The following is a 68,333-nucleotide window of genomic DNA, read 5'->3' as shown; positions in this document are numbered from 1 at the left end:
ATGCCTTACAACACAGCATGAGAAAAAGGATTCCCCATAGTGCTCTGCAACACCCTGCTATTAACCCTAGTTCTGTCCTCCTCACTCGCCTGTTGGCCTTACCTACCTCTGTTACCCATATATGTCCCAATCCTAGAAAGTTTTCTCTTGGCTTTCCCCAATACCTCTGAGGGTCCAGCCCTAGCAGAGAAACGGCTTAAAGAATTTTTTGAGACAACATGGTCAAGTATGTCTTGAAAAAGCAAAAAGGTTTTAATAAAAGAAAGAAAATAATACAAAAACAAATAACAAAGCCATGCACAGCATAAGGAACAAGTCCATATACCTGCTACAACATCTCAAAAATGCCGTGAGCACCTTTCTTTTCTCACTTATCCACTTAACAATCGAGGAGGGCGTAATTGGCAAACTGTCAATAGCAACAGGGACAGCTTTTGAAGAGCATGTGGAAAGTCCAACGTGTGCTTCTGTCTTGGCACTGAGCCAATTATTATGAGCGAGGCATGGAAAGTTCTAGCTAAAGTTCCTAGTATGTCTAGAGGTAAATTGAAATTTCTTTCCTTATAAAGAACTGTCCACTTGGATGTGGGGGGTGCCTTCCTACAGTTCTCCATTCCCCGTTTCCCCATTGGCTTTTGTATCTTTATTTGTATGCCTATTGGTCCTGACATTCCTTATTGGTTGTTACCCTTTGGGCTGTCTATGCACCACCCCTATGCCCTCAGATTGTTGGTTCCTGATGCTCTACTCCACCCACTTTTAACCCTACTTAAACATTCACCCTCCATCGTTCTTGTGCTTTACCCCTGGAGCCCTTTGGAGTGTGGCTGCCATAAACCGTGTCAGAACTTCTTACAGAAGCCCCTTCCTGTCCCGTTCATCGAGCTATCCCTGGTGTGCATATGCAGGGACTGTGTGATTGCTTGTAGGCCAGCCCAAACGCCTTCCAGTGAAAGCGTTTTTGGGAAGGTAGCGACAACTCACCATCTACCTGTGCCACTAGAAAAGATGATATGTGTAATTTGAGTAAAAGTAGCTCCTGTTAACATGAAATTATGCAGACACTGTGTGCTGCCATTGCACTCCTTGGCAACAGCAAATGTTTATGAAATGCAGGTAGATAATGTCAGAGGGAGTTAACCTGCTTTGAATGGCAGCAAAAAATAATGGTAAAGACTTCAATATAAAGACATACAAAGTCACTGTATGTATCATAGAATCACAGAACCATAGATTGCTTGGATTGAAAGGGACCTTCAGCATCATCTACTTCCAATTATTCTGCCATGGGCAGGGACATCTTTCTCTAGTCCAAGTTGCTTAAAGCCCGATACAGCTTGGCCTTGAACATTTCCAGGGAATCCTGAACTTCTGTGGGCAACCTGTTACAGTGCCCCACCACCCTCACAGAAAAAAAAAAAAAAAATCTTCTTTATATCTATGTCTTATTTAAAAATAACAATCAAAGAGAAAATAAGTGAAAACAGGTATGTTTCTTATTGTGCAAATGCATGTACACAGCATGAATTGCATTGCAGGCTTGGATTCTTTTATTCATTATATTTTCTTCAACAGATTTATTTTACTATTCATTTCATTTTTAGTTAAAAATTACATTGCTATGGCTTTTTCTACTTGTACATTGCTTTACTTTATTATGCTTTTATGCTTTACCCTATGTTTTTACACACAATTTTATCAACTTATGCACTTTTTGTTTGCTTTTACATGTAGCTTTTTGAAATGTTCATTATAGAGATGAAGACTATTTGTCTTTTATCCCTTTCAAAAGAAGAGACATTTATGCTTTAGTGGCTGTATAACACAAGAAATATTTCACCAGCACATCTTTTTATAGAAAATGCTCATTCATGAGGAAAAGCTTTTTTTTTTTTTTTTGTGCATGTGTGTTTTTGTGTGTGTGTAAGACTCCATCTGCTTTGATGAATATATTGATTACTTAGGACTGAATTTTTAAGTAAATCAGAGTCAATGTTAAAAGGTTGAAGGGGCCAACATAGCTTCAAGACCTTGGTGTATTTGACTGACACCTTGATGTGGGATGATGAATATTTACTCCACTTAAAACATCAGAAGAGACAAACTAATATTGTTGTTTTAATAGAAAAAAAATAAGAACAAGATAATGAAAATAATCTTAGGATATGTAAGAACCCCAAAACTTCTATGACATCAAAATAATCATATGAGAACACACAAATAAAAATACTCTGAATATCATGGGTTTCTACACACAAGGAAGATAAGAAAAGTGAAGAATTTGCTACCCACTAATTTAGTGTCAATGTGCTAACCTGAGTTAGAAAAAAATCTTCCTCTTCTTAGACATACAGACTCATTACTTACATCAGTAAGTGAAGCAGAAGGGGACTTAAAAAGGTCAGAAGGTTTTCAGTAGATTTTTTTTCTCTGTAAATGTCAATTTTTCAAACCCCAAATAACTTTAATGAAATATTTATTTTTTGTGGATTTTATGTTTCAGTTTTGTTCTTAAATTAGTTTTGAAAGGCTGAACCATCACATCTTCTCTTTTTGAAATAGAAATAGTTTTGGGTTTGGATCACATAACTATTTAAAATTATATTTTATTTTTAGTGAAGATAAAAAATTGAAAACCAATAAATTTGCTTTGAAATTAATACAGTAAATGTTTTCACCTATCTGAAGGGATGAGGAAAGCTGCTCTATTAAAAAATGGAACTAAATAATGACTTAAATCATAATGGACAAAATTTGATGTAATGAGAACATCTTTTCATTTAATCTGTGGTAAACAAAAAATCACCACTTGATGTGATTGCTGCCTGAGTTTTGGATTGGACCTAAAGACTGGAGAACTAACACAAATTGAATTAGTTGATTCATTTATTATTGATATACTGATGTTTTTCAAAAGGCATAAATGAATGAAGGTCAGGGGTCAGTTCACTACATACAAGAAATCTATGAGCCATGTAAATAATGAATGAGATCTACCAATGCATTTTTTCTTTGTGCAGCTGTTCACTATGCTCCAGTGATTACTTTCAAACACTTTTTCCACACAAATCTGTACAGACCATACACAAGCTTCCAGCACTTAAGCTTGCTAGGATCTGGATAAATTGTTGCATGTGATAAAGAGTAGGAGAAAAAGGACAATGCACTTCCTGACGTAGATGTTTAACAACGGGTTATCTGCATCTGACCTAGTCATCATCATGGCTAGGGAGGGAAATGCTTGAGTTTCAGGAGTGACACCTCTCTTCTGAAAACAGATATGGAAGAGCCATTTGAAAAGTTACTTTTTATTAAAAAAAAAAAAGAGATGAAGGGTTTAAACTTCTGAAGGGAACCAAACAGCTAATTAATTTTAAATGTCTTACATTTCTAATCTTTCTAATATTAATCTGAAATACGTATAGTCAAATTTATTTATGGAAATTTGGTCCTTACTATAGAGAATAAACTTGTTAACTATACTGAAAAGTTTTACGTGGCTACCTCTTTTTTATCTGTTCATACTACCTAGCTATTCATACAGTTATAATTACCTCCTCCATAATTTTTGAATATATTCAGGCTGACCTGCCTGAACTCAATTCCAGTGCACTAATGAAAATGATACTTACAAAAATGTAGTCCCTTTGACTACATCTCATATTTTAGTTTTCCATTGAAGGAAAATAGTTGATACCACATTTATCTATTTCAAATGGATGATGCTTTGACCCAAGTAAAAATTTTCTTCAGAAGTTTTCATGAAATGTAAAATTAGTTATAACACTTTTGTGGTTTAATCAGAGACAATCATGGCCATACACAGCTCTTTGGGGGAGGAGTGTTGAAGGGGAAACAATGCGGATGATAACAAAGAATTTTATAGTAAAATATCTTTGGGAATTATAAAATGTTTAGTACATTTTAATTTAAAGTTACAGGTAGGATCATTTTTTTTTCTTTGTATATGTATTTACATATGTATCTTTTCTACAGTTTTCCAATGCTACTTCATGGTATCTCTCAATATGTTGCTAACTGTATTATATCTTGTTTTAATAAACAAAATAAATAATAAATGGCAACATCAGCAGGATAGTGATTGGATATATTAAGTTCCCTACATCAGACAGTTTTTACTATTTGATATATTGAAATAATTTCACTGTTTAAAAAACAAGAAATAACACTTTTGTTTTTTCTAATAACCATATTTTTCATAGAGCGCACTAAAATTTATTTGCAACAGGAAGAATATTTAAGTTGCTATTTAAAAATGGTTGTCCTTCCATTACTTAAAGAGGATCAGATCCATATTCCATGACTAGGGAATTATCATTGAACTAAGATATATCGATTTTATCCCTAATCAAAAGGCTAAAGAAGACTATTTTTCTTTACAAGGAAAAGAAACACATTTATGTATAAACTCAGATAAATGTCTCATGTTTTTTCTTTTTCCCAATCAACTTAACAGACAAATAAAATCAAGAAGTCTACACACATCCCCCAAGGATTTGCAAAAAGAAGATATTTTAGCAGAAGAACATTTGAATGCTTATCATTGTTGAAAAACTAACAAGCAGTTTTTCATTTGACAATCTTTACAAAATATAGTCAACAACGTATTTCAAGGATTTTATAGCCAGGGTATACCAAATGCATTAGTAACAAGGATAAAACAAAACATTCAGACACACAGCATAAGCCAACCCCTTCTAGATCTTTCAAATACTCATAAATAGAACTGGTTTTACATTAGTATCCAATTAGCTTAAAAAAACAGGGGTGATGTAAAATTTGAATCTGGCCATTAATTAGCCCTGAATGAATTCACTTAACATGAAAGATATTACTGTGGTCATCATGCTCTATTTACATGTTCTAATGGCCATGCAAAGTAAAACATCAATTTAACTGCAATAGCAGCTATGCCTGTAAATGATATCACAAATTATGGCTGCCTGCATTTAGAAACTCTAGTTTGATGCATCTTATTGCACTAGTTAGGGACAAGGAGGCAGCTTAATTTTTATGGTTAGCATGAAGGAAAGCTATATTTTCGAGCAGTTGTGTTTGGGGCATAATTTCTGAAGACCTGTGAATTTTATTAGTCATCTAAATTTGTGAGTTGAGACTTCTTAATTTTATGCAAGGGGTTAGTCCATCATTGTGCCAAGACTGACACAGTCTTCTTAGACTTGGTAAAAATCTATTGTCTTCCTATTACATTGTATACTTCCCTGATGATGATATTATTAGCATTGAAGTGAGCATTCAAGTACAACTAGAGATATTTTCCAACAGAAGGAAAATCTACCCAAAGGAAGTTCTATGCCTAATTATGACATATAACACGTATCATCACATAATTATGAAAAGTTTATACACCTGCAAACACACACATAGATCCCAGAAAATATACTTTGCAAATATTCATACCCACCACTTCCTTCATTCCTGAAATTTTAAAAGGAGATTTGAGAAGAAAAAAAAAAAATAGGAGATGATAAAACAATTAAAAATAAAAATCTCAAAAGATTTAAGCTACCATTTTAAAAGGAGAGCATTTCTCCTTTACAACTGCATCTCCTCAGTTAAATGACACATAAAAGACATGACCACAGTAAACAACAATGAAATCCATTTTATAGGTCACTTTGCCACTGTATTGCTTTATCATTTGTTCATTTAGATCATCAAAATACAGTTTGTACACTTCAAAATACTCCAATGAGTGATTCCAACAGAATATTTAAAGGATCATTCATTCAAATGAGTTTGTAGTGCCCCAAAACTATGTAATAAGCATACTGCTCTTCATATAGGATATAAAGGAACATGAATTTATCCATTTCAGGGAGCAGAAAACTTTCATTTTACAACATAAAATGTTTTATTTTAAAGATTTAAAAAAGCCAAATGTTTTTAAAACTCTGTATATGTCAGAGTACTCCTCAATTGCAGCATGGGTGTATTCCCTACAAAATATTCTGACAGAGTGTTTAAAGTAGAGTAAGAATTAGTAGCTTTTTGTTTTACAGTCACTCTGTAACATCCTGTGCACTTGGGGAGTAGTTTTGAAGCAAACAGTATTGTCACTGCCTATAGCCCTACAGTGAAAACACTGGCCAAAAACATCAATGAGAAGGATGGAGGTAAAGACAGAGAGTCAAGAAGAAAAGAACAGGCAGTACTGTGGTTTTCAAAAGGATTAAAAGTTGGGTTGCTACATGAAGTCAACTTATCCTTCAGGTGCTTTCTTTTACCTCTGTGCAAATTACCTGCATTGGTCACCGAGGAGTTACCCCTAAAAGGTGGAGCTACTGGGTAACGTGAGAGCTTTGCTGGTCTCGTGTTTGAGCCATGGGATTGGTGAGCAGGGTCAGAACTGAGCAGCTGGCTCTGATCCTCAGCTCAGCTGTCTTGTAGTTCAACAAATCGTCATTTCAGGCATGAGCTCAGATTGCAGATATTACTGCTTCTTCCTAAACAAAAAAGACAGATGAATGGTAGTTGGTTGGTTTGGGGTTTTTTCCATTTTTCTTCTTTATTTTAAGAACAGCCGAGATGTCCACAGTGGTAAAAGAGTTATATGAAACCTTCAAAAATCCCATTGGTGAAAATTAAAGAATTTGTATTTCAGTATATTTTTGTATTTGAGGTACATATAAATTTTAAACACATTGTCAATTCCAATTTCACTGCACAAGTAGAACCTCATTTGTTCTTATTCTGTATATCCTAGGTATAGTAAAACAATTCAATGAAAACCAGCATTTAGATTTATTTCAGATGTAGGAGAGATACTGTGACTTGTTCAAGAAGAACTTGGCTTTTTTTCCATTTACTCTGCTGAGATCTGAGCCATCTAATACAGGCTTAACTGCTAAATCAGAAATCTTGCATGTTTGTGCATAGAAGAGGAAGCAAAAACAGGAGGCATTTGTCGGTGCATGTTGCCTTTGTACAGGGTGGGGGACCATAGTTTCTTTCTTAGGCTCCATTCGCTTGGGAAAGATAGTATCATGACACTGATATTGTAGCAGATGACCTAATCCTGTTTTATCTTCTGCCCTCGACTCCTTAATCCTGTTGAGAATGCATTATGCCTATAAGGGAATAGATCCAGATTTGAATCAGGATTTTTGTTTGTTTCTACATATTTTAATCTTCAGTGAAGTGGTCTGTGTTTATCATTAAAAAGCTCATGTACGTTGTACAACACTAACTTACTTTTTCATAAATACTTCAACAGGGATATTCAGGAACCATCCAGGTAGGTGGGCAATGTTGCACTGAGTGTCACACAAAAAAGAGAAGATGTTGACACCTGAGTCTCTGGGCTGAAAACATCTCTTACAGTGGCAAAGGCTTTCTAGATATGTGAGGTGAAGTAGGAATCATTCAGAATGATGTACTGTCATCTGAAAAACCAGTTTTTGAATCTCAGCCACTCTGCTATGGATTCCTTTGAGGCATAAAGGAAAAATGGGTTTCTAAACCTATTTTGCTTGCTAAAAGAAAACAAAATCTGTAGCATCATAATAAGCAGAGCTCTGTGTGATGGTGAAACCTGCAGTTTGTCAGCTGTGCTCACATGAATAAGTATCACTTCAGTCAATGGGAATTCTTATAAAGGCAATCTGCAGGTTTGGAGATAAATCAAGCAGCTAAAGAGGCATTAAAAATGTGCAAGGATAGCAGAAAGATACAAGCAGTTTAGAATATATTTACCTAGCATATAAAAGAATAGAGCTTGAAGCTGACATGGTTTTAATGTAATGAATGCTACAAGCTTCCCTCTCATACCATCACCTCAGTGAGATGGACAGGGAGATTTAAAAAATGGTGTTGAAAATGAAAAGCTTTAGATTTTTTTTATTTGGCTTTGAGTCTGCTCTTTGCATTTATGAGATGGCAGGTAGAGCACAGGGAGCTATTAAAATATAAGCAAGTCTTGTCCTTTTGAAATGGAGTTGGATTTTGACAGCAGTGTCACCGTTGGAAGTGAATAAGAACTGTGATTTGTTACAGGTATAAACAGTAAAAATAAAACACCCAAAATAAAGCCAGTGGTTCCCTATATAGTCCCATAAGAATATTTTAAAGGTTATTTCATTATAATGTATCACATGAGTACTAAACCTGCACCATGTTTTCATGCACAACTTATTGTATTTAATTTTATAATTTCTTGTTTGTTTAGGTAAAAAAGGAGCTAACCAAAGGAATTATTGCTCCTGTATTCCCAGCATGATCTTACATTTTAACTAGAAAGGAAATATAAATCTTGAAGATGAGGGGAGCTTTATTTTCCACAGTAAACTTCATCTGGTTGAGAACTGTGACCAGACCCAAAGTGAGGGAGCAGAGTAGACTGCAGAGAGTTGTAGGGGTGAGTGTCTTTCCAAACCTTAAAAGTGTAAATTTCACAACTGACTAAAGGCATTAGAGAATGCTAGTATGAAAAGCAGTTAACAAAAGTTGTTTCATGTGCAAGACAGCATTGTTGAGTGTCACAGAGAAATAATATAGGCTATTGAGCCATATAAATTCCTAGTGCATCTGTACAGTCTTTTGACAGTTGAACCAGGATTATATTCTCCCAGTTACCATCCAGAAAAAAAGAAAGGGTTTTTTTTTTTTTTTTTTTTTTTTTTTTATTTGTAGTAAACACAAAGGAGACATATATTAAGACAAATATCTAGAGGGAAACTTCTGAAAATTTAGCCGTGGACCATGCTGCTAGGCCATGCCTAAAAAAAAAAATCACAGAACTGGTATACATTCAGAAATGTAAAAATCTCCCAAAGTAGTTTAGTCAGATGAGCAGTTCACCGCATGAGCAATGTATGTTGTTTAATTTGCTCTTACTGAGTCTTTCAATACTGTCTTTCATAACATCCTCATGAGCAAACTGCTGTAAAGATTAAGTGAAAAGTGCAATTGACTGAAAGCTGGTTGAACAGCCAGGCTTAAGGAGCTGTGATTGGTGGCACCAAGTCTGATTAGAGGTCAGTGGCTAGTTGTCTAACCAGAGGTTCATATTGGGACCACTGTTGAACAACAGCTTCATTAATTACTTGGATGAGGGTACAGGGATGTTGGACCGAGATGATCTTTAAGGCCACATCCAACCCAAACTGTTATATTATCCTATGATTTTATGATTCTGTAATCTAATAATTTATGCATGCTTTTATGATGCTATGAACTGTGCTGTTGAGGCAAGGAGGGTCAGCAATTTTCCCAGGTGCACTGGAAAGAGTGTTGCCAGCAGGTCAAAGCAGGTAATCCTTCCAATCTGCCTCAGAGTTTGCCCAGAGAATATCGGGAGTCTGAATCTTTGGAACTATTAAAAACACATCTGGATATCGTCTTGAGCAACCTGATCTACCTGACCTTGCTTTTAACAGAGGATTGAAGAAGGGAATCTCCAGAGGTCCCTGCTGACCTTAACATTTTTGTGATTGTATGTCCATTGTCAGACAACTCCATTCTAGCACATGCGTCCCTGTGACCTGTCACTGCAGGGCCTAACCAGAAATGAGACTTGGGGACAGATCTGGGTGGACAGAGCATGCAGGGCAGGAAGACCCTGTTTATTTACAAAAACCCACCTTTATATATTTCTTATGAGGCCTGTGGATTGGAGGATGGAATTCCCACCTCCCACCACATTGGCTAAGGAGGCTGTCATTCAACCTCCCCTTCTCCTTGGGAAGGAATTCATAACAAAAGCAGTATTCACAAAACATGGTCCTGTGTTTACATTCACGAGCGCGAGAAACTGCACATTTCTCCTTTAATATGAACGCTCGGCAAACCAGGAAAAAACCTCATGGCAACAGTGACCAGTGTGTCTTTAATGTGCTTACAATCTGTCAAGGCCACAGGAGTTTAAGAGTCAGTTTTTCAGTATGCATAGAGATTTTTTTCAATCACAACAGCTCAGTCTTCACCAAGACTTTCAAAGAATAATAAATACCATAAAATCAGTCTTTTAGAAAGTATGGATGAATATTTACTTCTGGTATTAGTGATAAATGTTTTCCACTAATTCTTCTGTGCAGTACAGCAAGGCTTAATGGGTGTATCTCCAGTCTTGGAAGCCCAGGAGCTGTTCTTTCCCCTAACACTGGGCAGAATCACACTGAATAGGATGATAAAGATGTAAGATTGCTCACTATTGCTGTCACATTTCAGAAAGAGTAGTTTCTGTCTGTGGTGTCCTCTAAGCTGTCAGTTCAAGTAAGGTTTGCTGAGGACAAATTCTAGACATAAATTAGTGAACACTGATAAGTGAAGAAGCAGTAAGAGAATGAAGATGTGCTGAGAGGTGCTTCATAAATATGCTCTAAGGCAAGTGGACTTAAGAAGATGTGAAGTTTTCTGTTCCTACAAACATTAAATGAAATCAGACCCAAAGCATCTATATTATCTTTGATTCTTGTGCTTTGGAAAGCAAAATAAATTCCTTCATAAATGTTAATTAATTTTTTAAAAAATTAATGCTGTTACTGTTTAGATCATTTTGTTTCAATATACATGGACAAAAATTGAATATATTTCTACAAAAAAAGCCAGTCACAAAGGAAACAAAGGCAAAAATTGTTTTATAATGTTATAATATGGATATTTTTTGTATGTGTCTGTGGGAAAATGCAGTGCATCTTGGTTACATATGCATTATTTCAGATTTTCTGTGTCAAACTGATAGAAAGATAAGTATATGTTAATAAGACAAAACATTTTGAATTACTATCTTTTATTATTTATTTCATTCCACTTTTGACCTTTTCCCATATTTCACTGTTTTTAGAGTTCTTTTTTAAAAGTTCATTATTTTAGCACAAGATAAATTATTATCATGGTGTATTAAAAGTACTCTAAAAAATTAATATTTGAAGGTTTAAACTAATCATTGCAATAGTGGAAAACAAAAAAGTTTCCCTTGATACAAGAAAATATTTAATTATTGCATCCAGCTTAAAAAATTGATTTTATCATACTCCATTGTTAAGCCTGGGACCTTATTTTACATAAAGTGAGTATATATAAGGATTTAAAATTTTAGCCAGAATAAAGTGAAATAAAACTTCAGTCAACAATGTATAAGCTAAGTCCCTACTTCAGGAATTTTATGAAAAATTGGCATGATCATTAGATTATAAGTTATGTTAATAATACAAATTAATGGTCTTGTGCTACCTTCTTGAGGGACTGAAAGAGAAAAGAAAGGTAAATTTGCTGGTGCTATACCAAGCACATCAAAGAATTTTGATTCAGTGGATTACTAGACAAGAAGCTGATGAGAGACGAAACAGATATGACAACAAAGCATGTACATGACAGCCTAGGCTTCCTTCTATTTGGGCTATTTTCTTCTCCAGTCTGAAATTAATTATGACACATACTGGGGATATTTTGTTGTTTTAGTGAGCTGCTTTTCTTGTGTCATGTAAGATGGGGGGAAACCAAACATTTATTTCCAACCTTCTCATTTCAAATTTGGTCAGTGAAAGTCAGAATAACGTGTGTGCTATCAAGAAAATTGGAAATATTCAGTCCAAAAGGGCAGTTGCCAAAGTGCAGCTGTTTTTCATTATCTTTCATTTTCTATCTTACCAATTCCCATTGACAAATTTCCTACTTTTCTTTCTTTTGTCCACAGTTTTACCCAAGAAATGCAGCATCTACCTACTCCCTCAATTGTGTTAGAATTCAGCAACAACATGCATGAGATTTGTAACCTTGTATAATTAAAAGTGGTAAGACTAAACACCACCTATGTACATATATACTCCATTTGATTTCCACTCCTTTTCTTCCCTTTATATGCTTGCTAGCCACTGTTGGTCACCATTTGTATTTCCTTCCCTAGAAGGAGAGGTATTAGTGATAAAAGTTATTTTTTTAATCTTTCACAATATCAAGAGGGAGGATCATATCCACAATTGTTGCAAAACTAATAAGCTTTTGGTCAGGAAAGCTCCAGATGTCTGAGCAGCAGGTCCCAGGAACCTTTCCTGTTACCCAGCTGAGTTGTTCCCCTCGGGAAATTGAGAACTCCCTGGGAGACTTTATTTCATATTGGACACAGTGCCACAAGTTGTTGCCAAGGCTCTCTCTTGCTGCACTGTCATTTTTGGATGCTGCAGTTTTAAGCTGTACAAAATCCCTGTTTACTTTCCTGTCTCTTAGAACAAAGTTCAATATGGACACTATTGCATAAAGGAATGGTAGGAACTGACAGATGTGCCCTAAATTTCCACATAGTCACCAATATTCAGAAATGCCTATACTCCTCTGAGTAAGATGAAATCTGAGGAATGTCCTCCCCTTTCTCCTCTCCACAGCTGTTTTTGTCCTCCAGGGAATGGCATGTCAGCCTCATGCAGGCTCCTTTCCAGCAGCCACTCAGCTGCTGCTTCCCCTACTCCCTAATGAATGCCTTTCTCAGTTTCTACAGCAGCCAATTCCAACCTTATCCCTGAACAGCAGAGTGAAAATCACAGCAGGACAAAGCTGAAGCCAGCTGCTGCTGGCATCAAGGCCATCCGGGCAATGGGACATGGAGAAAGATGGAAAATGCTGTCTGTGTTTAGGGCAGCTGCTCCTTGCTGGCATGCAGTGTAGTAGGACCAGGGCATGTTGTACACTCTGTGATGACTATGGGAAACTCAGTCTATCCCAGCCAGACAAACCCTTTTACAGCTGTTAGCACTGTTGAAATTGCTTGTTTTTTTCCAGCCTGTGAATAAAGTTAAAGGGTGTTGACTTTATTCCATCATCCAGGACTGTATTTCACTGTCATCTGGAAGGAAATCCCCTGACTTTTTTCAAAGGAAAAATCATTTTTCAATGAACTCTTAACCCTACAACTCCCCATCCCCATATTCCAACTTCTTTGCTGCATGTATTCCAAGTATTATGCTAATCACCTTAAACCTACATCTCGGGTAGGGCTGGCCTATAGAGCTCTCAGTTTTTATATTAGGGCTGGATGTTCTGATCCAAACTTTTTCTGGGAAGGTTATTGAGCTCAGGAAGTTTATTTCTTATCTTATTTATATGCACTTTTTTACATCTCTGAGGGGATAAAAGCATTTTAATATAACCACTCAGTCAAAATGGAAGACAACTTGAAAAGTAAAGTAAAATTCTTTATATATATATATATATATATATATATATATATATACACAACTATTCACAGCTGTATATGTGTATATATATATATATATATACAGCTACACATATTCACGTAAAACAAGGTAAAAGAAATACAGAGAATCACAAAATCAGAGAATGGCTGGGGCTGTAAGGAACCTCTGGAGTTCATCTAGTCCAGCCTCCTCTAAAACAGGTTCACTTGGAACAGTTATAATGGGATCATGTCCAGGAAGGTTTTGAGTATTTCCAGATAAGCAGACTCCAGAACCTCTCTGGGCAGCCTTTTCCAGTGCTCTCTCATCCTCAAAGTTTTTCCTCATATTCAGATGGACCCTCCTGTGTTTCTGTTTGTTCCAACTGTGCCTTGTTCTCTCAGTGGTCACCACTGAAAAGAGCCTTGCTCCATTGTCTTGACACCTGCCGTGAAGATATTTGTGCGCATTGTTGAGGTCCCCACTCAGTTTTCATTTCTCCAGACTGAACAAGCCCAGCTCGCTTAGCCTTTCCTCACAAAAGAGATTCTCCAGTGCCCTGCCCATGTTTATAGCCCTTCACTGGACCCTTTCCAGTGGTTCCTTGTCTTTTTTGAACTGGGGAGCCCAGAGGTGGGTACAGTACTCCAGACTCGGCCTTATTCAGGCGGAGTGGAGTGGCAGGATCTCCTCCCTCATCTTGTTGGCCACAGTCTTCATAATGAACCCCAGGACATCACTGGCCTTCTTGGCCCCCAGGCCACACTGTTGGACCATGGTTAACTTGTTTTCCACCAGGACTCCCTGCTCCACAGAGATGCTTTCCAGCAGGTCAACCTGTACTGGTACATGAGATTTTTCTTTCCTAGGTGCAGGACCCTGCATTTTTGTTCCTTGAACTTCACTGTGTACCTTTCCACCCAACCCTCTAGCCCTGTCCACATCTGTCTGAATGGAAGCCTCTCAGTCTACCAACCACTCCACCCAATTTTGCATCATTAGCAAACTTGCTGGGGGTCCACTTCATCCAGCCCATTGATGAATAAGTTGAATAATTCTGGATCCAGAACTAGCCCTGGGGAACACCACTGGCTACTGGATTCCGACTGGTCTTTGCATGACTGATCACAACCCTCTGAGCTGTGCCATTCAGCCAGTTATCAATCCACCTCACTGTCCACTCATCCAACCCTCACTCCCTGAACTTGCCTATGAAGATGTTATGGGAGACTGTCAGAAGTCTTGCAGAAGTCCAAGTAGACGATGTCCACCGCTCTCCCTTCATCTACCCAGACTGTCATGCCCTCATAGAGGGCTGTAAGATTCATCAAACATGATTTCCTCTTGGTGGATCCATGTTGAATACTCCTGACAACCTTCTTTTTCCCCACACTTAAAGATGACATCCACAATGAATTGTTCTATCACTTTTCCAGGGATTGTGGTGGGGCTGACTGACTGCTCTATATTGTCCTGGGCCCTCCTTCTCTCCCTTTTTGAAAACTGAAGTGACATTAGCTTTCCTCCAGTCCTCAGGCAAGTCCCCTGTTCTCCATGGCCTTTCAAAGATGATGGAATGTGGTTTAGCAATAAAATCAGCAACCATCCTCAGCACTTGTGGGTGTATCTCATCAGCACCCACGGATTTGTTGGTGTCAAGTTTGCACAAATGATCTTGAACCCAATCCTCCTTAACCAAGGGGAAGTCTTCTTTTCTCCAGACTTTCTTGTCTGCAAAGTCTTGGATTCCTGACAGTTGGCCTTGCAGTAAAGAGAGAAGAAAAGAAGGCATTCAGTAACTGCACCTTCTCTGTATCCTCCATTAACAGGGCACCCATCTCGTTCATCAGCAGGCCATTATATTCCCATCTTCCTTTTGCTACTGTTATACTTGAAGAAGCCCTTTTTTTTGTCCTTGACATTGCTGGAAAAATTTAATTCCAAATAGCCTTCTGCATTACATCCCTGAAAACATTTTTGTATTCCTCCCATGTGGCCTGTCCTCTTTTCCACATTCCCTATATTTCATAACACATAAATTTCATAAATGCATAAGAACAGAAAAGATAACTGTCAGGGTTTAACCCCAGCCAGAAATTAAATGCCACCCAGCCACTCACACCCTCTCCCTCAGTCAAGCTGGGAAGAGAAAACGAGGGAAAAGTGTGAAAACTCATAGGTTGAGATAAAGAGAGTTTAATAAGTAAAGCAAAAGCTAAACACACAAAATAAGGAATTCATTCACCACACCCCACAGACAGACAGCTGTTGAGCCATCTCCGGGAAAGCAGGGCCCCATCACGTGCAAAGACAAACACCATCACTCTGAACATCCTTCCACCCTTCTCCTTCCCCCACCTTCATATGCCATATGGTCTGGAATATCCCTTGAGTCTGTTGGGGTCAGGCTGTGTCCTCTCCCAGCTCTTTGTGCACCCCCAGCCTCCTTGCTGGTGGGGTTGAGTGAGTCAAGGCTTTGACTCTGTGTAAGCACAGCTCAGATACCATGAAAATATCTCTGTGTTATCAACACTGTTTTATCACAGATCCAAACTACAGCCCCATTCTACCTGATATGAAGAAAATTAACTTTATCACAGCCACAAACAGCACAATAATAAACTTACTTTTGGGATCAAATGAAGAATGATTTACAACACTATTTTTGATATAATAAATAGCAACAATAAAAAGATGAGAATTAAGATATAAAACATAAATTTAAAATATATATGTTACACTCATTTATGCTATTGAATGCTTATAATGGTATGAAGGTGCAGTCCTATTCCAAATGGATGTTCTTTGATTTATGAGTCTGAAGGAGAACAGTACTGAGCACAAATAGAAAGCATTGAAATCTATTACAATTAAATTTAGTCTCTTACGCTTCTTTACTTGAAGTTTAATCTCATGTTTGAGGCTAAGCATCAAACAGATGTGAAAATCCCCAGACATAAACTGGGAATTTCTGGGGTTTTTGCAAATGATAAACATTGGTCATAATTATTCCTGTTTCACTTAAAATTTAAGAGATACTCTGAATAAGCACTGCTATCATGGTGCATTGCCTGTCTGTGCTCTCAGGAGCTGGAGGAAAGATGAAATAAAAATAAACATATTTAGGAAAATCTGGCTGATTACAAAGAGAAATTATAATACCAAAATTAGAGGTAAAAAACCCTGTGAACAAGTAAGTGCTCTACTGCAGTTCATTAGATATTTTTTAAAAAAACAAAAATATATCTTGCAATATTTTAGCATTCAATAAATTGTTTTTAACAAATGCTAAATGGTGCGTGAGCTACAGCGTGCCTCATTATTACAAGACATTGTAAAGTTTTTTTTTTCTTTTTTTTTTTTTTTCACAAAGGTTACAGTCCTGTCCACTCTAGATCTTAAAAAGGCTTTAGGAAAGTCAACTGTAGTCCATGTGTTGGGAGGTTAGTGTCTATTGGAGAATCTCTGGGGATCAGTCCCAAGCCTTGTTTGCCATCTCCATAAGCGACTGATGAGAGAGAAAAATGTAGTATTAATGAATTAACAGACAACATTGAATAAGGAGGATTTTGAATACCAGCGAAGGGAAAAAGGTGCATATAAAAAAGTACCTTCTTTTTCCGGGCTTCTGGTACTGTGCTCTGCTTTCTGCTGGCTCTGAGGTAAAATGTGTCTCACTAAATCTTGATACTTGCTGCAAAATGCTGCTGAGAGAAGGGATAAGAGAGGACAAAAACCGTAAGAACTACAGAAAGCAACATATACTTAGAGAAAAGCATGATATAGATGGGAGTAAAATGATTTATGGACACATTCACATAAGGTAAGAAATGCTCTGAACAACTCATGTGCAAGAGGCCTGGATTGAAAGCAGCAGAAGGACGGAAGGAGAAATAGCCTCTATTAATATGTTTGTGACTTTTCTCTCTCCCACTCTACTATCCATCAGGTGGAACAAAGTGCAGTGATCATTAAAGCCTCTGCAAGGAAACACAAATAGATAACTAGTTTTTCTGTATTGTTGATTATGGATAGCACAATTAGTGATAAAGAGATGGGCACACAATGGTTGTATAAAAGATGTTAGATAGCTACGTCATGTAGGAGTGGGAGTTGCAATAGCAGGAACCTAAATAGATTGTGAAATACAAAAGCATATTGACTATGAATCAGCAAAGTATTCACTGCAATTTAGGAGAGCATTGACTTCTTTTCTCCTTATTGCAGCCAAATGCAACAGGGCAAACTGCCATCTGATTTGTTAGGGCTTATTTAGTACCTGTGAAGCCAAATGGAGTCAGCAACTTTCAGCAGCTTTGGAGGAAGTAATTTAATGAAGTCACAAGCAGAGAAAACCAAGGCTCCAGACAAAAATTCATTATCCATTGAATGCTATGCAACCTCCCCTTGAACTCAGCTAATTTCTCTCAGGTTTGTGCTGTGAACTTGGCAGTTTTCACATTTATCAGCCAGCACACTGTGCCGTTCCATGGCAATATCATAATGCAAGCTCCTTTATCAGGCTGTTAGATTATGAAGTTATCGACTTCAAAAATTACTACACCTAAGAAAAGTGTCTGTTTTAACTCTTGTATAATTTCCAATCTGGTAATTGTGGTCATAGTCATGTTAATCACTTCTCATTCTTTTCATATACTATATTTTTGCATTCATTGTCATGATTCTATAAATACAATACTTCTATTTTTAAAAAGTCCTAGAATTATATTAATTTATCAATGCCCAATGTAGTTATTTCTACTTCTCATTCCAGTTTAGATTTTCAAAACTGTTTTGTTAAAGATAAAAGTAACTCCTGCAAACTGGATACCATTTATAAGTAAAACTGAAGCTATATAGATCATTTGATGCATCCAATTTTAAGACATTTTCTGAATAAAAATACTAGGACACTAAAATGATAGCAAATTCTCTGAGGATCTCAAGGGGTTGTGTGTGAGCAAAGTCGGGTAAGTGTAAAAAGTAGCCTTTACAGAGATGACTGGTCTGATGCTCATAAAAGTCATTCATGTTTCATCTCCCAAGGTAGTAGAAACAACTTTCTCCTGAACATCCTCAAAACAACCTCATGGCCAACTGAGCTGTCGCTGCAGCTGGGCTTTTCACTACCTCCCTTAGTGCTAGACTTTCAGATTTTTGCCTCAAATCAATCACCAGGCTGTAGAACAGAGAATTCAGGTCACCAATATGTGGTTTCATGGTTTGTGCTTTAACACGTAAGTGGCTAATTCATGGTTTCATAGTTTGTCAGGAAACAACTGCAAAATAAATTTCCTGGAGTTTACCACCTCATATGGTTTTACGTGAAGGAATTACAGTGACACCCAGAAGACAAACTAAAAAGACTAGAGAATTATAAATAGTGCAGAGAAGAGCTGAAATAGAATGCCTCAGATTTTTCACTGGGCATGCTTATCCTACCAAAAAAGATCCTTTTTGAAAATGCCAGGTTTTGTGCAGGGGGAAAAGGCATCAACTTTTCAGGATAAGAAAGAAAATACAAAAATTGATCTTGTGCAGGGGAGAATCCACATGAGTACCCTGAAACTACTTTCCTCTAAGGCTATTGGTTAAGAAAATCCTACATTCCTAGCAATTGTTCTGCAAATCTAGCAGCTGAGGAATAATTCTGCCACTGTTTTCAGTCCAGCAAAAAGAGCTGAAATCTGTAGGATCTGTAACAAACAAGACTATTCTCACTAAAGTAATTACTCTTAAAGAGAGGTGCATTATTATTTTCTAAATGAAAACACTTCCAAGGAAAAATATCTAATTGGCTATTTTGTACTCTGGATTAATGATGAAAATAAATTTTAAGTGGAGTTGGGGTTTTTTTTCATTTTAAAGAAGAAATAGAAATTCAAAGAAAGAGCAAATAACAAAATTAGTACTCCATGTTTCTTTTATTTTGACTTGGCTCAAAGATATTCAACTGAACTTTCATGAGCTGCAGAACACTTTTTAGTGTTTTTTTAGTATTTTAGGTTTTTTAGTATTTTATTTAATAGAAAATCTGTTTCAGATAAAAGATATTGTGTAGTGTAAGAACAACATTTCAGACTACAGCAACCAAATCACCTATAATTAGATCAAACTTAAACAGGCCTTTGATTAAACAGTTACCTAAAAATTTATCATTTCTGAAGTCTAAGTTTATCCATATAACTATAAATATCCTTCTTCTCTTAGAGTGTAGCCAGTGAATCTAGTAAAAATTGCATTAGTGTTATCAAATTATTCTCTTTATTAAAAACCCAACACACAATGCAATCATATGCCAGCTGTGTGTATTTCAAAGTGCTAACACATCATGCCCGAACATTCTCAACCGAGAGGCTTACATAACAAATGTATGCGATGGTCTGTTTAATTTTGTAAACATGTTTGAATGTTTGAAGTTATTATATCAGCAAAACATCAAGCTGCAACTTTAGAAAAAAAATTAAAAGATTTAAGCACCCTAGAACAAATGAAACATATAACTTTTCCCACTCGCACCCTCAACTCCGTGAGAAAAGTAAGATCATTTTCTTTGACTGCCAGCCAAAAATTTAACCAAAATTCATCGTATTAAGATGTAAAGCAATAAAGCTTTACTAGAAATAAAACATATGTGATACAACAAAAAAGGTAGACCGAGGGGAAAAAAAACAAAACAATGGATTAAATTTCATTCATATGAAATCTTACTGCACTGAAGAATGAAAACAAGGTAGATTCTCATAGGAATAATAATACTCAACCTTTGAACAAGTCTCACTATAGATGGTTTAATGAGATGATTTATAAATTTAGTTGCTAAAAAAATTTCGCTTAAATTGACTATATTAAATCCATGACTAGAGGGCTGGGCCCTGCACGCAGGGGCAGAACACACGCCCCGGCTGCTGCCCCCTCTGCCCCAGCCCTCCTCCTGCCCCGTCTCCTCACTGCGTGTGCACTCACCGCTTGCCCAAGCTCTCCTGGGGCAGCAGCACCGGCTGGGGCCTTTTACAGCTGCCCCCATTGTGACACGGCGCCTGTGCTGTCACAGAGCCCAGAGCGCATCACAGGCCACCCCTGCCCGCCGTCCCCAGCCCAGCTCGGGGAGCCCATCATGGCCCTGGGCACCCAAAGCCTCAACAGACACCAAGTGCAGACTTATGCCTTGGGAACCCGGGAACCCCAGAGCTTCCCTTTACAAAGGAGGCTCAATTGCACCCCCCACAACCCTTGTCAAATCTAAATTTGGGAGATATGACCCATGGATGTTCCCAGTGTAAGGGTGCAGGCTTTTATTTATCATTGAAGGCAGAACGTTTTCCCTATGAATATTGATCTTGATAGTTAAGGATACTTTAGCTGTTTTGACCACCATGACTTCTGGTTGAATTCAAGAGGCCAAAGGAATAGCCCCGCTTCAATGCACCATGCAAGTTACTGATGGGCACAATCCCCATTTGAGTCACTTTGTCATTTTTTCAGGAAGTTGCCCTGGATGGCCATTCTTTAAGAAATGGTGGGTTAAATAAAAAGGACACATTTCAGGCAATTTGAGAAACTGCTCTCATTTTATTAATTTTTCCAACACAGATATCCAAATATTACTGGAAAACAGACAAGCAACCACAGTAGGGTCCTTGAATTCCCTCAACTAAGGGTAACTTTGCACAACAGTTATACACTAACAGCACTAAAGGGCCTCCTCCGGAAGACATAAACAAGTCTCATGAAAACTTGGACTACCTATTCTCCTAAAGTGCATCTACAAGGACCTCCATCCTTACAAAACCATTAAAGCTACAGCTCACTACAGCATAACTACATTAAGTCCCTAACAGCCTAGGCTTCCGTCTTTGAGGTGATCTAAGAACCCTCTCCTTACAAAACCATTCAGACTACAGATCACTACTCTACTAACTACACTAACTACATGACTCTACTAACTACACTAAATACCAAACAGGCTGGATTTCTGTCTTTGAGGCGATCCAAGCAACCTCCATCAGATTCACTCTCTTCTGTGAGGATGTGCAAGTGGAGCTACTTTCTGCCTCACAGGCTTAGGCAACATCACTGTTGTAACGGGAAGGTGAAGGGCATGGCAACTCCGAGACGTGTCCGCACAAGGAATCCATGTGCTGCAGCGTCTTCCTTCCGCACGGGCAGGAAAGCAGCTTCAGGATTGCCAGGGACAAAAGCAGGACTTATGCAGCGTTCACGTGGCTGCCATAGGCTGTGAGCCCCGCCAGCAGAGCTCTGTACAGCAGGGAACTCCTCTCAGTGGCTGGAGAGCAGCACCCAGAGGCGATAGCGCAGCTGACCATAGGCGTGCACGGCCTCTCTGTGGGCGGCCGGATCTCGGGCCAGGTGCTCAAAGAAGTTGAGCGGCTCAAGGCCTCGCATTGCCGGCGGCACGCTGATCTTGGCAGGAAGCCTCTTGCTGCCCAGCACAAAGGGCTCCAGGCGTTTCAGCTGCAGGCAGCGGCCCAGGTATGCCATGATGGCCCAGAGCTGCCGTGCAAATTTACTGCTGCGCCACCGGGACAGCGGGACGGTGGTCAGCACGTGCATGACCACAGTCTTCCAGACAGAGCTGGAGAAACCTGTGCCCCTGAGGAGGCAGGTGAAGACCTGCAGGCATTTCAGGGCCAAGCGCTCACACGGCACCTGCCTGGCAATGTGCCGGAAGAATTTCACCTCGGCCACAGCGCACGTCTCGGGCCACGCTGTGCTTGGGTTGAAGTCGGCCCCGGCGGGCCGGCTTCTCCCAAAGGTCCTGGAGACGCCTTCCTGGGCCTCTGCGGTCTGGCTGACCACAAAGATGTCGGAGTCCCCATGGCGCACCCCAAGGAACACCTCCAGCGTCAGGCTCTTCTGGCCTTGGCTCAGCCGCAATTGGCAGGAACGGCTGCAGGGCTGGATCGCCAAGTGCCAGGAGCCTGACTGAGGCACGTGCGGCCACGAGGATTTCACCAAGCCGTGGAACCAGCGGCAGGTTTTCTCCACGTCCAGGTAGGAGCCGGTGCACAGTGTCTTGAGGAGGCTGCGCTCAGGCTTGCGCTGCAGCTTCTTCTGCGAGTGGTGCAGCAAGCACAACAGCTCCTCGCCCTGCTGCTCCCTCTGGCACGTGCACACCAGCTCTACACGGACGCTGAAGCTCCTTGCTGCCATCTGCCCTGCACTGTTCAGCTCTAAGTAGAAGGTGTGCCCTGGCGGGGGGTTCAGGGGGACTAGCACACGGTACACCCCATCCCACTCACGGGGACTCCAACCCTCAAAAGCACTGCCCACCCCAATGGCTTCCTCAGGCACCGGGTAGAAAGTGTTGCTCACGCTGTCCACAAAGACACGCCTCAAGCTCTCCATCAGCTCAGCTATCACTGAGCAACCTCTCTCCAGCTCCTCCACAGCCCAGTCTATGCGATCCACTGAAAGGATGCCTTGCTTATTTCCACCATCTCGCCTGTCTGCTCTGTCTTCCATTCCACCACTGCCGCTTTCTTCCTTGCCACCATCACTGCCTTCTTTTCCACTGGCTGCCACGTCACCTTGACCGTCTACTTTTCTATCCTCGTTCTTGCTTCTCTCCACATTTACACTGCCCTGTTCTTCATCCTTGTTTCTAGCCTTGCCATCCTCTTTTAACACTGCCTTCTTTTCTTCCTCAATTGCAGCAAAGCCACTATGGTCCCCTTCCTTCCCACCATCCCTGCTGTCTTCCTGCCCACTCCAATCACGGCCTCTCTGTTCACTGGCATCGCTGCTTTCCTGCACCTTCACATCTGTGTATTCTTCCTCTCCATCTACACCGTCTTCACCTTCATTTATGTCATCACTGTTGCCAGCCTTCATATTCTCACCACCGGTTGTTTCTTTGTTTCCATCCTCTTCTTCCTCCTTTCCAGCATCCTGGTCTTGCTCCACCTGCACATCAGTGCCTTCAATGCTGTTGTCACCCTCTTCTTCAATTGCAGCCACAGGACTGCTGTCGCTCTCATCTCCACTGCTGCTGTTGTCTGCCTCCATAGACAGATCAATGTTTTTCTTGCCTTCCGTTGAATCAACGCTTCCTTCTTCCTCTTCCTTTCCTCTCTCATCTCCTAAGCTCTTGCAGGAGCTCTGGTCCTTGCTGCTGCTGCTGGCTTCCCAGCTCCTTCTCCTGCAGCTAAACCACAGGATCAAGAGGAGCAGGACTCCAGCAAGAGCGCAGAACGGCCACTGCTGCAGAGCACCAAAGAGCGCGGCTCCCCAGCCCAGCTCCTGCTGCTCCGGGGGCCCCTGCTCCAGCTCCTGCAGCAGCCGAGCCATCTCGCGCTCCAGCAGCTCCCGACGCTCCTGCATGCGCCGGTGCGTGGCCTCATCCAGCCCACCGCCAGCAGGCTGCGGGTACTGCATCAGGCTGTGCACCAGCACGAAGAGCAAGGCCAACAACGCCATGGTCTGCAGGGGGACACACGCAAGGGGTTCAGTGGGGCCGCAATGGAGACAGACACTGGGGGCCAGGAGCCGCAGCGAGGGAGCGGCGGCAAGGACAGGGCCCCGGGCAGCTGGCAGGCGGCAAGGCCTGCACCGCTGCCCCCGCAGGCCCCGGGGCCTGAGCAAGGCGCTGCCGCCAAGGGGCTGGGCCCTGCACGCAGGGGCAGAACACACGCCCCGGCTGCTGCCCCCTCTGCCCCAGCCCTCCTCCTGCCCCGTCTCCTCACTGCGTGTGCACTCACCGCTTGCCCAAGCTCTCCTGGGGCAGCAGCACCGGCTGGGGCCTTTTACAGCTGCCCCCATTGTGACACGGCACCTGTGCTGTCACAGAGCCCAGAGCGCATCACAGGCCACCCTCGCCCGCCGTCCCCAGCCCAGCTCGGGGAGCCCGTCATGGCCCTGGGCACCCAAAGCCTCAACAGACACCAAGTGCAGACTTATGCCTTGGGAACCCGGGAACCCCAGAGCTTCCCTTTACAAAGGAGGCTCAATTGCACCCCCCACAACCCTTGTCAAATCTAAATTTGGGAGATATGACCCATGGATGTTCCCAGTGTAAGGGTGCAGGCTTTTATTTATCATTGAAGGCAGAACGTTTTCCCTATGAATATTGATCTTGATAGTTAAGGATACTTTAGCTGTTTTGACCACCATGACTTCTGGTTGAATTCAAGAGGCCAAAGGAATAGCCCCGCTTCAATGCACCATGCAAGTTACTGATGGGCACAATCCCCATTTGAGTCACTTTGTCATTTTTTCAGGAAGTTGCCCTGGATGGCCATTCTTTAAGAAATGGTGGGTTAAATAAAAAGGACACATTTCAGGCAATTTGAGAAACTGCTCTCATTTTATTAATTTTTCCAACACAGATATCCAAATATTACTGGAAAACAGACAAGCAACCACAGTAGGGTCCTTGAATTCCCTCAACTAAGGGTAACTTTGCACAACAGTTATACACTAACAGCACTAAAGGGCCTCCTCCGGAAGACATAAACAAGTCTCATGAAAACTTGGACTACCTATTCTCCTAAAGTGCATCTACAAGGACCTCCATCCTTACAAAACCATTAAAGCTACAGCTCACTACAGCATAACTACATTAAGTCCCTAACAGCCTAGGCTTCCGTCTTTGAGGTGATCTAAGAACCCTCTCCTTACAAAACCATTCAGACTACAGATCACTACTCTACTAACTACACTAACTACATGACTCTACTAACTACACTAAATACCAAACAGGCTGGATTTCTGTCTTTGAGGCGATCCAAGCAACCTCCATCAGATTCACTCTCTTCTGTGAGGATGTGCAAGTGGAGCTACTTTCTGCCTCACAGGCTTAGGCAACATCACTGTTGTAACGGGAAGGTGAAGGGCATGGCAACTCCGAGACGTGTCCGCACAAGGAATCCATGTGCTGCAGCGTCTTCCTTCCGCACGGGCAGGAAAGCAGCTTCAGGATTGCCAGGGACAAAAGCAGGACTTATGCAGCGTTCACGTGGCTGCCATAGGCTGTGAGCCCCGCCAGCAGAGCTCTGTACAGCAGGGAACTCCTCTCAGTGGCTGGAGAGCAGCACCCAGAGGCGATAGCGCAGCTGACCATAGGCGTGCACGGCCTCTCTGTGGGCGGCCGGATCTCGGGCCAGGTGCTCAAAGAAGTTGAGCGGCTCAAGGCCTCGCATTGCCGGCGGCACGCTGATCTTGGCAGGAAGCCTCTTGCTGCCCAGCACAAAGGGCTCCAGGCGTTTCAGCTGCAGGCAGCGGCCCAGGTATGCCATGATGGCCCAGAGCTGCCGTGCAAATTTACTGCTGCGCCACCGGGACAGCGGGACGGTGGTCAGCACGTGCATGACCACAGTCTTCCAGACAGAGCTGGAGAAACCTGTGCCCCTGAGGAGGCAGGTGAAGACCTGCAGGCATTTCAGGGCCAAGCGCTCACACGGCACCTGCCTGGCAATGTGCCGGAAGAATTTCACCTCGGCCACAGCGCACGTCTCGGGCCACGCTGTGCTTGGGTTGAAGTCGGCCCCGGCGGGCCGGCTTCTCCCAAAGGTCCTGGAGACGCCTTCCTGGGCCTCTGCGGTCTGGCTGACCACAAAGATGTCGGAGTCCCCATGGCGCACCCCAAGGAACACCTCCAGCGTCAGGCTCTTCTGGCCTTGGCTCAGCCGCAATTGGCAGGAACGGCTGCAGGGCTGGATCGCCAAGTGCCAGGAGCCTGACTGAGGCACGTGCGGCCACGAGGATTTCACCAAGCCGTGGAACCAGCGGCAGGTTTTCTCCACGTCCAGGTAGGAGCCGGTGCACAGTGTCTTGAGGAGGCTGCGCTCAGGCTTGCGCTGCAGCTTCTTCTGCGAGTGGTGCAGCAAGCACAACAGCTCCTCGCCCTGCTGCTCCCTCTGGCACGTGCACACCAGCTCTACACGGACGCTGAAGCTCCTTGCTGCCATCTGCCCTGCACTGTTCAGCTCTAAGTAGAAGGTGTGCCCTGGCGGGGGGTTCAGGGGGACTAGCACACGGTACACCCCATCCCACTCACGGGGACTCCAACCCTCAAAAGCACTGCCCACCCCAATGGCTTCCTCAGGCACCGGGTAGAAAGTGTTGCTCACGCTGTCCACAAAGACACGCCTCAAGCTCTCCATCAGCTCAGCTATCACTGAGCAACCTCTCTCCAGCTCCTCCACAGCCCAGTCTATGCGATCCACTGAAAGGATGCCTTGCTTATTTCCACCATCTCGCCTGTCTGCTCTGTCTTCCATTCCACCACTGCCGCTTTCTTCCTTGCCACCATCACTGCCTTCTTTTCCACTGGCTGCCACGTCACCTTGACCGTCTACTTTTCTATCCTCGTTCTTGCTTCTCTCCACATTTACACTGCCCTGTTCTTCATCCTTGTTTCTAGCCTTGCCATCCTCTTTTAACACTGCCTTCTTTTCTTCCTCAATTGCAGCAAAGCCACTATGGTCCCCTTCCTTCCCACCATCCCTGCTGTCTTCCTGCCCACTCCAATCACGGCCTCTCTGTTCACTGGCATCGCTGCTTTCCTGCACCTTCACATCTGTGTATTCTTCCTCTCCATCTACACCGTCTTCACCTTCATTTATGTCATCACTGTTGCCAGCCTTCATATTCTCACCACCGGTTGTTTCTTTGTTTCCATCCTCTTCTTCCTCCTTTCCAGCATCCTGGTCTTGCTCCACCTGCACATCAGTGCCTTCAATGCTGTTGTCACCCTCTTCTTCAATTGCAGCCACAGGACTGCTGTCGCTCTCATCTCCACTGCTGCTGTTGTCTGCCTCCATAGACAGATCAATGTTTTTCTTGCCTTCCGTTGAATCAACGCTTCCTTCTTCCTCTTCCTTTCCTCTCTCATCTCCTAAGCTCTTGCAGGAGCTCTGGTCCTTGCTGCTGCTGCTGGCTTCCCAGCTCCTTCTCCTGCAGCTAAACCACAGGATCAAGAGGAGCAGGACTCCAGCAAGAGCGCAGAACGGCCACTGCTGCAGAGCACCAAAGAGCGCGGCTCCCCAGCCCAGCTCCTGCTGCTCCGGGGGCCCCTGCTCCAGCTCCTGCAGCAGCCGAGCCATCTCGCGCTCCAGCAGCTCCCGACGCTCCTGCATGCGCCGGTGCGTGGCCTCATCCAGCCCACCGCCAGCAGGCTGCGGGTACTGCATCAGGCTGTGCACCAGCACGAAGAGCAAGGCCAACAACGCCATGGTCTGCAGGGGGACACACGCAAGGGGTTCAGTGGGGCCGCAATGGAGACAGACACTGGGGGCCAGGAGCCGCAGCGAGGGAGCGGCGGCAAGGACAGGGCCCCGGGCAGCTGGCAGGCGGCAAGGCCTGCACCGCTGCCCCCGCAGGCCCCGGGGCCTGAGCAAGGCGCTGCCGCCAAGGGGCTGGGCCCTGCACGCAGGGGCAGAACACACGCCCCGGCTGCTGCCCCCTCTGCCCCAGCCCTCCTCCTGCCCCGTCTCCTCACTGCGTGTGCACTCACCGCTTGCCCAAGCTCTCCTGGGGCAGCAGCACCGGCTGGGGCCTTTTACAGCTGCCCCCATTGTGACACGGCGCCTGTGCTGTCACAGAGCCCAGAGCGCATCACAGGCCACCCCCGCCCGCCGTCCCCAGCCCAGCTCGGGGAGCCCATCATGGCCCTGGGCACCCAAAGCCTCAACAGACACCAAGTGCAGACTTATGCCTTGGGAACCCGGGAACCCCAGAGCTTCCCTTTACAAAGGAGGCTCAATTGCACCCCCCACAACCCTTGTCAAATCTAACTTTGGGAGATATGACCCATGGATGTTCCCAGTGTAAGGGTGCAGGCTTTTATTTATCATTGAAGGCAGAACGTTTTCCCTATGAATATTGATCTTGATAGTTAAGGATACTTTAGCTGTTTTGACCACCATGACTTCTGGTTGAATTCAAGAGGCCAAAGGAATAGCCCCGCTTCAATGCACCATGCAAGTTACTGATGGGCACAATCCCCATTTGAGTCACTTTGTCATTTTTTCAGGAAGTTGCCCTGGATGGCCATTCTTTAAGAAATGGTGGGTTAAATAAAAAGGACACATTTCAGGCAATTTGAGAAACTGCTCTCATTTTATTAATTTTTCCAACACAGATATCCAAATATTACTGGAAAACAGACAAGCAACCACAGTGGGGTCCTTGAATTCCCTCAACTAAGGGTAACTTTGCACAACAGTTATACACTAACAGCACTAAAGGGCCTCCTCCGGAAGACATAAACAAGTCTCATGAAAACTTGGACTACCTATTCTCCTAAAGTGCATCTACAAGGACCTCCATCCTTACAAAACCATTAAAGCTACAGCTCACTACAGCATAACTACATTAAGTCCCTAACAGCCTAGGCTTCCGTCTTTGAGGTGATCTAAGAACCCTCTCCTTACAAAACCATTCAGACTACAGATCACTACTCTACTAACTACACTAACTACATGACTCTACTAACTACACTAAATACCAAACAGGCTGGATTTCTGTCTTTGAGGCGATCCAAGCAACCTCCATCAGATTCACTCTCTTCTGTGAGGATGTGCAAGTGGAGCTACTTTCTGCCTCACAGGCTTAGGCAACATCACTGTTGTAACGGGAAGGTGAAGGGCATGGCAACTCCGAGACGTGTCCGCACAAGGAATCCATGTGCTGCAGCGTCTTCCTTCCGCACGGGCAGGAAAGCAGCTTCAGGATTGCCAGGGACAAAAGCAGGACTTATGCAGCGTTCACGTGGCTGCCATAGGCTGTGAGCCCCGCCAGCAGAGCTCTGTACAGCAGGGAACTCCTCTCAGTGGCTGGAGAGCAGCACCCAGAGGCGATAGCGCAGCTGACCATAGGCGTGCACGGCCTCTCTGTGGGCGGCCGGATCTCGGGCCAGGTGCTCAAAGAGGTTGAGCGGCTCAAGGCCTCGCATTGCCGGCGGCACGCTGATCTCGGCAGGAAGCCTCTTGCTGCCCAGCACAAAGGGCTCCAGGCGTTTCAGCTGCAGGCAGCGGCCCAGGTATGCCATGATGGCCCAGAGCTGCCGTGCAAATTCACTGCTGCGCCACCGGGACAGCGGGACGGTGGTCAGCACGTGCATGACCACAGTCTTCCAGACAGAGCTGGAGAAACCTGTGCCCCTGAGGAGGCAGGTGAAGACCTGCAGGCATTTCAGGGCCAAGCGCTCACACGGCACCTGCCTGGCAATGTGCCGGAAGAATTTCACCTCGGCCACAGCGCACGTCTCGGGCCACGCTGTGCTTGGGTTGAAGTCGGCCCCGGCGGGCCGGCTTCTCCCAAAGGTCCTGGAGACGCCTTCCTGGGCCTCTGTGGTCTGGCTGACCACAAAGATGTCGGAGTCCCCATGGCGCACCCCAAGGAACACCTCCAGCGTCAGGCTCTTCTGGCCTTGGCTCAGCCGCAATTGGCAGGAACGGCTGCAGGGCTGGATCGCCAAGTGCCAGGAGCCTGACTGAGGCACGTGCGGCCACGAGGATTTCACCAAGCCGTGGAACCAGCAGCAGGTTTTCTCCACGTCCAGGTAGGAGCCGGTGCACAGTGTCTTGAGGAGGCTGCGCTCAGGCTTGCGCTGCAGCTTCTTCTGCGAGTGGTGCAGCAAGCACAACAGCTCCTCGCCCTGCTGCTCCCTCTGGCACGTGCACACCAGCTCCACACGGACGCTGAAGCTCCTTGCTGCCATCTGCCCTGCACTGTTCAGCTCTAAGTAGAAGGTGTGCCCTGGCGGGGGGTTCAGGGGGACTAGCACACGGTACACCCCATCCCACTCACGGGGACTCCAACCCTCAAAAGCACTGCCCACCCCAATGGCTTCCTCAGGCACCGGGTAGAAAGTGTTGCTCACGCTGTCCACAAAGACACGCCTCAAGCTCTCCATCAGCTCAGCTATCACTGAGCAACCTCTCTCCAGCTCCTCCACAGCCCAGTCTATGCGATCCACTGAAAGGATGCCTTGCTTATTTCCACCATCTCGCCTGTCTGCTCTGTCTTCCATTCCACCACTGCCGCTTTCTTCCTTGCCACCATCACTGCCTTCTTTTCCACTGGCTGCCACGTCACCTTGACCGTCTACTTTTCTATCCTCGTTCTTGCTTCTCTCCACATTTACACTGCCCTGTTCTTCATCCTTGTTTCTAGCCTTGCCATCCTCTTTTAACACTGCCTTCTTTTCTTCCTCAATTGCAGCAAAGCCACTATGGTCCCCTTCCTTCCCACCATCCCTGCTGTCTTCCTGCCCACTCCAATCACGGCCTCTCTGTTCACTGGCATCGCTGCTTTCCTGCACCTTCACATCTGTGTATTCTTCCTCTCCATCTACACCGTCTTCACCTTCATTTATGTCATCACTGTTGCCAGCCTTCATATTCTCACCACCGGTTGTTTCTTTGTTTCCATCCTCTTCTTCCTCCTTTCCAGCATCCTGGTCTTGCTCCACCTGCACATCAGTGCCTTCAATGCTGTTGTCACCCTCTTCTTCAATTGCAGCCACAGGACTGCTGTCGCTCTCATCTCCACTGCTGCTGTTGTCTGCCTCCATAGACAGATCAATGTTTTTCTTGCCTTCCGTTGAATCAACGCTTCCTTCTTCCTCTTCCTTTCCTCTCTCATCTCCTAAGCTCTTGCAGGAGCTCTGGTCCTTGCTGCTGCTGCTGGCTTCCCAGCTCCTTCTCCTGCAGCTAAACCACAGGATCAAGAGGAGCAGGACTCCAGCAAGAGCGCAGAACGGCCACTGCTGCAGAGCACCAAAGAGCGCGGCTCCCCAGCCCAGCTCCTGCTGCTCCGGGGGCCCCTGCTCCAGCTCCTGCAGCAGCCGAGCCATCTCGCGCTCCAGCAGCTCCCGACGCTCCTGCATGCGCCGGTGCGTGGCCTCATCCAGCCCACCGCCAGCAGGCTGCGGGTACTGCATCAGGCTGTGCACCAGCACGAAGAGCAAGGCCAACAACGCCATGGTCTGCAGGGGGACACACGCAAGGGGTTCAGTGGGGCCGCAATGGAGACAGACACTGGGGGCCAGGAGCCGCAGCGAGGGAGCGGCGGCAAGGACAGGGCCCCGGGCAGCTGGCAGGCGGCAAGGCCTGCACCGCTGCCCCCGCAGGCCCCGGGGCCTGAGCAAGGTGCTGCCGCCAAGGGGCTGGGCCCTGCACGCAGGGGCAGAACACACGCCCCGGCTGCTGCCCCCTCTGCCCCAGCCCTCCTCCTGCCCCGTCTCCTCACTGCGTGTGCACTCACCGCTTGCCCAAGCTCTCCTGGGGCAGCAGCACCGGCTGGGGCCTTTTACAGCTGCCCCCATTGTGACACGGCACCTGTGCTGTCACAGAGCCCAGAGCGCATCACAGGCCACCCTCGCCCGCCGTCCCCAGCCCAGCTCGGGGAGCCCGTCATGGCCCTGGGCACCCAAAGCCTCAACAGACACCAAGTGCAGACTTATGCCTTGGGAACCCGGGAACCCCAGAGCTTCCCTTTACAAAGGAGGCTCAATTGCACCCCCCACAACCCTTGTCAAATCTAAATTTGGGAGATATGACCCATGGATGTTCCCAGTGTAAGGGTGCAGGCTTTTATTTATCATTGAAGGCAGAACGTTTTCCCTATGAATATTGATCTTGATAGTTAAGGATACTTTAGCTGTTTTGACCACCATGACTTCTGGTTGAATTCAAGAGGCCAAAGGAATAGCCCCGCTTCAATGCACCATGCAAGTTACTGATGGGCACAATCCCCATTTGAGTCACTTTGTCATTTTTTCAGGAAGTTGCCCTGGATGGCCATTCTTTAAGAAATGGTGGGTTAAATAAAAAGGACACATTTCAGGCAATTTGAGAAACTGCTCTCATTTTATTAATTTTTCCAACACAGATATCCAAATATTACTGGAAAACAGACAAGCAACCACAGTGGGGTCCTTGAATTCCCTCAACTAAGGGTAACTTTGCACAACAGTTATACACTAACAGCACTAAAGGGCCTCCTCCGGAAGACATAAACAAGTCTCATGAAAACTTGGACTACCTATTCTCCTAAAGTGCATCTACAAGGACCTCCATCCTTACAAAACCATTAAAGCTACAGCTCACTACAGCATAACTACATTAAGTCCCTAACAGCCTAGGCTTCCGTCTTTGAGGTGATCTAAGAACCCTCTCCTTACAAAACCATTCAGACTACAGATCACTACTCTACTAACTACACTAACTACATGACTCTACTAACTACACTAAATACCAAACAGGCTGGATTTCTGTCTTTGAGGCGATCCAAGCAACCTCCATCAGATTCACTCTCTTCTGTGAGGATGTGCAAGTGGAGCTACTTTCTGCCTCACAGGCTTAGGCAACATCACTGTTGTAACGGGAAGGTGAAGGGCATGGCAACTCCGAGACGTGTCCGCACAAGGAATCCATGTGCTGCAGCGTCTTCCTTCCGCACGGGCAGGAAAGCAGCTTCAGGATTGCCAGGGACAAAAGCAGGACTTATGCAGCGTTCACGTGGCTGCCATAGGCTGTGAGCCCCGCCAGCAGAGCTCTGTACAGCAGGGAACTCCTCTCAGTGGCTGGAGAGCAGCACCCAGAGGCGATAGCGCAGCTGACCATAGGCGTGCACGGCCTCTCTGTGGGCGGCCGGATCTCGGGCCAGGTGCTCAAAGAGGTTGAGCGGCTCAAGGCCTCGCATTGCCGGCGGCACGCTGATCTCGGCAGGAAGCCTCTTGCTGCCCAGCACAAAGGGCTCCAGGCGTTTCAGCTGCAGGCAGCGGCCCAGGTATGCCATGATGGCCCAGAGCTGCCGTGCAAATTCACTGCTGCGCCACCGGGACAGCGGGACGGTGGTCAGCACGTGCATGACCACAGTCTTCCAGACAGAGCTGGAGAAACCTGTGCCCCTGAGGAGGCAGGTGAAGACCTGCAGGCATTTCAGGGCCAAGCGCTCACACGGCACCTGCCTGGCAATGTGCCGGAAGAATTTCACCTCGGCCACAGCGCACGTCTCGGGCCACGCTGTGCTTGGGTTGAAGTCGGCCCCGGCGGGCCGGCTTCTCCCAAAGGTCCTGGAGACGCCTTCCTGGGCCTCTGTGGTCTGGCTGACCACAAAGATGTCGGAGTCCCCATGGCGCACCCCAAGGAACACCTCCAGCGTCAGGCTCTTCTGGCCTTGGCTCAGCCGCAATTGGCAGGAACGGCTGCAGGGCTGGATCGCCAAGTGCCAGGAGCCTGACTGAGGCACGTGCGGCCACGAGGATTTCACCAAGCCGTGGAACCAGCGGCAGGTTTTCTCCACGTCCAGGTAGGAGCCGGTGCACAGTGTCTTGAGGAGGCTGCGCTCAGGCTTGCGCTGCAGCTTCTTCTGCGAGTGGTGCAGCAAGCACAACAGCTCCTCGCCCTGCTGCTCCCTCTGGCACGTGCACACCAGCTCCACACGGACGCTGAAGCTCCTTGCTGCCATCTGCCCTGCACTGTTCAGCTCTAAGTAGAAGGTGTGCCCTGGCGGGGGGTTCAGGGGGACTAGCACACGGTACACCCCATCCCACTCACGGGGACTCCAACCCTCAAAAGCACTGCCCACCCCAATGGCTTCCTCAGGCACCGGGTAGAAAGTGTTGCTCACGCTGTCCACAAAGACACGCCTCAAGCTCTCCATCAGCTCAGCTATCACTGAGCAACCTCTCTCCAGCTCCTCCACAGCCCAGTCTATGCGATCCACTGAAAGGATGCCTTGCTTATTTCCACCATCTCGCCTGTCTGCTCTGTCTTCCATTCCACCACTGCCGCTTTCTTCCTTGCCACCATCACTGCCTTCTTTTCCACTGGCTGCCACGTCACCTTGACCGTCTACTTTTCTATCCTCGTTCTTGCTTCTCTCCACATTTACACTGCCCTGTTCTTCATCCTTGTTTCTAGCCTTGCCATCCTCTTTTAACACTGCCTTCTTTTCTTCCTCGATTGCAGCAAAGCCACTATGGTCCCCTTCCTTCCCACCATCCCTGCTGTCTTCCTGCCCACTCCAATCACGGCCTCTCTGTTCACTGGCATCGCTGCTTTCCTGCACCTTCACATCTGTGTATTCTTCCTCTCCATCTACACCGTCTTCACCTTCATTTATGTCATCACTGTTGCCAGCCTTCATATTCTCACCACCGGTTGTTTCTTTGTTTCCATCCTCTTCTTCCTCCTTTCCAGCATCCTGGTCTTGCTCCACCTGCACATCAGTGCCTTCAATGCTGTTGTCACCCTCTTCTTCAATTGCAGCCACAGGACTGCTGTCGCTCTCATCTCCACTGCTGCTGTTGTCTGCCTCCATAGACAGATCAATGTTTTTCTTGCCTTCCGTTGAATCAACGCTTCCTTCTTCCTCTTCCTTTCCTCTCTCATCTCCTAAGCTCTTGCAGGAGCTCTGGTCCTTGCTGCTGCTGCTGGCTTCCCAGCTCCTTCTCCTGCAGCTAAACCACAGGATCAAGAGGAGCAGGACTCCAGCAAGAGCGCAGAACGGCCACTGCTGCAGAGCACCAAAGAGCGCGGCTCCCCAGCCCAGCTCCTGCTGCTCCGGGGGCCCCTGCTCCAGCTCCTGCAGCAGCCGAGCCATCTCGCGCTCCAGCAGCTCCCGACGCTCCTGCATGCGCCGGTGCGTGGCCTCATCCAGCCCACCGCCAGCAGGCTGCGGGTACTGCATCAGGCTGTGCACCAGCACGAAGAGCAAGGCCAACAACGCCATGGTCTGCAGGGGGACACACGCAAGGGGTTCAGTGGGGCCGCAATGGAGACAGACACTGGGGGCCAGGAGCCGCAGCGAGGGAGCGGCGGCAAGGACAGGGCCCCGGGCAGCTGGCAGGCGGCAAGGCCTGCACCGCTGCCCCCGCAGGCCCCGGGGCCTGAGCAAGGCGCTGCCGCCAAGGGGCTGGGCCCTGCACGCAGGGGCAGAACACACGCCCCGGCTGCTGCCCCCTCTGCCCCAGCCCTCTTCCTGCCCCGTCTCCTCACTGCGTGTGCACTCACCGCTTGCCCAAGCTCTCCTGGGGCAGCAGCACCGGCTGGGGCCTTTTACAGCTGCCCCCATTGTGACACGGCACCTGTGCTGTCACAGAGCCCAGAGCGCATCACAGGCCACCCCTGCCCGCCGTCCCCAGCCCAGCTCGGGGAGCCCATCATGGCCCTGGGCACCCAAAGCCTCAACAGACACCAAGTGCAGACTTATGCCTTGGGAACCCGGGAACCCCAGAGCTTCCCTTTACAAAGGAGGCTCAATTGCACCCCCCACAACCCTTGTCAAATCTAAATTTGGGAGATATGACCCATGGATGTTCCCAGTGTAAGGGTGCAGGCTTTTATTTATCATTGAAGGCAGAACGTTTTCCCTATGAATATTGATCTTGATAGTTAAGGATACTTTAGCTGTTTTGACCACCATGACTTCTGGTTGAATTCAAGAGGCCAAAGGAATAGCCCCGCTTCAATGCACCATGCAAGTTACTGATGGGCACAATCCCCATTTGAGTCACTTTGTCATTTTTTCAGGAAGTTGCCCTGGATGGCCATTCTTTAAGAAATGGTGGGTTAAATAAAAAGGACACATTTCAGGCAATTTGAGAAACTGCTCTCATTTTATTAATTTTTCCAACACAGATATCCAAATATTACTGGAAAACAGACAAGCAACCACAGTGGGGTCCTTGAATTCCCTCAACTAAGGGTAACTTTGCACAACAGTTATACACTAACAGCACTAAAGGGCCTCCTCCGGAAGACATAAAAAAGTCTCATGAAAACTTGGACTACCTATTCTCCTAAAGTGCATCTACAAGGACCTCCATCCTTACAAAACCATTAAAGCTACAGCTCACTACAGCATAACTACATTAAGTCCCTAACAGCCTAGGCTTCCGTCTTTGAGGTGATCTAAGAACCCTCTCCTTACAAAACCATTCAGACTACAGATCACTACTCTACTAACTACACTAACTACATGACTCTACTAACTACACTAAATACCAAACAGGCTGGATTTCTGTCTTTGAGGCGATCCAAGCAACCTCCATCAGATTCACTCTCTTCTGTGAGGATGTGCAAGTGGAGCTACTTTCTGCCTCACAGGCTTAGGCAACATCACTGTTGTAACGGGAAGGTGAAGGGCATGGCAACTCCGAGACGTGTCCGCACAAGGAATCCATGTGCTGCAGCGTCTTCCTTCCGCACGGGCAGGAAAGCAGCTTCAGGATTGCCAGGGACAAAAGCAGGACTTATGCAGCGTTCACGTGGCTGCCATAGGCTGTGAGCCCCGCCAGCAGAGCTCTGTACAGCAGGGAACTCCTCTCAGTGGCTGGAGAGCAGCACCCAGAGGCGATAGCGCAGCTGACCATAGGCGTGCACGGCCTCTCTGTGGGCGGCCGGATCTCGGGCCAGGTGCTCAAAGAGGTTGAGCGGCTCAAGGCCTCGCATTGCCGGCGGCACGCTGATCTCGGCAGGAAGCCTCTTGCTGCCCAGCACAAAGGGCTCCAGGCGTTTCAGCTGCAGGCAGCGGCCCAGGTATGCCATGATGGCCCAGAGCTGCCGTGCAAATTCACTGCTGCGCCACCGGGACAGCGGGACGGTGGTCAGCACGTGCATGACCACAGTCTTCCAGACAGAGCTGGAGAAACCTGTGCCCCTGAGGAGGCAGGTGAAGACCTGCAGGCATTTCAGGGCCAAGCGCTCACACGGCACCTGCCTGGCAATGTGCCGGAAGAATTTCACCTCGGCCACAGCGCACGTCTCGGGCCACGCTGTGCTTGGGTTGAAGTCGGCCCCGGCGGGCCGGCTTCTCCCAAAGGTCCTGGAGACGCCTTCCTGGGCCTCTGCGGTCTGGCTGACCACAAAGATGTCGGAGTCCCCATGGCGCACCCCAAGGAACACCTCCAGCGTCAGGCTCTTCTGGCCTTGGCTCAGCCGCAATTGGCAGGAACGGCTGCAGGGCTGGATCGCCAAGTGCCAGGAGCCTGACTGAGGCACGTGCGGCCACGAGGATTTCACCAAGCCGTGGAACCAGCGGCAGGTTTTCTCCACGTCCAGGTAGGAGCCGGTGCACAGTGTCTTGAGGAGGCTGCGCTCAGGCTTGCGCTGCAGCTTCTTCTGCGAGTGGTGCAGCAAGCACAACAGCTCCTCGCCCTGCTGCTCCCTCTGGCACGTGCACACCAGCTCCACACGGACGCTGAAGCTCCTTGCTGCCATCTGCCCTGCACTGTTCAGCTCTAAGTAGAAGGTGTGCCCTGGCGGGGGGTTCAGGGGGACTAGCACACGGTACACCCCATCCCACTCACGGGGACTCCAACCCTCAAAAGCACTGCCCACCCCAATGGCTTCCTCAGGCACCGGGTAGAAAGTGTTGCTCACGCTGTCCACAAAGACACGCCTCAAGCTCTCCATCAGCTCAGCTATCACTGAGCAACCTCTCTCCAGCTCCTCCACAGCCCAGTCTATGCGATCCACTGAAAGGATGCCTTGCTTATTTCCACCATCTCGCCTGTCTGCTCTGTCTTCCATTCCACCACTGCCGCTTTCTTCCTTGCCACCATCACTGCCTTCTTTTCCACTGGCTGCCACGTCACCTTGACCGTCTACTTTTCTATCCTCGTTCTTGCTTCTCTCCACATTTACACTGCCCTGTTCTTCATCCTTGTTTCTAGCCTTGCCATCCTCTTTTAACACTGCCTTCTTTTCTTCCTCAATTGCAGCAAAGCCACTATGGTCCCCTTCCTTCCCACCATCCCTGCTGTCTTCCTGCCCACTCCAATCACGGCCTCTCTGTTCACTGGCATCGCTGCTTTCCTGCACCTTCACATCTGTGTATTCTTCCTCTCCATCTACACCGTCTTCACCTTCATTTATGTCATCACTGTTGCCAGCCTTCATATTCTCACCACCGGTTGTTTCTTTGTTTCCATCCTCTTCTTCCTCCTTTCCAGCATCCTGGTCTTGCTCCACCTGCACATCAGTGCCTTCAATGCTGTTGTCACCCTCTTCTTCAATTGCAGCCACAGGACTGCTGTCGCTCTCATCTCCACTGCTGCTGTTGTCTGCCTCCATAGACAGATCAATGTTTTTCTTGCCTTCCGTTGAATCAACGCTTCCTTCTTCCTCTTCCTTTCCTCTCTCATCTCCTAAGCTCTTGCAGGAGCTCTGGTCCTTGCTGCTGCTGCTGGCTTCCCAGCTCCTTCTCCTGCAGCTAAACCACAGGATCAAGAGGAGCAGGACTCCAGCAAGAGCGCAGAACGGCCACTGCTGCAGAGCACCAAAGAGCGCGGCTCCCCAGCCCAGCTCCTGCTGCTCCGGGGGCCCCTGCTCCAGCTCCTGCAGCAGCCGAGCCATCTCGCGCTCCAGCAGCTCCCGACGCTCCTGCATGCGCCGGTGCGTGGCCTCATCCAGCCCACCGCCAGCAGGCTGCGGGTACTGCATCAGGCTGTGCACCAGCACGAAGAGCAAGGCCAACAACGCCATGGTCTGCAGGGGGACACACGCAAGGGGTTCAGTGGGGCCGCAATGGAGACAGACACTGGGGGCCAGGAGCCGCAGCGAGGGAGCGGCGGCAAGGACAGGGCCCCGGGCAGCTGGCAGGCGGCAAGGCCTGCACCGCTGCCCCCGCAGGCCCCGGGGCCTGAGCAAGGCGCTGCCGCCAAGGGGCTGGGCCCTGCACGCAGGGGCAGAACACACGCCCCGGCTGCTGCCCCCTCTGCCCCAGCCCTCCTCCTGCCCCGTCTCCTCACTGCGTGTGCACTCACCGCTTGCCCAAGCTCTCCTGGGGCAGCAGCACCGGCTGGGGCCTTTTACAGCTGCCCCCATTGTGACACGGCGCCTGTGCTGTCACAGAGCCCAGAGCGCATCACAGGCCACCCCCGCCCGCCGTCCCCAGCCCAGCTCGGGGAGCCCATCATGGCCCTGGGCACCCAAAGCCTCAACAGACACCAAGTGCAGACTTATGCCTTGGGAACCCGGGAACCCCAGAGCTTCCCTTTACAAAGGAGGCTCAATTGCACCCCCCACAACCCTTGTCAAATCTAAATATGGGAGATATGACCCATGGATGTTCCCAGTGTAAGGGTGCAGGCTTTTATTTATCATTGAAGGCAGAACGTTTTCCCTATGAATATTGATCTTGATAGTTAAGGATACTTTAGCTGTTTTGACCACCATGACTTCTGGTTGAATTCAAGAGGCCAAAGGAATAGCCCCGCTTCAATGCACCATGCAAGTTACTGATGGGCACAATCCCCATTTGAGTCACTTTGTCATTTTTTCAGGAAGTTGCCCTGGATGGCCATTCTTTAAGAAATGGTGGGTTAAATAAAAAGGACACATTTCAGGCAATTTGAGAAACTGCTCTCATTTTATTAATTTTTCCAACACAGATATCCAAATATTACTGGAAAACAGACAAGCAACCACAGTGGGGTCCTTGAATTCCCTCAACTAAGGGTAACTTTGCACAACAGTTATACACTAACAGCACTAAAGGGCCTCCTCCGGAAGACATAAAAAAGTCTCATGAAAACTTGGACTACCTATTCTCCTAAAGTGCATCTACAAGGACCTCCATCCTTACAAAACCATTAAAGCTACAGCTCACTACAGCATAACTACATTAAGTCCCTAACAGCCTAGGCTTCCGTCTTTGAGGTGATCTAAGAACCCTCTCCTTACAAAACCATTCAGACTACAGATCACTACTCTACTAACTACACTAACTACATGACTCTACTAACTACACTAAATACCAAACAGGCTGGATTTCTGTCTTTGAGGCGATCCAAGCAACCTCCATCAGATTCACTCTCTTCTGTGAGGATGTGCAAGTGGAGCTACTTTCTGCCTCACAGGCTTAGGCAACATCACTGTTGTAACGGGAAGGTGAAGGGCATGGCAACTCCGAGACGTGTCCGCACAAGGAATCCATGTGCTGCAGCGTCTTCCTTCCGCACGGGCAGGAAAGCAGCTTCAGGATTGCCAGGGACAAAAGCAGGACTTATGCAGCGTTCACGTGGCTGCCATAGGCTGTGAGCCCCGCCAGCAGAGCTCTGTACAGCAGGGAACTCCTCTCAGTGGCTGGAGAGCAGCACCCAGAGGCGATAGCGCAGCTGACCATAGGCGTGCACGGCCTCTCTGTGGGCGGCCGGATCTCGGGCCAGGTGCTCAAAGAGGTTGAGCGGCTCAAGGCCTCGCATTGCCGGCGGCACGCTGATCTCGGCAGGAAGCCTCTTGCTGCCCAGCACAAAGGGCTCCAGGCGTTTCAGCTGCAGGCAGCGGCCCAGGTATGCCATGATGGCCCAGAGCTGCCGTGCAAATTCACTGCTGCGCCACCGGGACAGCGGGACGGTGGTCAGCACGTGCATGACCACAGTCTTCCAGACAGAGCTGGAGAAACCTGTGCCCCTGAGGAGGCAGGTGAAGACCTGCAGGCATTTCAGGGCCAAGCGCTCACACGGCACCTGCCTGGCAATGTGCCGGAAGAATTTCACCTCGGCCACAGCGCACGTCTCGGGCCACGCTGTGCTTGGGTTGAAGTCGGCCCCGGCGGGCCGGCTTCTCCCAAAGGTCCTGGAGACGCCTTCCTGGGCCTCTGTGGTCTGGCTGACCACAAAGATGTCGGAGTCCCCATGGCGCACCCCAAGGAACACCTCCAGCGTCAGGCTCTTCTGGCCTTGGCTCAGCCGCAATTGGCAGGAACGGCTGCAGGGCTGGATCGCCAAGTGCCAGGAGCCTGACTGAGGCACGTGTGGCCACGAGGATTTCACCAAGCCGTGGAACCAGCGGCAGGTTTTCTCCACGTCCAGGTAGGAGCCGGTGCACAGTGTCTTGAGGAGGCTGCGCTCAGGCTTGCGCTGCAGCTTCTTCTGCGAGTGGTGCAGCAAGCACAACAGCTCCTCGCCCTGCTGCTCCCTCTGGCACGTGCACACCAGCTCCACACGGACGCTGAAGCTCCTTGCTGCCATCTGCCCTGCACTGTTCAGCTCTAAGTAGAAGGTGTGCCCTGGCGGGGGGTTCAGGGGGACTAGCACACGGTACACCCCATCCCACTCACGGGGACTCCAACCCTCAAAAGCACTGCCCACCCCAATGGCTTCCTCAGGCACCGGGTAGAAAGTGTTGCTCACGCTGTCCACAAAGACACGCCTCAAGCTCTCCATCAGCTCAGCTATCACTGAGCAACCTCTCTCCAGCTCCTCCACAGCCCAGTCTATGCGATCCACTGAAAGGATGCCTTGCTTATTTCCACCATCTCGCCTGTCTGCTCTGTCTTCCATTCCACCACTGCCGCTTTCTTCCTTGCCACCATCACTGCCTTCTTTTCCACTGGCTGCCACGTCACCTTGACCGTCTACTTTTCTATCCTCGTTCTTGCTTCTCTCCACATTTACACTGCCCTGTTCTTCATCCTTGTTTCTAGCCTTGCCATCCTCTTTTAACACTGCCTTCTTTTCTTCCTCGATTGCAGCAAAGCCACTATGGTCCCCTTCCTTCCCACCATCCCTGCTGTCTTCCTGCCCACTCCAATCACGGCCTCTCTGTTCACTGGCATCGCTGCTTTCCTGCACCTTCACATCTGTGTATTCTTCCTCTCCATCTACACCGTCTTCACCTTCATTTATGTCATCACTGTTGCCAGCCTTCATATTCTCACCACCGGTTGTTTCTTTGTTTCCATCCTCTTCTTCCTCCTTTCCAGCATCCTGGTCTTGCTCCACCTGCACATCAGTGCCTTCAATGCTGTTGTCACCCTCTTCTTCAATTGCAGCCACAGGACTGCTGTCGCTCTCATCTCCACTGCTGCTGTTGTCTGCCTCCATAGACAGATCAATGTTTTTCTTGCCTTCCGTTGAATCAACGCTTCCTTCTTCCTCTTCCTTTCCTCTCTCATCTCCTAAGCTCTTGCAGGAGCTCTGGTCCTTGCTGCTGCTGCTGGCTTCCCAGCTCCTTCTCCTGCAGCTAAACCACAGGATCAAGAGGAGCAGGACTCCAGCAAGAGCGCAGAACGGCCACTGCTGCAGAGCACCAAAGAGCGCGGCTCCCCAGCCCAGCTCCTGCTGCTCCGGGGGCCCCTGCTCCAGCTCCTGCAGCAGCCGAGCCATCTCGCGCTCCAGCAGCTCCCGACGCTCCTGCATGCGCCGGTGCGTGGCCTCATCCAGCCCACCGCCAGCAGGCTGCGGGTACTGCATCAGGCTGTGCACCAGCACGAAGAGCAAGGCCAACAACGCCATGGTCTGCAGGGGGACACACGCAAGGGGTTCAGTGGGGCCGCAATGGAGACAGACACTGGGGGCCAGGAGCCGCAGCGAGGGAGCGGCGGCAAGGACAGGGCCCCGGGCAGCTGGCAGGCGGCAAGGCCTGCACCGCTGCCCCCGCAGGCCCCGGGGCCTGAGCAAGGCGCTGCCGCCAAGGGGCTGGGCCCTGCACGCAGGGGCAGAACACACGCCCCGGCTGCTGCCCCCTCTGCCCCAGCCCTCCTCCTGCCCCGTCTCCTCACTGCGTGTGCACTCACCGCTTGCCCAAGCTCTCCTGGGGCAGCAGCACCGGCTGGGGCCTTTTACAGCTGCCCCCATTGTGACACGGCGCCTGTGCTGTCACAGAGCCCAGAGCGCATCACAGGCCACCCCCGCCCGCCGTCCCCAGCCCAGCTCGGGGAGCCCATCATGGCCCTGGGCACCCAAAGCCTCAACAGACACCAAGTGCAGACTTATGCCTTGGGAACCCGGGAACCCCAGAGCTTCCCTTTACAAAGGAGGCTCAATTGCACCCCCCACAACCCTTGTCAAATCTAAATATGGGAGATATGACCCATGGATGTTCCCAGTGTAAGGGTGCAGGCTTTTATTTATCATTGAAGGCAGAACGTTTTCCCTATGAATATTGATCTTGATAGTTAAGGATACTTTAGCTGTTTTGACCACCATGACTTCTGGTTGAATTCAAGAGGCCAAAGGAATAGCCCCGCTTCAATGCACCATGCAAGTTACTGATGGGCACAATCCCCATTTGAGTCACTTTGTCATTTTTTCAGGAAGTTGCCCTGGATGGCCATTCTTTAAGAAATGGTGGGTTAAATAAAAAGGACACATTTCAGGCAATTTGAGAAACTGCTCTCATTTTATTAATTTTTCCAACACAGATATCCAAATATTACTGGAAAACAGACAAGCAACCACAGTGGGGTCCTTGAATTCCCTCAACTAAGGGTAACTTTGCACAACAGTTATACACTAACAGCACTAAAGGGCCTCCTCCGGAAGACATAAACAAGTCTCATGAAAACTTGGACTACCTATTCTCCTAAAGTGCATCTACAAGGACCTCCATCCTTACAAAACCATTAAAGCTACAGCTCACTACAGCATAACTACATTAAGTCCCTAACAGCCTAGGCTTCCGTCTTTGAGGTGATCTAAGAACCCTCTCCTTACAAAACCATTCAGACTACAGATCACTACTCTACTAACTACACTAACTACATGACTCTACTAACTACACTAAATACCAAACAGGCTGGATTTCTGTCTTTGAGGCGATCCAAGCAACCTCCATCAGATTCACTCTCTTCTGTGAGGATGTGCAAGTGGAGCTACTTTCTGCCTCACAGGCTTAGGCAACATCACTGTTGTAACGGGAAGGTGAAGGGCATGGCAACTCCGAGACGTGTCCGCACAAGGAATCCATGTGCTGCAGCGTCTTCCTTCCGCACGGGCAGGAAAGCAGCTTCAGGATTGCCAGGGACAAAAGCAGGACTTATGCAGCGTTCACGTGGCTGCCATAGGCTGTGAGCCCCGCCAGCAGAGCTCTGTACAGCAGGGAACTCCTCTCAGTGGCTGGAGAGCAGCACCCAGAGGCGATAGCGCAGCTGACCATAGGCGTGCACGGCCTCTCTGTGGGCGGCCGGATCTCGGGCCAGGTGCTCAAAGAGGTTGAGCGGCTCAAGGCCTCGCATTGCCGGCGGCACGCTGATCTCGGCAGGAAGCCTCTTGCTGCCCAGCACAAAGGGCTCCAGGCGTTTCAGCTGCAGGCAGCGGCCCAGGTATGCCATGATGGCCCAGAGCTGCCGTGCAAATTCACTGCTGCGCCACCGGGACAGCGGGACGGTGGTCAGCACGTGCATGACCACAGTCTTCCAGACAGAGCTGGAGAAACCTGTGCCCCTGAGGAGGCAGGTGAAGACCTGCAGGCATTTCAGGGCCAAGCGCTCACACGGCACCTGCCTGGCAATGTGCCGGAAGAATTTCACCTCGGCCACAGCGCACGTCTCGGGCCACGCTGTGCTTGGGTTGAAGTCGGCCCCGGCGGGCCGGCTTCTCCCAAAGGTCCTGGAGACGCCTTCCTGGGCCTCTGTGGTCTGGCTGACCACAAAGATGTCGGAGTCCCCATGGCGCACCCCAAGGAACACCTCCAGCGTCAGGCTCTTCTGGCCTTGGCTCAGCCGCAATTGGCAGGAACGGCTGCAGGGCTGGATCGCCAAGTGCCAGGAGCCTGACTGAGGCACGTGCGGCCACGAGGATTTCACCAAGCCGTGGAACCAGCGGCAGGTTTTCTCCACGTCCAGGTAGGAGCCGGTGCACAGTGTCTTGAGGAGGCTGCGCTCAGGCTTGCGCTGCAGCTTCTTCTGCGAGTGGTGCAGCAAGCACAACAGCTCCTCGCCCTGCTGCTCCCTCTGGCACGTGCACACCAGCTCCACACGGACGCTGAAGCTCCTTGCTGCCATCTGCCCTGCACTGTTCAGCTCTAAGTAGAAGGTGTGCCCTGGCGGGGGGTTCAGGGGGACTAGCACACGGTACACCCCATCCCACTCACGGGGACTCCAACCCTCAAAAGCACTGCCCACCCCAATGGCTTCCTCAGGCACCGGGTAGAAAGTGTTGCTCACGCTGTCCACAAAGACACGCCTCAAGCTCTCCATCAGCTCAGCTATCACTGAGCAACCTCTCTCCAGCTCCTCCACAGCCCAGTCTATGCGATCCACTGAAAGGATGCCTTGCTTATTTCCACCATCTCGCCTGTCTGCTCTGTCTTCCATTCCACCACTGCCGCTTTCTTCCTTGCCACCATCACTGCCTTCTTTTCCACTGGCTGCCACGTCACCTTGACCGTCTACTTTTCTATCCTCGTTCTTGCTTCTCTCCACATTTACACTGCCCTGTTCTTCATCCTTGTTTCTAGCCTTGCCATCCTCTTTTAACACTGCCTTCTTTTCTTCCTCGATTGCAGCAAAGCCACTATGGTCCCCTTCCTTCCCACCATCCCTGCTGTCTTCCTGCCCACTCCAATCACGGCCTCTCTGTTCACTGGCATCGCTGCTTTCCTGCACCTTCACATCTGTGTATTCTTCCTCTCCATCTACACCGTCTTCACCTTCATTTATGTCATCACTGTTGCCAGCCTTCATATTCTCACCACCGGTTGTTTCTTTGTTTCCATCCTCTTCTTCCTCCTTTCCAGCATCCTGGTCTTGCTCCACCTGCACATCAGTGCCTTCAATGCTGTTGTCACCCTCTTCTTCAATTGCAGCCACAGGACTGCTGTCGCTCTCATCTCCACTGCTGCTGTTGTCTGCCTCCATAGACAGATCAATGTTTTTCTTGCCTTCCGTTGAATCAACGCTTCCTTCTTCCTCTTCCTTTCCTCTCTCATCTCCTAAGCTCTTGCAGGAGCTCTGGTCCTTGCTGCTGCTGCTGGCTTCCCAGCTCCTTCTCCTGCAGCTAAACCACAGGATCAAGAGGAGCAGGACTCCAGCAAGAGCGCAGAACGGCCACTGCTGCAGAGCACCAAAGAGCGCGGCTCCCCAGCCCAGCTCCTGCTGCTCCGGGGGCCCCTGCTCCAGCTCCTGCAGCAGCCGAGCCATCTCGCGCTCCAGCAGCTCCCGACGCTCCTGCATGCGCCGGTGCGTGGCCTCATCCAGCCCACCGCCAGCAGGCTGCGGGTACTGCATCAGGCTGTGCACCAGCACGAAGAGCAAGGCCAACAACGCCATGGTCTGCAGGGGGACACACGCAAGGGGTTCAGTGGGGCCGCAATGGAGACAGACACTGGGGGCCAGGAGCCGCAGCGAGGGAGCGGCGGCAAGGACAGGGCCCCGGGCAGCTGGCAGGCGGCAAGGCCTGCACCGCTGCCCCCGCAGGCCCCGGGGCCTGAGCAAGGCGCTGCCGCCAAGGGGCTGGGCCCTGCACGCAGGGGCAGAACACACGCCCCGGCTGCTGCCCCCTCTGCCCCAGCCCTCCTCCTGCCCCGTCTCCTCACTGCGTGTGCACTCACCGCTTGCCCAAGCTCTCCTGGGGCAGCAGCACCGGCTGGGGCCTTTTACAGCTGCCCCCATTGTGACACGGCGCCTGTGCTGTCACAGAGCCCAGAGCGCATCACAGGCCACCCCCGCCCGCCGTCCCCAGCCCAGCTCGGGGAGCCCATCATGGCCCTGGGCACCCAAAGCCTCAACAGACACCAAGTGCAGACTTATGCCTTGGGAACCCGGGAACCCCAGAGCTTCCCTTTACAAAGGAGGCTCAATTGCACCCCCCACAACCCTTGTCAAATCTAAATATGGGAGATATGACCCATGGATGTTCCCAGTGTAAGGGTGCAGGCTTTTATTTATCATTGAAGGCAGAACGTTTTCCCTATGAATATTGATCTTGATAGTTAAGGATACTTTAGCTGTTTTGACCACCATGACTTCTGGTTGAATTCAAGAGGCCAAAGGAATAGCCCCGCTTCAATGCACCATGCAAGTTACTGATGGGCACAATCCCCATTTGAGTCACTTTGTCATTTTTTCAGGAAGTTGCCCTGGATGGCCATTCTTTAAGAAATGGTGGGTTAAATAAAAAGGACACATTTCAGGCAATTTGAGAAACTGCTCTCATTTTATTAATTTTTCCAACACAGATATCCAAATATTACTGGAAAACAGACAAGCAACCACAGTGGGGTCCTTGAATTCCCTCAACTAAGGGTAACTTTGCACAACAGTTATACACTAACAGCACTAAAGGGCCTCCTCCGGAAGACATAAACAAGTCTCATGAAAACTTGGACTACCTATTCTCCTAAAGTGCATCTACAAGGACCTCCATCCTTACAAAACCATTAAAGCTACAGCTCACTACAGCATAACTACATTAAGTCCCTAACAGCCTAGGCTTCCGTCTTTGAGGTGATCTAAGAACCCTCTCCTTACAAAACCATTCAGACTACAGATCACTACTCTACTAACTACACTAACTACATGACTCTACTAACTACACTAAATACCAAACAGGCTGGATTTCTGTCTTTGAGGCGATCCAAGCAACCTCCATCAGATTCACTCTCTTCTGTGAGGATGTGCAAGTGGAGCTACTTTCTGCCTCACAGGCTTAGGCAACATCACTGTTGTAACGGGAAGGTGAAGGGCATGGCAACTCCGAGACGTGTCCGCACAAGGAATCCATGTGCTGCAGCGTCTTCCTTCCGCACGGGCAGGAAAGCAGCTTCAGGATTGCCAGGGACAAAAGCAGGACTTATGCAGCGTTCACGTGGCTGCCATAGGCTGTGAGCCCCGCCAGCAGAGCTCTGTACAGCAGGGAACTCCTCTCAGTGGCTGGAGAGCAGCACCCAGAGGCGATAGCGCAGCTGACCATAGGCGTGCACGGCCTCTCTGTGGGCGGCCGGATCTCAGGCCAGGTGCTCAAAGAGGTTGAGCGGCTCAAGGCCTCGCATTGCCGGCGGCACGCTGATCTCGGCAGGAAGCCTCTTGCTGCCCAGCACAAAGGGCTCCAGGCGTTTCAGCTGCAGGCAGCGGCCCAGGTATGCCATGATGGCCCAGAGCTGCCGTGCAAATTCACTGCTGCGCCACCGGGACAGCGGGACGGTGGTCAGCACGTGCATGACCACAGTCTTCCAGACAGAGCTGGAGAAACCTGTGCCCCTGAGGAGGCAGGTGAAGACCTGCAGGCATTTCAGGGCCAAGCGCTCACACGGCACCTGCCTGGCAATGTGCCGGAAGAATTTCACCTCGGCCACAGCGCACGTCTCGGGCCACGCTGTGCTTGGGTTGAAGTCGGCCCCGGCGGGCCGGCTTCTCCCAAAGGTCCTGGAGACGCCTTCCTGGGCCTCTGTGGTCTGGCTGACCACAAAGATGTCGGAGTCCCCATGGCGCACCCCAAGGAACACCTCCAGCGTCAGGCTCTTCTGGCCTTGGCTCAGCCGCAATTGGCAGGAACGGCTGCAGGGCTGGATCGCCAAGTGCCAGGAGCCTGACTGAGGCACGTGCGGCCACGAGGATTTCACCAAGCCGTGGAACCAGCGGCAGGTTTTCTCCACGTCCAGGTAGGAGCCGGTGCACAGTGTCTTGAGGAGGCTGCGCTCAGGCTTGCGCTGCAGCTTCTTCTGCGAGTGGTGCAGCAAGCACAACAGCTCCTCGCCCTGCTGCTCCCTCTGGCACGTGCACACCAGCTCCACACGGACGCTGAAGCTCCTTGCTGCCATCTGCCCTGCACTGTTCAGCTCTAAGTAGAAGGTGTGCCCTGGCGGGGGGTTCAGGGGGACTAGCACACGGTACACCCCATCCCACTCACGGGGACTCCAACCCTCAAAAGCACTGCCCACCCCAATGGCTTCCTCAGGCACCGGGTAGAAAGTGTTGCTCACGCTGTCCACAAAGACACGCCTCAAGCTCTCCATCAGCTCAGCTATCACTGAGCAACCTCTCTCCAGCTCCTCCACAGCCCAGTCTATGCGATCCACTGAAAGGATGCCTTGCTTATTTCCACCATCTCGCCTGTCTGCTCTGTCTTCCATTCCACCACTGCCGCTTTCTTCCTTGCCACCATCACTGCCTTCTTTTCCACTGGCTGCCACGTCACCTTGACCGTCTACTTTTCTATCCTCGTTCTTGCTTCTCTCCACATTTACACTGCCCTGTTCTTCATCCTTGTTTCTAGCCTTGCCATCCTCTTTTAACACTGCCTTCTTTTCTTCCTCGATTGCAGCAAAGCCACTATGGTCCCCTTCCTTCCCACCATCCCTGCTGTCTTCCTGCCCACTCCAATCACGGCCTCTCTGTTCACTGGCATCGCTGCTTTCCTGCACCTTCACATCTGTGTATTCTTCCTCTCCATCTACACCGTCTTCACCTTCATTTATGTCATCACTGTTGCCAGCCTTCATATTCTCACCACCGGTTGTTTCTTTGTTTCCATCCTCTTCTTCCTCCTTTCCAGCATCCTGGTCTTGCTCCACCTGCACATCAGTGCCTTCAATGCTGTTGTCACCCTCTTCTTCAATTGCAGCCACAGGACTGCTGTCGCTCTCATCTCCACTGCTGCTGTTGTCTGCCTCCATAGACAGATCAATGTTTTTCTTGCCTTCCGTTGAATCAACGCTTCCTTCTTCCTCTTCCTTTCCTCTCTCATCTCCTAAGCTCTTGCAGGAGCTCTGGTCCTTGCTGCTGCTGCTGGCTTCCCAGCTCCTTCTCCTGCAGCTAAACCACAGGATCAAGAGGAGCAGGACTCCAGCAAGAGCGCAGAACGGCCACTGCTGCAGAGCACCAAAGAGCGCGGCTCCCCAGCCCAGCTCCTGCTGCTCCGGGGGCCCCTGCTCCAGCTCCTGCAGCAGCCGAGCCATCTCGCGCTCCAGCAGCTCCCGACGCTCCTGCATGCGCCGGTGCGTGGCCTCATCCAGCCCACCGCCAGCAGGCTGCGGGTACTGCATCAGGCTGTGCACCAGCACGAAGAGCAAGGCCAACAACGCCATGGTCTGCAGGGGGACACACGCAAGGGGTTCAGTGGGGCCGCAATGGAGACAGACACTGGGGGCCAGGAGCCGCAGCGAGGGAGCGGCGGCAAGGACAGGGCCCCGGGCAGCTGGCAGGCGGCAAGGCCTGCACCGCTGCCCCCGCAGGCCCCGGGGCCTGAGCAAGGCGCTGCCGCCAAGGGGCTGGGCCCTGCACGCAGGGGCAGAACACACGCCCCGGCTGCTGCCCCCTCTGCCCCAGCCCTCCTCCTGCCCCGTCTCCTCACTGCGTGTGCACTCACCGCTTGCCCAAGCTCTCCTGGGGCAGCAGCACCGGCTGGGGCCTTTTACAGCTGCCCCCATTGTGACACGGCGCCTGTGCTGTCACAGAGCCCAGAGCGCATCACAGGCCACCCCCGCCCGCCGTCCCCAGCCCAGCTCGGGGAGCCCATCATGGCCCTGGGCACCCAAAGCCTCAACAGACACCAAGTGCAGACTTATGCCTTGGGAACCCGGGAACCCCAGAGCTTCCCTTTACAAAGGAGGCTCAATTGCACCCCCCACAACCCTTGTCAAATCTAAATATGGGAGATATGACCCATGGATGTTCCCAGTGTAAGGGTGCAGGCTTTTATTTATCATTGAAGGCAGAACGTTTTCCCCATGAATATTGATCTTGATAGTTAAGGATACTTTAGCTGTTTTGACCACCATGACTTCTGGTTGAATTCAAGAGGCCAAAGGAATAGCCCCGCTTCAATGCACCATGCAAGTTACTGATGGGCACAATCCCCATTTGAGTCACTTTGTCATTTTTTCAGGAAGTTGCCCTGGATGGCCATTCTTTAAGAAATGGTGGGTTAAATAAAAAGGACACATTTCAGGCAATTTGAGAAACTGCTCTCATTTTATTAATTTTTCCAACACAGATATCCAAATATTACTGGAAAACAGACAAGCAACCACAGTGGGGTCCTTGAATTCCCTCAACTAAGGGTAACTTTGCACAACAGTTATACACTAACAGCACTAAAGGGCCTCCTCCGGAAGACATAAACAAGTCTCATGAAAACTTGGACTACCTATTCTCCTAAAGTGCATCTACAAGGACCTCCATCCTTACAAAACCATTAAAGCTACAGCTCACTACAGCATAACTACATTAAGTCCCTAACAGCCTAGGCTTCCGTCTTTGAGGTGATCTAAGAACCCTCTCCTTACAAAACCATTCAGACTACAGATCACTACTCTACTAACTACACTAACTACATGACTCTACTAACTACACTAAATACCAAACAGGCTGGATTTCTGTCTTTGAGGCGATCCAAGCAACCTCCATCAGATTCACTCTCTTCTGTGAGGATGTGCAAGTGGAGCTACTTTCTGCCTCACAGGCTTAGGCAACATCACTGTTGTAACGGGAAGGTGAAGGGCATGGCAACTCCGAGACGTGTCCGCACAAGGAATCCATGTGCTGCAGCGTCTTCCTTCCGCACGGGCAGGAAAGCAGCTTCAGGATTGCCAGGGACAAAAGCAGGACTTATGCAGCGTTCACGTGGCTGCCATAGGCTGTGAGCCCCGCCAGCAGAGCTCTGTACAGCAGGCAACTCCTCTCAGTGGCTGGAGAGCAGCACCCAGAGGCGATAGCGCAGCTGACCATAGGCGTGCACGGCCTCTCTGTGGGCGGCCGGATCTCGGGCCAGGTGCTCAAAGAGGTTGAGCGGCTCAAGGCCTCGCATTGCCGGCGGCACGCTGATCTCTGCAGGAAGCCTCTTGCTGCCCAGCACAAAGGGCTCCAGGCGTTTCAGCTGCAGGCAGCGGCCCAGGTATGCCATGATGGCCCAGAGCTGCCGTGCAAATTCACTGCTGCGCCACCGGGACAGCGGGACGGTGGTCAGCACGTGCATGACCACAGTCTTCCAGACAGAGCTGGAGAAACCTGTGCCCCTGAGGAGGCAGGTGAAGACCTGCAGGCATTTCAGGGCCAAGCGCTCACACGGCACCTGCCTGGCAATGTGCCGGAAGAATTTCACCTCAGCCGCAGCGCACGTCTCGGGCCACGCTGTGCTTGGGATGAAGTCGGCCCCGGCGGGCCGGCTTCTCCCAAAGGTCCTGGAGACGCCTTCCTGGGCCTCTGCGGTCTGGCTGACCACAAAGATGTCGGAGTCCCCATGGCGCACCCCAAGGAACACCTCCAGCGTCAGGCTCTTCTGGCCTTGGCTCAGCCGCAATTGGCAGGAACGGCTGCAGGGCTGGATCGCCAAGTGCCAGGAGCCTGACTGAGGCACGTGCGGCCACGAGGATTTCACCAAGCCGTGGAACCAGCGGCAGGTTTTCTCCACGTCCAGGTAGGAGCCGGTGCACAGTGTCTTGAGGAGGCTGCGCTCAGGCTTGCGCTGCAGCTTCTTCTGCGAGTGGTGCAGCAAGCACAACAGCTCCTCGCCCTGCTGCTCCCTCTGGCACGTGCACACCAGCTCCACACGGACGCTGAAGCTCCTTGCTGCCATCTGCCCTGCACTGTTCAGCTCTAAGTAGAAGGTGTGCCCTGGCGGGGGGTTCAGGGGGACTAGCACACGGTACACCCCATCCCACTCACGGGGACTCCAACCCTCAAAAGCACTGCCCACCCCAATGGCTTCCTCAGGCACCGGGTAGAAAGTCTTGCTCACGCTGTCCACAAAGACACGCCTCAAGCTCTCCATCAGCTCAGCTATCACTGAGCAACCTCTCTCCAGCTCCTCCACAGCCCAGTCTATGCGATCCACTGAAAGGATGCCTTGCTTATTTCCACCATCTCGCCTGTCTGCTCTGTCTTCCATTCCACCACTGCCGCTTTCTTCCTTGCCACCATCACTGCCTTCTTTTCCACTGGCTGCCACGTCACCTTGACCGTCTACTTTTCTATCCTCGTTCTTGCTTCTCTCCACATTTACACTGCCCTGTTCTTCATCCTTGTTTCTAGCCTTGCCATCCTCTTTTAACACTGCCTTCTTTTCTTCCTCAATTGCAGCAAAGCCACTATGGTCCCCTTCCTTCCCACCATCCCTGCTGTCTTCCTGCCCACTCCAATCACGGCCTCTCTGTTCACTGGCATCGCTGCTTTCCTGCACCTTCACATCTGTGTATTCTTCCTCTCCATCTACACCGTCTTCACCTTCATTTACGTCATCACTGTTGCCAGCCTTCATATTCTCACCACCGGTTGTTTCTTTGTTTCCATCCTCTTCTTCCTCCTTTCCAGCATCCTGGTCTTGCTCCACCTGCACATCAGTGCCTTCAATGCTGTTGTCACCCTCTTCTTCAATTGCAGCCACAGGACTGCTGTCGCTCTCATCTCCACTGCTGTTGTTGTCTGCCTCCATAGACAGATCAATGTTTTTCTTGCCTTCCGTTGAATCAACGCTTCCTTCTTCCTCTTCCTTTCCTCTCTCATCTCCTAAGCTCTTGCAGGAGCTCTGGTCCTTGCTGCTGCTGCTGGCTTCCCAGCTCCTTCTCCTGCAGCTAAACCACAGGATCAAGAGGAGCAGGACTCCAGCAAGAGCGCAGAACGGCCACTGCTGCAGAGCACCAAAGAGCACGGCTCCCCAGCCCAGCTCCTGCTGCTCCGGGGGCCCCTGCTCCAGCTCCTGCAGCAGCCGAGCCATCTCGCGCTCCAGCAGCTCCCGACGCTCCTGCATGCGCCGGTGCGTGGCCTCATCCAGCCCACCGCCAGCAGGCTGCGGGTACTGCATCAGGCTGTGCACCAGCACGAAGAGCAAGGCCAACAACGCCATGGTCTGCAGGGGGACACACGCAAGGGGTTCAGTGGGGCCGCAATGGAGACAGACACTGGGGGCCAGGAGCCGCAGCGAGGGAGCGGCGGCAAGGACAGGGCCCCGGGCAGCTGGCAGGCGGCAAGGCCTGCACCGCTGCCCCCGCAGGCCCCGGGGCCTGAGCAAGGCGCTGCCGCCAAGGGGCTGGGCCCTGCACGCAGGGGCAGAACACACGCCCCGGCTGCTGCCCCCTCTGCCCCAGCCCTCCTCCTGCCCCGTCTCCTCACTGCGTGTGCACTCACCGCTTGCCCAAGCTCTCCTGGGGCAGCAGCACCGGCTGGGGCCTTTTACAGCTGCCCCCATTGTGACACGGCGCCTGTGCTGTCACAGAGCCCAGAGCGCATCACAGGCCACCCCCGCCCGCCGTCCCCAGCCCAGCTCGGGGAGCCCATCATGGCCCTGGGCACCCAAAGCCTCAACAGACACCAAGTGCAGACTTATGCCTTGGGAACCCGGGAACCCCAGAGCTTCCCTTGACAAAGGAGGCTCAATTGCACCCCCCACTACCCTTGTCAAATCTAAATTTGGGAGATATGACCCATGGATGTTCCCAGTGTAAGGGTGCAGGCTTTTATTTATCATTGAAGGCAGAACGTTTTCCCTATGAATATTGATCTTGATAGTTAAGGATACTTTAGCTGTTTTGACCACCATGACTTCTGGTTGAATTCAAGAGGCCAAAGGAATAGCCCCGCTTCAATGCACCATGCAAGTTACTGATGGGCACAATCCCCATTTGAGTCACTTTGTCATTTTTTCAGGAAGTTGCCCTGGATGGCCATTCTTTAAGAAATGGTGGGTTAAATAAAAAGGACACATTTCAGGCAATTTGAGAAACTGCTCTCATTTTATTAATTTTTCCAACACAGATATCCAAATATTACTGGAAAACAGACAAGCAACCACAGTGGGGTCCTTGAATTCCCTCAACTAAGGGTAACTTTGCACAACAGTTATACACTAACAGCACTAAAGGGCCTCCTCCGGCAGACATAAACAAGTCTCATGAAAACTTGGACTACCTATTCTCCTAAAGTGCATCTACAAGGACCTCCATCCTTACAAAACCATTAAAGCTACAGCTCACTACAGCATAACTACATTAAGTCCCTAACAGCCTAGGCTTCCGTCTTTGAGGTGATCTAAGAACCCTCTCCTTACAAAACCATTCAGACTACAGATCACTACTCTACTAACTACACTAACTACATGACTCTACTAACTACACTAAATACCAAACAGGCTGGATTTCTGTCTTTGAGGCGATCCAAGCAACCTCCATCAGATTCACTCTCTTCTGTGAGGATGTGCAAGTGGAGCTACTTTCTGCCTCACAGGCTTAGGCAACATCACTGTTGTAACGGGAAGGTGAAGGGCATGGCAACTCCGAGACGTGTCCGCACAAGGAATCCATGTGCTGCAGCGTCTTCCTTCCGCACGGGCAGGAAAGCAGCTTCAGGATTGCCAGGGACAAAAGCAGGACTTATGCAGCGTTCACGTGGCTGCCATAGGCTGTGAGCCCCGCCAGCAGAGCTCTGTACAGCAGGCAACTCCTCTCAGTGGCTGGAGAGCAGCACCCAGAGGCGATAGCGCAGCTGACCATAGGCGTGCACGGCCTCTCTGTGGGCGGCCGGATCTCGGGCCAGGTGCTCAAAGAGGTTGAGCGGCTCAAGGCCTCGCATTGCCGGCGGCACGCTGATCTCGGCAGGAAGCCTCTTGCTGCCCAGCACAAAGGGCTCCAGGCGTTTCAGCTGCAGGCAGCGGCCCAGGTATGCCATGATGGCCCAGAGCTGCCGTGCAAATTCACTGCTGCGCCACCGGGACAGCGGGACGGTGGTCAGCACGTGCATGACCACAGTCTTCCAGACAGAGCTGGAGAAACCTGTGCCCCTGAGGAGGCAGGTGAAGACCTGCAGGCATTTCAGGGCCAAGCGCTCACACGGCACCTGCCTGGCAATGTGCCGGAAGAATTTCACCTCAGCCGCAGCGCACGTCTCGGGCCACGCTGTGCTTGGGATGAAGTCGGCCCCGGCGGGCCGGCTTCTCCCAAAGGTCCTGGAGACGCCTTCCTGGGCCTCTGCGGTCTGGCTGACCACAAAGATGTCGGAGTCCCCATGGCGCACCCCAAGGAACACCTCCAGCGTCAGGCTCTTCTGGCCTTGGCTCAGCCGCAATTGGCAGGAACGGCTGCAGGGCTGGATCGCCAAGTGCCAGGAGCCTGACTGAGGCACGTGCGGCCACGAGGATTTCACCAAGCCGTGGAACCAGCGGCAGGTTTTCTCCACGTCCAGGTAGGAGCCGGTGCACAGTGTCTTGAGGAGGCTGCGCTCAGGCTTGCGCTGCAGCTTCTTCTGCGAGTGGTGCAGCAAGCACAACAGCTCCTCGCCCTGCTGCTCCCTCTGGCACGTGCACACCAGCTCCACACGGACGCTGAAGCTCCTTGCTGCCATCTGCCCTGCACTGTTCAGCTCTAAGTAGAAGGTGTGCCCTGGCGGGGGGTTCAGGGGGACTAGCACACGGTACACCCCATCCCACTCACGGGGACTCCAACCCTCAAAAGCACTGCCCACCCCAATGGCTTCCTCAGGCACCGGGTAGAAAGTCTTGCTCACGCTGTCCACAAAGACACGCCTCAAGCTCTCCATCAGCTCAGCTATCACTGAGCAACCTCTCTCCAGCTCCTCCACAGCCCAGTCTATGCGATCCACTGAAAGGATGCCTTGCTTATTTCCACCATCTCGCCTGTCTGCTCTGTCTTCCATTCCACCACTGCCGCTTTCTTCCTTGCCACCATCACTGCCTTCTTTTCCACTGGCTGCCACGTCACCTTGACCGTCTACTTTTCTATCCTCGTTCTTGCTTCTCTCCACATTTACACTGCCCTGTTCTTCATCCTTGTTTCTAGCCTTGCCATCCTCTTTTAACACTGCCTTCTTTTCTTCCTCAATTGCAGCAAAGCCACTATGGTCCCCTTCCTTCCCACCATCCCTGCTGTCTTCCTGCCCACTCCAATCACGGCCTCTCTGTTCACTGGCATCGCTGCTTTCCTGCACCTTCACATCTGTGTATTCTTCCTCTCCATCTACACCGTCTTCACCTTCATTTACGTCATCACTGTTGCCAGCCTTCATATTCTCACCACCGGTTGTTTCTTTGTTTCCATCCTCTTCTTCCTCCTTTCCAGCATCCTGGTCTTGCTCCACCTGCACATCAGTGCCTTCAATGCTGTTGTCACCCTCTTCTTCAATTGCAGCCACAGGACTGCTGTCGCTCTCATCTCCACTGCTGCTGTTGTCTGCCTCCATAGACAGATCAATGTTTTTCTTGCCTTCCGTTGAATCAACGCTTCCTTCTTCCTCTTCCTTTCCTCTCTCATCTCCTAAGCTCTTGCAGGAGCTCTGGTCCTTGCTGCTGCTGCTGGCTTCCCAGCTCCTTCTCCTGCAGCTAAACCACAGGATCAAGAGGAGCAGGACTCCAGCAAGAGCGCAGAACGGCCACTGCTGCAGAGCACCAAAGAGCGCGGCTCCCCAGCCCAGCTCCTGCTGCTCCGGGGGCCCCTGCTCCAGCTCCTGCAGCAGCCGAGCCATCTCGCGCTCCAGCAGCTCCCGACGCTCCTGCATGCGCCGGTGCGTGGCCTCATCCAGCCCACCGCCAGCAGGCTGCGGGTACTGCATCAGGCTGTGCACCAGCACGAAGAGCAAGGCCAACAACGCCATGGTCTGCAGGGGGACACACGCAAGGGGTTCAGTGGGGCCGCAATGGAGACAGACACTGGGGGCCAGGAGCCGCAGCGAGGGAGCGGCGGCAAGGACAGGGCCCCGGGCAGCTGGCAGGCGGCAAGGCCTGCACCGCTGCCCCCGCAGGCCCCGGGGCCTGAGCAAGGCGCTGCCGCCAAGGGGCTGGGCCCTGCACGCAGGGGCAGAACACACGCCCCGGCTGCTGCCCCCTCTGCCCCAGCCCTCCTCCTGCCCCGTCTCCTCACTGCGTGTGCACTCACCGCTTGCCCAAGCTCTCCTGGGGCAGCAGCACCGGCTGGGGCCTTTTACAGCTGCCCCCATTGTGACACGGCGCCTGTGCTGTCACAGAGCCCAGAGCGCATCACAGGCCACCCCCGCCCGCCGTCCCCAGCCCAGCTCGGGGAGCCCATCATGGCCCTGGGCACCCAAAGCCTCAACAGACACCAAGTGCAGACTTATGCCTTGGGAACCCGGGAACCCCAGAGCTTCCCTTGACAAAGGAGGCTCAATTGCACCCCCCACTACCCTTGTCAAATCTAAATTTGGGAGATATGACCCATGGATGTTCCCAGTGTAAGGGTGCAGGCTTTTATTTATCATTGAAGGCAGAACGTTTTCCCTATGAATATTGATCTTGATAGTTAAGGATACTTTAGCTGTTTTGACCACCATGACTTCTGGTTGAATTCAAGAGGCCAAAGGAATAGCCCCGCTTCAATGCACCATGCAAGTTACTGATGGGCACAATCCCCATTTGAGTCACTTTGTCATTTTTTCAGGAAGTTGCCCTGGATGGCCATTCTTTAAGAAATGGTGGGTTAAATAAAAAGGACACATTTCAGGCAATTTGAGAAACTGCTCTCATTTTATTAATTTTTCCAACACAGATATCCAAATATTACTGGAAAACAGACAAGCAACCACAGTGGGGTCCTTGAATTCCCTCAACTAAGGGTAACTTTGCACAACAGTTATACACTAACAGCACTAAAGGGCCTCCTCCGGCAGACATAAACAAGTCTCATGAAAACTTGGACTACCTATTCTCCTAAAGTGCATCTACAAGGACCTCCATCCTTACAAAACCATTAAAGCTACAGCTCACTACAGCATAACTACATTAAGTCCCTAACAGCCTAGGCTTCCGTCTTTGAGGTGATCTAAGAACCCTCTCCTTACAAAACCATTCAGACTACAGATCACTACTCTACTAACTACACTAACTACATGACTCTACTAACTACACTAAATACCAAACAGGCTGGATTTCTGTCTTTGAGGCGATCCAAGCAACCTCCATCAGATTCACTCTCTTCTGTGAGGATGTGCAAGTGGAGCTACTTTCTGCCTCACAGGCTTAGGCAACATCACTGTTGTAACGGGAAGGTGAAGGGCATGGCAACTCCGAGACGTGTCCGCACAAGGAATCCACGTGCTGCAGCGTCTTCCTTCCGCACGGGCAGGAAAGCAGCTTCAGGATTGCCAGGGACAAAAGCAGGACTTATGCAGCGTTCACGTGGCTGCCATAGGCTGTGAGCCCCGCCAGCAGAGCTCTGTACAGCAGGCAACTCCTCTCAGTGGCTGGAGAGCAGCACCCAGAGGCGATAGCGCAGCTGACCATAGGCGTGCACGGCCTCTCTGTGGGCGGCCGGATCTCGGGCCAGGTGCTCAAAGAGGTTGAGCGGCTCAAGGCCTCGCATTGCCGGTGGCACGCTGATCTCTGCAGGAAGCCTCTTGCTGCCCAGCACAAAGGGCTCCAGGCGTTTCAGCTGCAGGCAGCGGCCCAGGTATGCCATGATGGCCCAGAGCTGCCGTGCAAATTCACTGCTGCGCCACCGGGACAGCGGGACGGTGGTCAGCACGTGCATGACCACAGTCTTCCAGACAGAGCTGGAGAAACCTGTGCCCCTGAGGAGGCAGGTGAAGACCTGCAGGCATTTCAGGGCCAAGCGCTCACACGGCACCTGCCTGGCAATGTGCCGGAAGAATTTCACCTCGGCCACAGCGCACGTCTCGGGCCACGCTGTGCTTGGGATGAAGTCGGCCCCGGCGGGCCGGCTTCTCCCAAAGGTCCTGGAGACGCCTTCCTGGGCCTCTGCGGTCTGGCTGACCACAAAGATGTCGGAGTCCCCATGGCGCACCCCAAGGAACACCTCCAGCGTCAGGCTCTTCTGGCCTTGGCTCAGCCGCAATTGGCAGGAACGGCTGCAGGGCTGGATCGCCAAGTGCCAGGAGGCTGACTGAGGCACGTGCGGCCACGAGGATTTCACCAAGCCGTGGAACCAGCGGCAGGTTTTCTCCACGTCCAGGTAGGAGCCGGTGCACAGTGTCTTGAGGAGGCTGCGCTCAGGCTTGCGCTGCAGCTTCTTCTGCGAGTGGTGCAGCAAGCACAACAGCTCCTCGCCCTGCTGCTCCCTCTGGCACGTGCACACCAGCTCCACACGGACGCTGAAGCTCCTTGCTGCCATCTGCCCTGCACTGTTCAGCTCTAAGTAGAAGGTGTGCCCTGGCGGGGGGTTCAGGGGGACTAGCACACGGTACACCCCATCCCACTCACGGGGACTCCAACCCTCAAAAGCACTGCCCACCCCAATGGCTTCCTCAGGCACCGGGTAGAAAGTCTTGCTCACGCTGTCCACAAAGACACGCCTCAAGCTCTCCATCAGCTCAGCTATCACTGAGCAACCTCTCTCCAGCTCCTCCACAGCCCAGTCTATGCGATCCACTGAAAGGATGCCTTGCTTATTTCCACCATCTCGCCTGTCTGCTCTGTCTTCCATTCCACCACTGCCGCTTTCTTCCTTGCCACCATCACTGCCTTCTTTTCCACTGGCTGCCACGTCACCTTGACCGTCTACTTTTCTATCCTCGTTCTTGCTTCTCTCCACATTTACACTGCCCTGTTCTTCATCCTTGTTTCTAGCCTTGCCATCCTCTTTTAACACTGCCTTCTTTTCTTCCTCAATTGCAGCAAAGCCACTATGGTCCCCTTCCTTCCCACCATCCCTGCTGTCTTCCTGCCCACTCCAATCACGGCCTCTCTGTTCACTGGCATCGCTGCTTTCCTGCACCTTCACATCTGTGTATTCTTCCTCTCCATCTACACCGTCTTCACCTTCATTTACGTCATCACTGTTGCCAGCCTTCATATTCTCACCACCGGTTGTTTCTTTGTTTCCATCCTCTTCTTCCTCCTTTCCAGCATCCTGGTCTTGCTCCACCTGCACATCAGTGCCTTCAATGCTGTTGTCACCCTCTTCTTCAATTGCAGCCACAGGACTGCTGTCGCTCTCATCTCCACTGCTGCTGTTGTCTGCCTCCATAGACAGATCAATGTTTTTCTTGCCTTCCGTTGAATCAACGCTTCCTTCTTCCTCTTCCTTTCCTCTCTCATCTCCTAAGCTCTTGCAGGAGCTCTGGTCCTTGCTGCTGCTGCTGGCTTCCCAGCTCCTTCTCCTGCAGCTAAACCACAGGATCAAGAGGAGCAGGACTCCAGCAAGAGCGCAGAACGGCCACTGCTGCAGAGCACCAAAGAGCGCGGCTCCCCAGCCCAGCTCCTGCTGCTCCGGGGGCCCCTGCTCCAGCTCCTGCAGCAGCCGAGCCATCTCGCGCTCCAGCAGCTCCCGACGCTCCTGCATGCGCCGGTGCGTGGCCTCATCCAGCCCACCGCCAGCAGGCTGCGGGTACTGCATCAGGCTGTGCACCAGCACGAAGAGCAAGGCCAACAACGCCATGGTCTGCAGGGGGACACACGCAAGGGGTTCAGTGGGGCCGCAATGGAGACAGACACTGGGGGCCAGGAGCCGCAGCGAGGGAGCGGCGGCAAGGACAGGGCCCCGGGCAGCTGGCAGGCGGCAAGGCCTGCACCGCTGCCCCCGCAGGCCCCGGGGCCTGAGCAAGGCGCTGCCGCCAAGGGGCTGGGCCCTGCACGCAGGGGCAGAACACACGCCCCGGCTGCTGCCCCCTCTGCCCCAGCCCTCCTCCTGCCCCGTCTCCTCACTGCGTGTGCACTCACCGCTTGCCCAAGCTCTCCTGGGGCAGCAGCACCGGCTGGGGCCTTTTACAGCTGCCCCCATTGTGACACGGCGCCTGTGCTGTCACAGAGCCCAGAGCGCATCACAGGCCACCCCCGCCCGCCGTCCCCAGCCCAGCTCGGGGAGCCCATCATGGCCCTGGGCACCCAAAGCCTCAACAGACACCAAGTGCAGACTTATGCCTTGGGAACCCGGGAACCCCAGAGCTTCCCTTGACAAAGGAGGCTCAATTGCACCCCCCACTACCCTTGTCAAATCTAAATTTGGGAGATATGACCCATGGATGTTCCCAGTGTAAGGGTGCAGGCTTTTATTTATCATTGAAGGCAGAACGTTTTCCCTATGAATATTGATCTTGATAGTTAAGGATACTTTAGCTGTTTTGACCACCATGACTTCTGGTTGAATTCAAGAGGCCAAAGGAATAGCCCCGCTTCAATGCACCATGCAAGTTACTGATGGGCACAATCCCCATTTGAGTCACTTTGTCATTTTTTCAGGAAGTTGCCCTGGATGGCCATTCTTTAAGAAATGGTGGGTTAAATAAAAAGGACACATTTCAGGCAATTTGAGAAACTGCTCTCATTTTATTAATTTTTCCAACACAGATATCCAAATATTACTGGAAAACAGACAAGCAACCACAGTGGGGTCCTTGAATTCCCTCAACTAAGGGTAACTTTGCACAACAGTTATACACTAACAGCACTAAAGGGCCTCCTCCGGCAGACATAAACAAGTCTCATGAAAACTTGGACTACCTATTCTCCTAAAGTGCATCTACAAGGACCTCCACCCTTACAAAACCATTAAAGCTACAGCTCACTACAGCATAACTACATTAAGTCCCTAACAGCCTAGGCTTCCGTCTTTGAGGTGATCTAAGAACCCTCTCCTTACAAAACCATTCAGACTACAGATCACTACTCTACTAACTACACTAACTACATGACTCTACTAACTACACTAAATACCAAACAGGCTGGATTTCTGTCTTTGAGGCGATCCAAGCAACCTCCATCAGATTCACTCTCTTCTGTGAGGATGTGCAAGTGGAGCTACTTTCTGCCTCACAGGCTTAGGCAACATCACTGTTGTAACGGGAAGGTGAAGGGCATGGCAACTCCGAGACGTGTCCGCACAAGGAATCCACGTGCTGCAGCGTCTTCCTTCCGCACGGGCAGGAAAGCAGCTTCAGGATTGCCAGGGACAAAAGCAGGACTTATGCAGCGTTCACGTGGCTGCCATAGGCTGTGAGCCCCGCCAGCAGAGCTCTGTACAGCAGGCAACTCCTCTCAGTGGCTGGAGAGCAGCACCCAGAGGCGATAGCGCAGCTGACCATAGGCGTGCACGGCCTCTCTGTGGGCGGCCGGATCTCGGGCCAGGTGCTCAAAGAGGTTGAGCGGCTCAAGGCCTCGCATTGCCGGCGGCACGCTGATCTCGGCAGGAAGCCTCTTGCTGCCCAGCACAAAGGGCTCCAGGCGTTTCAGCTGCAGGCAGCGGCCCAGGTATGCCATGATGGCCCAGAGCTGCCGTGCAAATTCACTGCTGCGCCACCGGGACAGCGGGACGGTGGTCAGCACGTGCATGACCACAGTCTTCCAGACAGAGCTGGAGAAACCTGTGCCCCTGAGGAGGCAGGTGAAGACCTGCAGGCATTTCAGGGCCAAGCGCTCACACGGCACCTGCCTGGCAATGTGCCGGAAGAATTTCACCTCGGCCACAGCGCACGTCTCGGGCCACGCTGTGCTTGGGATGAAGTCGGCCCCGGCGGGCCGGCTTCTCCCAAAGGTCCTGGAGACGCCTTCCTGGGCCTCTGCGGTCTGGCTGACCACAAAGATGTCGGAGTCCCCATGGCGCACCCCAAGGAACACCTCCAGCGTCAGGCTCTTCTGGCCTTGGCTCAGCCGCAATTGGCAGGAACGGCTGCAGGGCTGGATCGCCAAGTGCCAGGAGCCTGACTGAGGCACGTGCGGCCACGAGGATTTCACCAAGCCGTGGAACCAGCGGCAGGTTTTCTCCACGTCCAGGTAGGAGCCGGTGCACAGTGTCTTGAGGAGGCTGCGCTCAGGCTTGCGCTGCAGCTTCTTCTGCGAGTGGTGCAGCAAGCACAACAGCTCCTCGCCCTGCTGCTCCCTCTGGCACGTGCACACCAGCTCCACACGGACGCTGAAGCTCCTTGCTGCCATCTGCCCTGCACTGTTCAGCTCTAAGTAGAAGGTGTGCCCTGGCGGGGGGTTCAGGGGGACTAGCACACGGTACACCCCATCCCACTCACGGGGACTCCAACCCTCAAAAGCACTGCCCACCCCAATGGCTTCCTCAGGCACCGGGTAGAAAGTCTTGCTCACGCTGTCCACAAAGACACGCCTCAAGCTCTCCATCAGCTCAGCTATCACTGAGCAACCTCTCTCCAGCTCCTCCACAGCCCAGTCTATGCGATCCACTGAAAGGATGCCTTGCTTATTTCCACCATCTCGCCTGTCTGCTCTGTCTTCCATTCCACCACTGCCGCTTTCTTCCTTGCCACCATCACTGCCTTCTTTTCCACTGGCTGCCACGTCACCTTGACCGTCTACTTTTCTATCCTCGTTCTTGCTTCTCTCCACATTTACACTGCCCTGTTCTTCATCCTTGTTTCTAGCCTTGCCATCCTCTTTTAACACTGCCTTCTTTTCTTCCTCAATTGCAGCAAAGCCACTATGGTCCCCTTCCTTCCCACCATCCCTGCTGTCTTCCTGCCCACTCCAATCACGGCCTCTCTGTTCACTGGCATCGCTGCTTTCCTGCACCTTCACATCTGTGTATTCTTCCTCTCCATCTACACCGTCTTCACCTTCATTTACGTCATCACTGTTGCCAGCCTTCATATTCTCACCACCGGTTGTTTCTTTGTTTCCATCCTCTTCTTCCTCCTTTCCAGCATCCTGGTCTTGCTCCACCTGCACATCAGTGCCTTCAATGCTGTTGTCACCCTCTTCTTCAATTGCAGCCACAGGACTGCTGTCGCTCTCATCTCCACTGCTGCTGTTGTCTGCCTCCATAGACAGATCAATGTTTTTCTTGCCTTCCGTTGAATCAACGCTTCCTTCTTCCTCTTCCTTTCCTCTCTCATCTCCTAAGCTCTTGCAGGAGCTCTGGTCCTTGCTGCTGCTGCTGGCTTCCCAGCTCCTTCTCCTGCAGCTAAACCACAGGATCAAGAGGAGCAGGACTCCAGCAAGAGCGCAGAACGGCCACTGCTGCAGAGCACCAAAGAGCGCGGCTCCCCAGCCCAGCTCCTGCTGCTCCGGGGGCCCCTGCTCCAGCTCCTGCAGCAGCCGAGCCATCTCGCGCTCCAGCAGCTCCCGACGCTCCTGCATGCGCCGGTGCGTGGCCTCATCCAGCCCACCGCCAGCAGGCTGCGGGTACTGCATCAGGCTGTGCACCAGCACGAAGAGCAAGGCCAACAACGCCATGGTCTGCAGGGGGACACACGCAAGGGGTTCAGTGGGGCCGCAATGGAGACAGACACTGGGGGCCAGGAGCCGCAGCGAGGGAGCGGCGGCAAGGACAGGGCCCCGGGCAGCTGGCAGGCGGCAAGGCCTGCACCGCTGCCCCCGCAGGCCCCGGGGCCTGAGCAAGGCGCTGCCGCCAAGGGGCTGGGCCCTGCACGCAGGGGCAGAACACACGCCCCGGCTGCTGCCCCCTCTGCCCCAGCCCTCCTCCTGCCCCGTCTCCTCACTGCGTGTGCACTCACCGCTTGCCCAAGCTCTCCTGGGGCAGCAGCACCGGCTGGGGCCTTTTACAGCTGCCCCCATTGTGACACGGCGCCTGTGCTGTCACAGAGCCCAGAGCGCATCACAGGCCACCCCCGCCCGCCGTCCCCAGCCCAGCTCGGGGAGCCCATCATGGCCCTGGGCACCCAAAGCCTCAACAGACACCAAGTGCAGACTTATGCCTTGGGAACCCGGGAACCCCAGAGCTTCCCTTGACAAAGGAGGCTCAATTGCACCCCCCACTACCCTTGTCAAATCTAAATTTGGGAGATATGACCCATGGATGTTCCCAGTGTAAGGGTGCAGGCTTTTATTTATCATTGAAGGCAGAACGTTTTCCCTATGAATATTGATCTTGATAGTTAAGGATACTTTAGCTGTTTTGACCACCATGACTTCTGGTTGAATTCAAGAGGCCAAAGGAATAGCCCCGCTTCAATGCACCATGCAAGTTACTGATGGGCACAATCCCCATTTGAGTCACTTTGTCATTTTTTCAGGAAGTTGCCCTGGATGGCCATTCTTTAAGAAATGGTGGGTTAAATAAAAAGGACACATTTCAGGCAATTTGAGAAACTGCTCTCATTTTATTAATTTTTCCAACACAGATATCCAAATATTACTGGAAAACAGACAAGCAACCACAGTGGGGTCCTTGAATTCCCTCAACTAAGGGTAACTTTGCACAACAGTTATACACTAACAGCACTAAAGGGCCTCCTCCGGAAGACATAAACAAGTCTCATGAAAACTTGGACTACCTATTCTCCTAAAGTGCATCTACAAGGACCTCCATCCTTACAAAACCATTAAAGCTACAGCTCACTACAGCATAACTACATTAAGTCCCTAACAGCCTAGGCTTCCGTCTTTGAGGTGATCTAAGAACCCTCTCCTTACAAAACCATTCAGACTACAGATCACTACTCTACTAACTACACTAACTACATGACTCTACTAACTACACTAAATACCAAACAGGCTGGATTTCTGTCTTTGAGGCGATCCAAGCAACCTCCATCAGATTCACTCTCTTCTGTGAGGATGTGCAAGTGGAGCTACTTTCTGCCTCACAGGCTTAGGCAACATCACTGTTGTAACGGGAAGGTGAAGGGCATGGCAACTCCGAGACGTGTCCGCACAAGGAATCCATGTGCTGCAGCGTCTTCCTTCCGCACGGGCAGGAAAGCAGCTTCAGGATTGCCAGGGACAAAAGCAGGACTTATGCAGCGTTCACGTGGCTGCCATAGGCTGTGAGCCCCGCCAGCAGAGCTCTGTACAGCAGGCAACTCCTCTCAGTGGCTGGAGAGCAGCACCCAGAGGCGATAGCGCAGCTGACCATAGGCGTGCACGGCCTCTCTGTGGGCGGCCGGATCTCGGGCCAGGTGCTCAAAGAGGTTGAGCGGCTCAAGGCCTCGCATTGCCGGCGGCACGCTGATCTCGGCAGGAAGCCTCTTGCTGCCCAGCACAAAGGGCTCCAGGCGTTTCAGCTGCAGGCAGCGGCCCAGGTATGCCATGATGGCCCAGAGCTGCCGTGCAAATTCACTGCTGCGCCACCGGGACAGCGGGACGGTGGTCAGCACGTGCATGACCACAGTCTTCCAGACAGAGCTGGAGAAACCTGTGCCCCTGAGGAGGCAGGTGAAGACCTGCAGGCATTTCAGGGCCAAGCGCTCACACGGCACCTGCCTGGCAATGTGCCGGAAGAATTTCACCTCAGCCGCAGCGCACGTCTCGGGCCACGCTGTGCTTGGGATGAAGTCGGCCCCGGCGGGCCGGCTTCTCCCAAAGGTCCTGGAGACGCCTTCCTGGGCCTCTGCGGTCTGGCTGACCACAAAGATGTCGGAGTCCCCATGGCGCACCCCAAGGAACACCTCCAGCGTCAGGCTCTTCTGGCCTTGGCTCAGCCGCAATTGGCAGGAACGGCTGCAGGGCTGGATCGCCAAGTGCCAGGAGCCTGACTGAGGCACGTGCGGCCACGAGGATTTCACCAAGCCGTGGAACCAGCGGCAGGTTTTCTCCACGTCCAGGTAGGAGCCGGTGCACAGTGTCTTGAGGAGGCTGCGCTCAGGCTTGCGCTGCAGCTTCTTCTGCGAGTGGTGCAGCAAGCACAACAGCTCCTCGCCCTGCTGCTCCCTCTGGCACGTGCACACCAGCTCCACACGGACGCTGAAGCTCCTTGCTGCCATCTGCCCTGCACTGTTCAGCTCTAAGTAGAAGGTGTGCCCTGGCGGGGGGTTCAGGGGGACTAGCACACGGTACACCCCATCCCACTCACGGGGACTCCAACCCTCAAAAGCACTGCCCACCCCAATGGCTTCCTCAGGCACCGGGTAGAAAGTCTTGCTCACGCTGTCCACAAAGACACGCCTCAAGCTCTCCATCAGCTCAGCTATCACTGAGCAACCTCTCTCCAGCTCCTCCACAGCCCAGTCTATGCGATCCACTGAAAGGATGCCTTGCTTATTTCCACCATCTCGCCTGTCTGCTCTGTCTTCCATTCCACCACTGCCGCTTTCTTCCTTGCCACCATCACTGCCTTCTTTTCCACTGGCTGCCACGTCACCTTGACCGTCTACTTTTCTATCCTCGTTCTTGCTTCTCTCCACATTTACACTGCCCTGTTCTTCATCCTTGTTTCTAGCCTTGCCATCCTCTTTTAACACTGCCTTCTTTTCTTCCTCAATTGCAGCAAAGCCACTATGGTCCCCTTCCTTCCCACCATCCCTGCTGTCTTCCTGCCCACTCCAATCACGGCCTCTCTGTTCACTGGCATCGCTGCTTTCCTGCACCTTCACATCTGTGTATTCTTCCTCTCCATCTACACCGTCTTCACCTTCATTTACGTCATCACTGTTGCCAGCCTTCATATTCTCACCACCGGTTGTTTCTTTGTTTCCATCCTCTTCTTCCTCCTTTCCAGCATCCTGGTCTTGCTCCACCTGCACATCAGTGCCTTCAATGCTGTTGTCACCCTCTTCTTCAATTGCAGCCACAGGACTGCTGTCGCTCTCATCTCCACTGCTGCTGTTGTCTGCCTCCATAGACAGATCAATGTTTTTCTTGCCTTCCGTTGAATCAACGCTTCCTTCTTCCTCTTCCTTTCCTCTCTCATCTCCTAAGCTCTTGCAGGAGCT

The 68,333-nt window shown here is 50.6% G+C and overlaps 13 protein-coding genes across 13 annotated transcripts; all 13 read right to left on the bottom strand.

Annotated features, from left to right (window-relative positions):
* Positions 1–21,431: 21,431 nt before the first annotated feature.
* LOC134549432 (inositol 1,4,5-trisphosphate receptor-interacting protein-like 1) lies at positions 21,432–23,006 on the bottom strand. Its single transcript, XM_063394978.1, has one exon. The coding sequence runs from the start codon at positions 23,004–23,006 to the stop codon at positions 21,432–21,434; it is 1,575 nt and encodes a 524-aa protein (XP_063251048.1).
* Positions 23,007–25,186: 2,180 nt separating this feature from the next.
* LOC134549431 (inositol 1,4,5-trisphosphate receptor-interacting protein-like 1) lies at positions 25,187–26,761 on the bottom strand. Its single transcript, XM_063394977.1, has one exon. The coding sequence runs from the start codon at positions 26,759–26,761 to the stop codon at positions 25,187–25,189; it is 1,575 nt and encodes a 524-aa protein (XP_063251047.1).
* Positions 26,762–28,941: 2,180 nt separating this feature from the next.
* Positions 28,942–30,516, bottom strand: LOC134549478 (inositol 1,4,5-trisphosphate receptor-interacting protein-like 1). The gene has a single exon (XM_063395020.1). It carries the CDS (start codon positions 30,514–30,516, stop codon positions 28,942–28,944), a length of 1,575 nt encoding a protein of 524 aa, XP_063251090.1.
* Positions 30,517–32,696: 2,180 nt separating this feature from the next.
* On the bottom strand, positions 32,697–34,271 carry LOC134549434 (inositol 1,4,5-trisphosphate receptor-interacting protein-like 1). Its single transcript, XM_063394980.1, has one exon. The coding sequence runs from the start codon at positions 34,269–34,271 to the stop codon at positions 32,697–32,699; it is 1,575 nt and encodes a 524-aa protein (XP_063251050.1).
* Positions 34,272–36,451: 2,180 nt separating this feature from the next.
* On the bottom strand, positions 36,452–38,026 carry LOC134549429 (inositol 1,4,5-trisphosphate receptor-interacting protein-like 1). The gene has a single exon (XM_063394975.1). It carries the CDS (start codon positions 38,024–38,026, stop codon positions 36,452–36,454), a length of 1,575 nt encoding a protein of 524 aa, XP_063251045.1.
* A 2,180-nt stretch (positions 38,027–40,206) lies between these two features.
* On the bottom strand, positions 40,207–41,781 carry LOC134549479 (inositol 1,4,5-trisphosphate receptor-interacting protein-like 1). Its single transcript, XM_063395021.1, has one exon. The coding sequence runs from the start codon at positions 41,779–41,781 to the stop codon at positions 40,207–40,209; it is 1,575 nt and encodes a 524-aa protein (XP_063251091.1).
* A 2,180-nt stretch (positions 41,782–43,961) lies between these two features.
* Positions 43,962–45,536, bottom strand: LOC134549433 (inositol 1,4,5-trisphosphate receptor-interacting protein-like 1). The gene has a single exon (XM_063394979.1). It carries the CDS (start codon positions 45,534–45,536, stop codon positions 43,962–43,964), a length of 1,575 nt encoding a protein of 524 aa, XP_063251049.1.
* Positions 45,537–47,797: 2,261 nt separating this feature from the next.
* Positions 47,798–49,291, bottom strand: LOC134549435 (inositol 1,4,5-trisphosphate receptor-interacting protein-like 1). Its single transcript, XM_063394981.1, has one exon. It carries the CDS (start codon positions 49,289–49,291, stop codon positions 47,798–47,800), a length of 1,494 nt encoding a protein of 497 aa, XP_063251051.1.
* Positions 49,292–51,471: 2,180 nt separating this feature from the next.
* LOC134549408 (inositol 1,4,5-trisphosphate receptor-interacting protein-like 1) lies at positions 51,472–53,046 on the bottom strand. The gene has a single exon (XM_063394955.1). It carries the CDS (start codon positions 53,044–53,046, stop codon positions 51,472–51,474), a length of 1,575 nt encoding a protein of 524 aa, XP_063251025.1.
* Positions 53,047–55,226: 2,180 nt separating this feature from the next.
* Positions 55,227–56,801, bottom strand: LOC134549409 (inositol 1,4,5-trisphosphate receptor-interacting protein-like 1). Its single transcript, XM_063394956.1, has one exon. The coding sequence runs from the start codon at positions 56,799–56,801 to the stop codon at positions 55,227–55,229; it is 1,575 nt and encodes a 524-aa protein (XP_063251026.1).
* Positions 56,802–58,981: 2,180 nt separating this feature from the next.
* On the bottom strand, positions 58,982–60,556 carry LOC134549436 (inositol 1,4,5-trisphosphate receptor-interacting protein-like 1). The gene has a single exon (XM_063394983.1). It carries the CDS (start codon positions 60,554–60,556, stop codon positions 58,982–58,984), a length of 1,575 nt encoding a protein of 524 aa, XP_063251053.1.
* Positions 60,557–62,736: 2,180 nt separating this feature from the next.
* LOC134549404 (inositol 1,4,5-trisphosphate receptor-interacting protein-like 1) lies at positions 62,737–64,311 on the bottom strand. The gene has a single exon (XM_063394950.1). The coding sequence runs from the start codon at positions 64,309–64,311 to the stop codon at positions 62,737–62,739; it is 1,575 nt and encodes a 524-aa protein (XP_063251020.1).
* Positions 64,312–66,491: 2,180 nt separating this feature from the next.
* LOC134549405 (inositol 1,4,5-trisphosphate receptor-interacting protein-like 1) lies at positions 66,492–68,066 on the bottom strand. The gene has a single exon (XM_063394951.1). It carries the CDS (start codon positions 68,064–68,066, stop codon positions 66,492–66,494), a length of 1,575 nt encoding a protein of 524 aa, XP_063251021.1.
* Between the last annotated feature and the right edge of the window lie 267 nt (positions 68,067–68,333).

This window comes from Prinia subflava, chromosome 4 (assembly GCF_021018805.1).
Source record: "Prinia subflava isolate CZ2003 ecotype Zambia chromosome 4, Cam_Psub_1.2, whole genome shotgun sequence".
In the NCBI taxonomy this organism is placed as follows: domain Eukaryota; kingdom Metazoa; phylum Chordata; class Aves; order Passeriformes; family Cisticolidae; genus Prinia; species Prinia subflava.
This window is presented reverse-complemented; position numbering and strand designations above follow the sequence as displayed.

What these genes read in the sequence shown, in the direction of transcription:
- LOC134549432 (XM_063394978.1), bottom strand. Translation starts at nt 23,006, where the DNA reads ATGAAGGCTGGCAACAGTGATGACATAAATGAAGGTGAAGACGGTGTA.
- LOC134549431 (XM_063394977.1), bottom strand. Translation starts at nt 26,761, where the DNA reads ATGAAGGCTGGCAACAGTGATGACATAAATGAAGGTGAAGACGGTGTA.
- LOC134549478 (XM_063395020.1), bottom strand. Translation starts at nt 30,516, where the DNA reads ATGAAGGCTGGCAACAGTGATGACATAAATGAAGGTGAAGACGGTGTA.
- LOC134549434 (XM_063394980.1), bottom strand. Translation starts at nt 34,271, where the DNA reads ATGAAGGCTGGCAACAGTGATGACATAAATGAAGGTGAAGACGGTGTA.
- LOC134549429 (XM_063394975.1), bottom strand. Translation starts at nt 38,026, where the DNA reads ATGAAGGCTGGCAACAGTGATGACATAAATGAAGGTGAAGACGGTGTA.
- LOC134549479 (XM_063395021.1), bottom strand. Translation starts at nt 41,781, where the DNA reads ATGAAGGCTGGCAACAGTGATGACATAAATGAAGGTGAAGACGGTGTA.
- LOC134549433 (XM_063394979.1), bottom strand. Translation starts at nt 45,536, where the DNA reads ATGAAGGCTGGCAACAGTGATGACATAAATGAAGGTGAAGACGGTGTA.
- LOC134549435 (XM_063394981.1), bottom strand. Translation starts at nt 49,291, where the DNA reads ATGAAGGCTGGCAACAGTGATGACATAAATGAAGGTGAAGACGGTGTA.
- LOC134549408 (XM_063394955.1), bottom strand. Translation starts at nt 53,046, where the DNA reads ATGAAGGCTGGCAACAGTGATGACGTAAATGAAGGTGAAGACGGTGTA.
- LOC134549409 (XM_063394956.1), bottom strand. Translation starts at nt 56,801, where the DNA reads ATGAAGGCTGGCAACAGTGATGACGTAAATGAAGGTGAAGACGGTGTA.
- LOC134549436 (XM_063394983.1), bottom strand. Translation starts at nt 60,556, where the DNA reads ATGAAGGCTGGCAACAGTGATGACGTAAATGAAGGTGAAGACGGTGTA.
- LOC134549404 (XM_063394950.1), bottom strand. Translation starts at nt 64,311, where the DNA reads ATGAAGGCTGGCAACAGTGATGACGTAAATGAAGGTGAAGACGGTGTA.
- LOC134549405 (XM_063394951.1), bottom strand. Translation starts at nt 68,066, where the DNA reads ATGAAGGCTGGCAACAGTGATGACGTAAATGAAGGTGAAGACGGTGTA.